The sequence below is a fragment of the Bos mutus genome, chromosome 17 (genome assembly GCF_027580195.1).
Source record: "Bos mutus isolate GX-2022 chromosome 17, NWIPB_WYAK_1.1, whole genome shotgun sequence".
Lineage (NCBI taxonomy): Eukaryota > Metazoa > Chordata > Mammalia > Artiodactyla > Bovidae > Bos > Bos mutus.
Window position 1 is genome coordinate 50,674,897 of NC_091633.1, and position 72,089 is coordinate 50,746,985.

Sequence of the window (72,089 nt, forward strand, 5' to 3'; positions counted from 1 at the left end):
AATAAAATATTGGGAATTCTGCAGTAGTTTTATAGAAAATAAATATCATATTTATATTTAGTCACATATTCTGTATTTACACTTTGGTACTTTTTAGTCATATTTTAAGAAAAAATAAGGGGCATGTGTGCATTTTAAATTTTATTTTTCCATTAAAATTTCCTTATAGAAATATGGTTACAAACCAAAAGGAAAGGATGAATAGAATAAATCAATATGATAGTATACTGGACTTTGAAAAAATGTATTAGCATGAAAATAGGAGGAATATGAGAGAGAGAAGTAGATTGTATATAATACAGCTGCTGCTGCTGCTGCTGCTGCTGCGTCGCTTCAGTCGTGTCCGACTCTGTGCGACCCCATAGACGGCAGCCAACCAGGCTTCCCGTCCCTGGGATTCTCCAGGCAAGAACACTGGAGTGGGTTGCCATTTCCTTCTCCAATGCATGAAAGTGAAAAGTGAAAGTGAAGTCGCTCAGTCGTGTCCGACTCTAGCGACCCCATGGACTGCGGCCTACCAGGCTCCTCCGTCCATGGGATTTTCCAGGCAAGAGTACTGGAGTGGGGTTGCCATTGCCTTCTAAGAATATTTAAATAGAGTCAAATTGCTGCTACTGCTAAGTCACTTCAGTCGTGTCCGACTCTGTGCGACCCCATAGATGGCAGCCCACCAGGCTCCCCAGTCCCTGGGATTCTCCAGGCAAGAACAGTGGAGTGGGTTGCCATTTCCTTCTTCAGTGCATGAAAGTGAAAAGTGAAAGTGAAGTCGCTCAGTCGTGTCCGATTCCTGGCGACCCCATGGACTGCGGCCTACCAGGCTCCTCCGTCCATGGGATTTGCCAGGCAAGAGTACTGGAGTGGGGGTGCTATTGCCTTCTCTGATATATGTATCATATACGTGTGTATATGTTTACATACATATATGTGTGTCTATGTGTTATATATGAAAGAGTAGATATAGAAACTACATATTCTTTGTGTAGAATGTGCATATCATATGAAGGAATATGTGAGCGAGTGAGAGTTAATAACTCTTATCTCAATATACTAGAGAGAAGAGAAAGCTAATGTTTAAAATCCACTTCATAAGAGTACTTTCCCTATTTACATGAGTTCTTCTGCAAATTTCACTAGCAAGTTCTTCCCTGAAACACTATACTAAAAAGGGCCACTATAGAATTCTGAGTAAAGTTCAGTTGTTGTTTTTTTTTTTCTTGATTCAGAATCCATTAATTTCCTTTTCACTCTGTGGGTTCTGCTGACCTTTATAATAATGTGAAAAGTATACCAATAACGAAGGGTAAAGATAAAATGAGGTTCTAACCTAGGAAAAAAATTTGATCATTAGTTTTCTCAAATGAAATCAAAGCACAGTGATTTAGATGCCAACTAAAGGCTTTTTAAGTGTAATTCACATGAATGAGAAATTTTTGCAACAAGCATTTTTATCATTTTGCCATTGCTTTCATTAACTTCAAATAAAATAGACATTTATATATTATTTATGTATTTATTTTCCTATTCTATTCACATTAATGTATATGAGCATGGTAATCATATGAAAATTATTAGGAACATTAGATAAGTGAGGAAATTAAAAATGAAAAATTTACATTATGTTCTAAGATTTCAACACAATATGACAACCAGTCCTTTAATCAATATCATTTGACCCCACCTAATCATTTTTCCCAAGGACACTGATTCTTAAGTTCTCCATATTATTACTATACTTTGTGTTTCATTGTGATTTATTGCAGTCTGAATATGTCTCATTGATCTGAAGATAACTTTCATGAAAATTGAGGGGAATGAATTGGATGAATTCAAAGATCCTAATCAAAGGGGAACTTACTATTGTAGGCTAACATTTGAGGATGTACTTCTATGCATTAGGCCTGAGTATATCCTAAGTCACCTCAGGCATGTCTGACTCTGTGACCCTGTGGATTGTAGCCCTCCAAGACTCCTCCATCCATGGGATTCTCCAGGCAAGATTAAGGGAGTGGGTTGCCATTCTCTCTTCCAGGGAATCTTCCCAACCCAGGGATCGAACCCATGTCTCCTGTGGCTCCTCCATTGCAGGTTGATTCTTTACCACTAGCCACAAGGGAAGCCCATGTATTAGGAGTATTTATACCTTATTTGTCTTTTAATAATATAAATTATAAAATTAAGTATTTTATTCTTTTCCAAAAGATGAGCTGGAGATTATGAAAGCAGAAATAATTTGCCTAAATTCACATGAAGAGTACGTTGTGGAAAGAGTTAGAGGAATATGTAATCGACCTCAAAATCCTTATCCTTTCAACTAAAGCACAATATTGACTTAAAAATCATAGCCCAGCATCCCCTCAGACTTCTAGGAAAACTTCTTTTTATTCAAAAGAAGTTAAATGGAAAATTTTAACATATAATGTTCACTTTCAATCAAATCTAAATAATGAAAGTCACTTTTCTTATTTGTGCTTAAGCCACTCGGAAACAATTGCCTGCAAATAAATGCTTCCTAGATGGAAATATCATTTAAAAAAAAAGTGTAAAGAACATCTGTGTGTGTGTATGTGTGTGTGTACTCAGTGTACTTGGTCTCTCAGTCTTATTCGACTTTTTGTTGCCATGTAGGCTGTAGCCCCGGAGAGGGCAATGGCACCCCACTCCAGTACTCTTGCCTGGAAAATCCCATGGACGGAGGAGCCTGGTGGGCTGCAGTCCATGGGGTCGCGAGGAATCAGACACGACTGAGTGACTTCACTTTCACTTTTCACTTTCATGCACTGGAGAAGGAAATGGCAACCCACTCCACTGTTCTTGCCTGGAGAATCCCAGGGATGGGGGAGCCTGGTGGGCTGCCGTCTGTGGGGTCGCACAGAGTCAGACACGACTGGAGCGACTTAGCAGCAGCAGCAGCAGGCTGTAGCCCATCAGACTTCTCTGTCGTTGGGGTTCTCCTTGGCAAGAATACTAGAATGAATTACCATTTCCTCCTCCAGGGGATCTTCCAAACCCTGGAATCAAACCCAGGTCTCCTGCATTACTGGCAGATTCTTTACCTTCTGAGCCTACATTTAACTAATAATACAAGTACAAATAACTATTTTCTCAAAAATAAGAATTTCCTTAAATTTTTCTAACCTTAAAAACAAGTATAATTTGTCATTCGTGGTCTGTGAAATTCAGTATTACAAATGAGTTAGTATTCCAACTTTATCCTTCAATATGCTATTCATTGGTTTTAATAAATAAATCTTACTATACAAGTAGAAGCTAATCACTGATGAAAAGTAGTGATAGTGAAAGTCACTTAGCTTTGTCTGACTCTTTGCAACCCTATGGACCATACAGTCTACGGAATTCTCCAGGCCAGAATACTGGAGTGGGTAGCTGTTCCCTTTTCCAGGGGAAATTCCCAACCTCTTCTACATTAACATTTAGAAATTAATTTCAAATTCTACTCTATGATTTAGCTGATTTTAGAATAATTTGAATTACTTTAGTAAGGAATGTGAGTTTGGCTATAACTAGATTTGACTTTTTACAAAAATGACTGAGTCTCTTCAAATGTGTTGCTTCATGGGAGTCTGCTTTGTTGTCCTTTTGGATGAACTTACAGGACTTACTGCTGAGAATCAAAGTAGACAACATGTGGACTTGTAAGTTGTACCTGCAACATTGTGCTACTTACCTTGAAGTTATTTTGAATCAGGGAAATTAATTTACATTGTATACTGAGCCTTTGAAATTGAAAGTGTTAGTTGCTCAGTTGTGTCCAACTCTTTGGGACCCCATGGACTGTAGTCCACCAGGTTCTTCTATTTATGGAATTCTCTAGGCAAGAACACTGAACTGGGTTGCCATTCCCTTCTCAGGGGATCTTTCTGAACCATGGATCAAAGCAGGGTCTCTTGCATTTTCCATCCTCATTCTTTTATCTAAGAGGTAATTGCATGTTTTACTATAGAAGTTCTTGAAGACACATTTGGCAAATATAATCTGGTTCATCTAAAAATTTATTAATATTTTGGTAAGCCAATGAAACAAACCTCCATAGATTGCTACAAACAATCTTAAGCTATATCTTGAGTTAAGAATTTCGGATCTACTAATTAATAAGAAACCCAGATGTCATACAGAGACTGAGGCTGGCAGAGGATGAGGAAATGTGAAGCTTTGGTTATTAATAATATTTAGTTCTTTTCTTATTTTACAAATAAATAGAATGTATCAGGGACATTAGGCAGTTTCACTAAAGTGATATATCTAGTTAATGGCTAAGACAGCATGATTCCAAACAAATGTTTTAATGCTAACGTTAATGATAAATGGCCTAATTTATCTGAATTTTCAACACAATAGAAATATAATACAGCTTCTGAATTGTAGAGGATGAACTTGAGGCTCAGAATTCTCCCAGGATCTTGGGGTGGGGAGTAAGAAAAATCTGAGTTTTATTCTCTATGGCATTCAATGAGATCAATTGAAAAAAACCTTTGTCAACTTGCATCCTGGAATTAAAACAAGTTTTCTTGGATTTCTAATGGGACTTGTCAAGGAGACTTACATAGGGTTCTTAAAGAGGGGCTGCCCTTTCTATAGGTGGGTGAACTTTGGAGAACTTCTTGATTCTGATAAACCCAGAAGACTGGAGAGGGACAAAACTTATGCACTGAATTGTTCCTAGTTTGTATGTTTGAAATAGTACTGTTTCTCTTTGGCTTGTGTCCAGTGAGGTCTATGGAAATATAGGTGGCTAAAAGGTCAGAGTTTGCAAAGTTAATCTATGCAGAATCACAAGAGTAAAAATGATATATTATCTAGAATCTGCTTGTTAACCACTGCCCCCAGAAAGTCCAATAGCCTGATTTGTTTAAATAAGTGGCATTTTTTTTTTAATAATTGTAGTTACAATGAAAATTAAATAGTGACACTGCAGAATTCAAAGCCAATACACTAACTCAGAAAAAGATATGAGGTTTCAAACTATTAACTGTGGGGAAACTTTAATGATCAATTGAGTAAAGTTGCCTTGGTTCTTTAGTAACTATTAGAAGGAAAATTAAATAAAGAAGTTATTTTCTTTTATAAGGAAACAATTATACAGACAGCATCAAACTTCTCCTTCTCTCAGGTCTACAGAATCATTCCCATCTTCATCCCATTCACTCTGAAACATCCAGCCTGAACAGAGGACCATCTTTTGATTCTGAGTGAAGTGTTTGTTGCTTTAGTTTACTAGTAGAAAAATATAGATTTTTTTTTCTTTTGATAAAATATCAGATTTTTCAAAGGACTGACAAAGAAAATCTGATGATAGGGCTTAAAATATGTTGCTGCATAGAAACTGGTGGAAAATCATGTTCTGAATTCCAAAGAGGAGAGAGTTTCCCTGTGGCATTTTGTTCTTCTAAAATTTCTTTTTCTTCTGTACATATTAAAGAATGAGAAAAATTATTTTTCATTTTATATCCATATATTCTTATATCCATATGTTTAATAGCTTTCATTTCAAAGTATAGAAAAGGAAGTTAAAATACATAATTTTTTAAAGTGAGAATATTAATAATGACCAATGAAAGGACCTCCAGCATCCATGTTTGAAAGATTGATCTTTGCAAACAGTTCCGAGGTGGGGAAGAAGAGCAGGTAAAATATTAAGAGAAGTGAACATGTGAATGTCTCAATGCCTTATGTGCCAATTTCACAGTGCTTTACCACTCTCAGGAGGGAACCCACATGTTCCCATGTGTATCTGGTGCTTAATGTTCCACATCCATGGCTGATCTTTACTTTTGTACAGTTGTGAAGGCAGATCATACAGCACATATCATACAGTATCTATCTAGGAAGGATGATTCCTTTGTGGAGGCAACCGACAATAGGTTTGGGGGTGAATTTAACCATATCACTGGACATAGATCAATGCATTAGCATTAAAGAGTCAGGAAGAAGATAAGAGGCCCATGATCTTCAGGTTTTTATTAGCATGGTAACCCATGTGCAATCTATTGGACATATGGAAGGTTTTACATATCTATGGATGAATATTGTTTTTCTTGTTATTCTCCCTTCATATAGGGCAGGCATGAGAGCAATCCCAGGAGGATAAAAAAATAAATTAGGCTTCTTGGGTACAAGGCATTTGGAGTTTAAGTACCAGTTGTATACAAAAGGTATCTGAAAACCAGGTTCCCATCTTCTGGATAAAAGGGCATAATGTCTTCAATCTTTTAAGTATATAGGTGCATTCTCTTCCTAAGGAGAAGGAATAGACCTCTGACTCCTTGGCAAACCAGAATATGCTCAAAATCATTTTTGGAAAATTCTGTCTTTGGCTGCTGTACTCTTTAAATTAGCATCAATGAACCTCATGGAATTTTTCTGGAAAATGTAATACTAAATTCAACATGTTTGAAAATTTGTTTTAGGGCAGGAAAATGGCAGGCATTTTAAGTTTACATGGCTAGCTCTTAGAAGCCCACACTTGTCTTCCCTCTACAATTTTTATTTTTTACAAATTTTATATTGGCTTATAGAAGCTGATGTCAACATGTAGCAACATGGAAAAGGGGAGGTGACCAAATTCTGAAATATCACCTGAACACCCTGAGGATTCTTGTCTGTGTTAATGTTGCACAATTGTATGGTGCTCTTGCCCTAGATGCATATCAATAATATTTATTACAAAACTAATTTCATAAAATCTCTATCTTACAATACTGAAGAATCTAACTTATGACAATTTAATGTATTCCTTTGATATGCACTACAATCAAATATAGAGAGGATATTCTACAGGTTTTAGCCTTGGCTTGGAGGCAAAAATCAGTCACCTAGATATTATTCCTTTTTTGATCATTAATTTTCTCATCTCTAAAACTACAGACAGAACTAGATCAATTGTTCCCCGTGTGACTGACCAAAAGTAATCAAGAGAGCTTTTCTAAAAATTACAGTTTTCTAGCTCCAAATTCAGACTTACTAAGCCATGATGTCTAGGAAGAGGACCTAGAATATCTGTCTGTTTATGAAGATTTTTCACTGAGTTCAATGACTGGTTATGAGTGGCAATGAGTGAATGAGATCAGTAAAAATTCTTCGATATCTAAACCTGTATGAAATAGTCTATTTTCTTTTTTTTCTGCAAACCATAGCACCACATAGCTGGATTTTTCCTGAAAACATTAAAGACCTTTCTTCAAAAGAAATAACACAGAATCTCATGTTATTAAAAATACATGAGAATATTTTTCTAGTTTAAAGGAGACAGCAGAGGCCTTGCTCCACTATAAATTTGTGTTTCTCATGCACGTAGAGAAAATGGCATACTGCTAGAATATCCAGGGCAAAGCCTAATTTTAAATTTGTTTTCTAAGATCTATCCTGATTTTATATATATGTAAACAAAGGTGGTTAGTGGTGGTATCAGAATTGTGTGATTTCTGTTTCTAAACTCTTTCTGCTGAACCAAATAAAAAGACTAGTATCCTAGCGTATTAAGGTTAATCATTAATATTAACCCTATTTGGGCATCCCTGGTGTCTCAGATGATAAGGCATCTGCCTGCAATGTGGGAGACTTGGGTTTGAGCCCTGGGTTGGGAAGATCCCCTGAAGAAGGAAATGGAAACTCACTTCAGTATTCTTGCCTGGAAAATTCCATGGATGGAGTTCAGAAAATGAAAAAACACACTGAATATATAATGTGTTTTTCTTCGAAACTAAGAGACATAGGCAGATAAGACTAATGAGAGAAAGTTTTTTTCCAAGGAAAAGTACAGAGTGTCCACTCACTCTTTATTCTTTCAATGTAATTGTATTATTTTTATGTCCATATATCCCTTTAATTGAGACTTTAAGTATCTAAGCTTTTTAATAAGTTACAGTGCATTGTATATTTATTTTTTTTAAATAAAGTAACTTGTACTTTGGTGTCTTGCATTACAATTCTACATTAATTACAAATAAAATTTACAGCACATGTTAGTCCACTCTTTTTTCTCATTTTCAATATTTATTTTCTTAATCTTACATAACCTCTCAACAAGATATGTGAAGTACTAAGAGTAGGCATAATATGATTATACATTTATATTACAATTACATGTAAAGATATAATTCTTTTAGATGTAGTAGCAATGTGTTAGTATAGAAATCCTCCATATTTCCTGGATATAGGATGGGAAATCGTTTTATTCTTACCAGAGTATATTCTAGTAGTAGTAGAAGCAGCAAAAACAGGATTCCTACACTTTAAAAAATTCTTCTTTATTTGGAGCAGAATGAAATACTCAAAGAATAGAAAGATAAGCCCCAAATTATCTGGGAACTATTAAATTACTAAGTGAAAAGCTATTAGTATTGAAAAGCTACATATTAAAAGAATGTTTCATTTAGTTAAAAGTCCCAAATTTGGTACTGGAAAGTTTCCAAAGACCAGAAAGTGACTGATGATCTTCAATCTGGTGATAAAGTTTATCCACATTCATGTAAAACTTGAAGTCTAATAACTTCTAATCTGAAAATGTAATGAAATGTTGCTTTACATTAAATTAGAAAATAAGCAGTGGAATATTTTTATTATAAGGAAGAAGTCTTTATTTTACTTTCAAATATTTTATGTTTGATACAGGTAGTATTCTGTTTTAACCATTTAATCAAAAGCTCTCCAAAAGTTCACATATTGTGTGAAAACAAAAGGTAAATGAGTATTTCCCCCATATCTGTGGCAGCGTCATATTGAAAGGAACCCGCATAACCTTGAATTACAGAAGATATATCTCGAAATTATTCTTATATCAACTTTAGTAAAATCATTTTGAATTCTGTGTTAAGATGTCTTTTCTTGGTTAATAATAAATACCTAGGTCAATGCTTATTATAATACTCTTCAAAAACATACCGTGTTTGTTCTGGTAATCATTTTTATGACAAAAATAGTGAAAGTTTGAAGACCATTATAATTGCACGTTTTTGTTTTTTGCCTATTTAGCCTAGAAAAACTTAAGATAGAATCCCATGGGCTTTCTACTACTTGACTAATGCTGCTCTTCTATTTGGGGTGATGACCAACCTCATCTAATAGATTCTTTCCTGTGCCATAACCACAAATTAGCAGAAAACACTCTAGTGTTACCTTCAGTTTGACTTGCTCAAGAAGTATATACGTAACTGTTCAGGTGTCTCTCTACTGAAATAACTGTCAATTCCAGTTAAGCTTATACTGGAACTTTTTAATCTTGTGAATCATTCAGTGTATTTGGCTCCTTTTGTCGCTCACAGTGCCTTGCCATTCATAGGAGGTCTGGTTCTAGTTCCCAGAGGCTGAGTTGTGAAGTTCTTATCGGCTACGGGTCTGTGCCTCATGCTGTCCCTTACAGAACACTCTGGCCAAATGCCTTCTTTCCTTTCCATTGTCTTCCTAGGTAACTCTGTGATAAGTTGCCCAACTCCTCCTTCAAGGACGTACATGCTTCAAGTGTGTGTGTGGTGTTATGTCCGACTCTTTGCAACCCCATGGACTGTAGCCCACCAAGCTCTTCTGTCCATGGGATTTCCCAGGCAAGAATAGTGAAGTGGGTTACCATATCCTTCTCCAGGGATCTTCTTGACCCAGGGTTCCAACTGGCTCTTCCTGCAATTAGCAAACATTGGCAGGCAGATTCTGTAGACGAACTACTTGTTTTCACGTCCTGGATTCTCACAGAGTAATTACATGTACATGAAAAAAAAGCCACTCAATTGTTCCAGACTTTGCTTTTCTAATTTACAAAATAATTATAATAGAACCTACCACATTAGTTATTGTGAGAATTAAATAAAAATGCATTGTCAAAATTCTTAGGTGAACTCTAACCTTGATCAAACTTTGTTGTATTACTATATTTAAAAAATATTTATTCCTATAGAAAATGATCCTTATCTTCCTACTGATTTCTCCAAAAGACTTGGTGAGGAATAACCAGGTAAATGGAGCAGTGTTCTTTTCAGAAACATTTATGCATCTAGTTGAAAACCCAGTACCTGTTCTCCTGCCTTCTCTACTTCTGACAAAGAGTTCCTATCGTGTTTGAAGTTTCTTTGACTAATTTCTAATTTAAATTAGTCAAGATCCCCTTGAGAATGATAGGGAGTGGTTCGGATATTTTAAATTCTTAATATATTTTCCCCATTAGGCAAGCTAAAAAAATGTTCCCTTAATAGGACTAGATCCCAAAAGACAATCTATAAAAAGACTGTAATATTCCCCACATCATCTTTCCTACAAGGGAGGTTTCAGATTCAATTGACACATGCCTGGGTTCAGTGAAATGAATAGTTTGAATCATAGGTAGGTTTCAAAGATTCTGTTATTTTAAACCTAGAGGCTGTGAATAAATAAATTCAAGCTAGGTAGATATTAGTTTTTATGGATGTAAATATTTTCTATTGTACATTCTCATGAGCAGTGTTTGCTACTATAGACTTTAGACTCAAATATCAAGTTTGTTTGCTTTTATCTATTGTGCATTAATATCTTTAGCCAGAAGAATCACCCCTAGTTGGTCCTAATATTTGTTTCTCCTACTATGTCCATATTTATCATATAGTTTATATGGAACTATGGGTTGGTGTTTCTAAAGCATTACTGTCTATTATACAAGCTGTTCATGGGGCAGTGTACCCAAATCAATACTCTAATAATAACTGGTGATTTGTGTCATTCTTGGAGGGGTAATGATAAAATTAGCTCACTTAATCAGTGCATGCGTGTGACTCACCTCAGTCATGTCTGACTCTTTGCAACCCCATGGACTGTAGCCTGCCAGTCTCCTCTATCCATGGGGATTTTCCAGGCAAGAATACTGGAGTGGGTTGCTCTGCCCTTCTCCAGGTGATCTTCCTGACCCAGGAATTGGACCCAGGTCTCTTTTGTCCCCTGAATTGGCAGGTGGATTCTTCACTAGCACCACCTAGGAAGTCCCACTTTAGCCATAAATATAGTCATAATGTTATCTCCCATTTCACATGCTTTTTCATTTTTAATGTGATCTTCCACCTTCTATATCAAATGTTGAAATACAGTCCCCTCCCCTTGGCAGGGCTTGTGACTTCTTTGATCAACAGAGTATGACCGAAGTGACGGTATGACACTATGAAGGGTCAGAGAAGGCCAATGCTTTTCCATCTGGTTCTCTAAGGATTTTGACTCTAGGGGAAGGTAGCTGCCCTGTTCAAAATCTGACTCTTCTGAGACTAACATGATGAATATACTGCACTTTGCAGAGAGTAGCCATGATCAATGTTCAGCCATGAGAGTGAGTCAAGTGGGATAATCATTTCATCTTGAGCCTGTGGATGACTAGAGGCCCTTCTGAGACCTTTCCAAACTCCTGTGCATGCGTGCTAAGTTGCTTCAGTCGTGCCTGGGTCTGTGTGACCTTATGAACTGCAGCCTGCCAGGCTCCTCTCTCCATAGGATTCTCCAGGCAAAAATACTAGAGTGGGTTGCCATGCCGTCCTCCAGTGGATCTTCCTGACTCTGGGATCAAACCCACGTGTATTACGTCTACCTGCACTTGCAGGTGGGTTCTTTACCACTAACACTACTTGGGAAGTGCATTCCAAATTTCTGGCCCCCCAAATCATCAGCGATACAAAATGATTGTTTGTTAGTTTGGGGGACAGTTACTTATTCAGCAATAGTAACCACAGCAGTCTCACAATCAGATAGATAGCCTTATAATAGTGAATTATATGGTTTATTTTCTTGGATGCTTCCTAAATATAACAATATCTAATATAATAATTTCCCTACCTTGCAAAGTCTGCTGTATGTGAATTTGAAAGATTAACATCGTCAGATCACCAATATTCTTAAAGTATACACACAGGCTTGACACCACCATTCCTGAGCAAATGAACAAGCCAGGATCCTTGAACCACAGCTGGCACTGTAAGCTGTGATGATGAGCTTGGTGGTGAGAGTTTTAGAGCTGCCCTTGAGTAGGAATGCAGAGAGGCTTGAAAACACTAGACTGGTCATTGACAAATTACCTGCAATATACTCTAAAGCACCAGATATATTTAGTTCCTTAAATTTTGTAGGATAAATGCAAGCGAAGGAAGGCAGGAATCCAGACTGGGCTCAATCTCTGCTATGAAATCACTGCCCTGTCTAATTTACTGAAGTGCCACAAAACTGACATCTCTCAAGTGACAATTTCAACCTCAGTACCTTAGGGCACTCTGGCAACCTAAGGAATAACCTGTCATACTTTCAATACCTACCCTCAACAGAGTTTGATTGCTTAAATAAACCAGAATTTCCAAATAGCTCAGTCTTAGTCACTGTCTTCTTTAGCTAAGAGATATACTCTATAATGTATAGCTATAGTATTTTTAAGAATATTTTTGTACTGTCATAACCATGGAATACAGTAATTCTAGGTCTTAAGGTGATTAATTAATCTTTAATAAATTTCGTTTAATATTGATTCCAAACATGACAATTTTGATAGAATTTCACTTGAATGTATGATTTAGAAATTTTTCTCAGCGAGTTTTCCTTTTAAAAACCCAACTGCAAAACAATAATTTGATACTAGTAGTGCATAGATTTCCTTTTAATAGTATTTTATTTGATTCATAATAGAAGAAAAATTCATAAAATAGCTTAATAAAGAGGGTGGCCCACAGATGTTTCTCAGACATTCATTTTTTAAAAGCCCCCTTTAAAAAAATGTATTTATCTATTTTAATTGGAGGTGGTTTTTGCCATACATTGACATGAATCAGCCATGGGTGTAAATGTGTTCACCCATCCCAAAACCCCCTTCCACCTCCCTCCCCATCCCATCCCTCTGGGTTGTCTCAGTGCACAAACAATGATTACAGCTCCATCTTTAGCTTGGGTCAAGAATTTTAAAAATTTAATGCCCAACAGTAAAAGAAAAGCTATATAATTTATTTATAATTGTGCTCCATGTAATATTTAAGCTACAGAAATAAATGAATTAAAATCATCAAGAATTAATTACAAGTATAACTTTGAGGATATCCATAATATATTTTGTATGTGGAAAGTATAATACAGAAGATCAATTCCATTACTGTAAATCAAAAACTAACAAAAACTTCATTTGTTTTCTAAGCTTGCACAACTGAATTTTTTGTTTTCTGTTTGTATTTGCATTATCTAGAATAACATTACTTATGCAATCATAATAAGGTTATTTTATTATCTAAACCATTGAGACTCTTGCTTATACTGGAAATAGAGTAACAGGTACCAGGTTTACTTTTCTGTCTGAAAAAAAATCCCTACAGCTCTTTAAAAAGGAAAATTCATTAAAGAATGATTTTCAACATATTGGTCATCGGGTAATGGAAGACAATGCTTTCTAAGAGATGAGAAAAATATGTGAGATATACAATTGTCCCAGCTTCCTGATTTGACAGTCCCTAGGATGAAGTGAGCTACTGCTAAAGAATCTGCCTGTCAAAACAGGAGATGCTGGAGACACAGGTTTGTTCTCTGGGTAAGGAGATCCCCTGGAGAAGGAAATGGCAACCCACTTCAGCATTCTTGTCTGACAAATTCCATAGACAGAAGATCCTGGCAGGCTACCATCCATGGGGTCGCAAACAGTCGGACACAACTGAGAGACAGAGTAGGCAGGATGCAACACAGAGAGTGTCCCCAGCAGAGTCCAGTGGATATAATGAAGCTTAAAGTCTAGGAAGACTAAGATAGTGAAGGTTCTCAGGAAGGAATTCTGGAGAGGAGAAAGCTGCAGACATAGAAGCTGAGATATCAAGATGGTCCTCCTTGAATTTTCAATGCAGTACTGGTCAGCCTATACCTCTGAAGAAACTACAAGAGACTGGGGAAATAATCATGCAAGAGGATTAGAAGTAGCAACAACCAGTGCTCACACATAATCGAGAGCATTGTCTATTTTTACAAGCAAGGCAGGAAAATGAACCTCTATGGGATGAATTTTCCACATTTTATTGTGATCCACACAGTCAAAGGCTTTGGCATAGTCAAAGCAGAAATAGATGTTTTTCTGGAACTCTCTTGCTTTTTCCATGATCCAGCGGGTGTTGGCAATTTGATCTCTGCTTCTTCTGCCTTTTCTAAAACCAGCTTGAACATCTGGAAGTTCACGGTTCACATATTGCTGAAGCCTGGCTTGGAGAATTTTGAGCATTACTTTACTAGTGTGGGAGATGAGTGCAATTGTGCGGTAGTTTGAGCATTCTTTGGCATTGCCTTTCTTTGGGATTGGAATGAAAACTGACCTTTTCCAGTCCTGTGGCCACTGCTGAGTTTTCCAAATTTGCTGGTATATTGAGTGCAGCACTTTCACACCATCATCTTTCAGGATTTGAAATAGCTCAACTGGAATTCCATCACCTCCACTAGCTTTGTTCATAGTGATGCTTTCTAAGGCCCACTTGACTTCACATTCCAGGATGTCTGGCTCTAGGTCAGTGATCACACCATCGTGATTATCTGGGTGGTGAAGATCTTTTTTGTACAGTTCTGTGTATTCTTGAAACCTCTTCTTAATATCTTCTGTTTCTGTTAAGTCCATACCATTTCTGTCCTTTATCGAGCCCATCTTTGCATGAAATGTTCCTTTGTATCTCTGATTTTCTTGAAGAGATCTCTAGTCTTTCCCATTCTGGTGTTTTCCTCTATTTCTTTGCATTGATTGCTGAGGAAGGCTTTCTTAACTCTCCTTGCTATTCTTTGGAACTCTGCATTCAGATGCTTATATCTTTCCTTTTCTCCTTTGCTTTTCGCTTCTCTTCTTTTCACAGTTATTGGTAAGGCCTCCTCAGAGAGCCATTTTGCTTTTTTGCATTTCTTTTCCATGGTGATGGTTTTGATCCCTGTCTCCTGTACAATGTCACTAACCTCAGTCCATAGTTCATCAGGCACTCTATCAGATCTAGGCCCTTAGTATAATCATAAGGGATTTTATTTAGGTCATACCTGAATGATATAGTGGTTTTCTGTACTTTCTTCAATTTAAGTCTGAATTTGGTAATAAGGAGTTCATGATCTGAGCCACAGTCAGCTCCTGGTCTTGATTTTGTTGACTGTATAGAGATTCTCCATCTTTGGCTGCAAAGAATATAATCACTCTGATTTCAGTGTTGACCATCTGGTGATGTCCATGTTTAGAGTCTTCTCTTGTGTACCTGACCTGCCTCTTGAGAAACCTATATGCAGGTCAGGAAGCAACAGATAGAACTGGACATGGAACAATGGACTGGTTCCAAATAGGAAAAGGAGTACGTCAAGGCTGTATATTGTCACCCTGCTTATTTAACTTATATGCAGAGTACATCATGAGAAATGCTGGGCTGGAAGAATCACAAGCTGGAATCAAGATTGCCTGGAGAAATATCAATAATCTCAGATATGCAGATGACACCACCCTTATGGCAGAAAATGAAGAGGAACCAAAAAGTCTCTTGATGAAAGTGAAAGTGGAGAGTGAAAAAGTTGGCTTAAAGCTCAACATACAGAAAACAAAGATCATGGCATCTGGTCCCATCACTTCATGGGAAATAGATGGGGAAACAGTGGAAACAGTGTCAGACTTTATTTTTTTGGGCTCCAAAATCACTGCAGATGGTGACTGCAGCCATGAAATTAAAAGACGCTTACTCCTTGGAAGAAAAGTTATGACCAACCTACATAGCATATTCAAAAGTAGAGACATTACTTTGCCAACAAAGGTCCGTCTAGCCAAGGCTATGGTTTTTCCAGTGGTCATGTATGGATGTGACAGTTGGACTGTGAAGAAGGCTGAGCGCCAAAGAATTGATGCTTTTGAACTGTCGTGTTGGAGAAGACTCTTGAAAGTCCCTTGGACTGCAAGGAGATCCAACCAGTCCATTCTGAAGGAGATCAGCCCTGGGATTTCTTTGGAAGGAATGATGCTAAAGCTGAAACTCCAGTACTTTGGCTATCTGATGCGAAGAGTTGACTCATTGGAAAAGACTCTGATGCTGGGAGGGATTTGGGGCAGGAGAAGAAGGGGATGACAGAGGATGAGATGGCTGGATGGCATCACTGACTCAATGGACGTGAGTCTGAGTGAACTCCAGGAGTTGGTGATGGACAGGGAGGCCTGGCGTGTTGCGATTCATGGGGTCGCAAAGAGTTGGACACGACTGAGCGACTGAACTGAACTCAACTGAACTGATGGGATGAATATTTGTGTTTCCCAAATATTCATATACTGATGCCATAACTCCCATTTTGATAGTACTTGGAAGTGAGGCCTTTGGGAATTAATTATAGTTAGATGAGTTCATGAGGGTAGGACTCTGGTCTGATTGAATTAATGCCTTCATAATAAGAGACACCAGAGAGCTTCCCCTCTTTCTTTCTCTGCCAGGTAAGGACACAAAAAGAAGGTGACAAACTGCAAGATAGAAAAAGGGCCCTCACCATCTCCTGATCAAACTAGCACCTAGATCACCATCCTTCAGCCTCCAAGATTATGAGAAAATAAATTTCTGTTTTTTTAATATCCAGTCAATGGTATTTGGTTATGGTAACATGAACAGACTAAGATATTTCCTAATGACTAAAGTATTAGCAAGGGTACTCAGAAAGACCTTTCCTCAGAAGTCAGAAATAATTAACACTGGAATGAGTAACGCTTTTGTTCCATGTAATAAAAAATCTTAAATACAAGGTACAGAAAGACCGAACAAAATTGAATAGTTTAATTGCACACCAGAAGAAAGTTAAGAATATCTGTAGGAATACAAAAAAATATCCAGTAGGCCACAGGGTAAAGTTTACAGTGCCTGGAACCACATCAACAATTATCAAGCTTGCAAAGAAGCAAGGATATATAATCCAAAATAAAGACAAAAATTCAGTCAACCAAAACCAACTCTAATATTTATCAAGATAAACCACACTCTGGCATAAAAAGATGTCTCAAAATTTGGGAGGAATTAAGTGATACAAAATACATTTTCTGACAACAGTGAATTTAAATTAGAAGTCTTTAATAGAAATATCAACTATTTGAAAACTAACACACTTAAAAAATAACCTGGGGAGCAAAGAAAAATTCAAATGAGAACTGAATGTTCAACACACATTTGTAGGATGCCTCTGAAGCAGTACTTAGTGGGAGGTATCCAGCTCTGTATGTGTATGTTTGAAAAGAGGAAAGGTCTCAAATCAAGAAATCAAGTAAAGAAGAGCACGTTAAATACAAAGCAGTCAGAAGAAAGGAACTGACAAAGTTCAGAAATCAATGCAAAACAAAACAGAATAGTGAATTTCATGAAATCAAGTTAGTTCTTTGAGAAAAAATAGTACTGATAAACCTTTAGCAATAAGTATAAGAAAAGAATAGAGGAAGACTCAAATGACCAATATTTAAGAATGAGAGATATGCGAACACCTCAAGTTATGTAGATAATAAAGCAATATAATAAGTAAATATTATGAAAAGCATTGTCAATAAATTCAAGAACATAGATTAAAAATCTATGAATTCCTTAAAAAGATGCAAATTGCCAAAATTCAGTCAAGAAAAAAAAGAGATAACCTGAATATTATAGTAAGTATGGAAAAAGAAAACATTAATTTATAGGTAAAACTATTTTTGTGAAGAAATCTCAAGGGATGGATGGATTCATTGGTGAAGTCTAACACAAATTTAAAGAAGTAGTACCAATTCTACAAAAAATAATCTGGAAAATCAAAGAGAATGAAATGTTTCCCAATTCACTTTAAGAAACCATCATTGCCACGAAGTCCAAAGCAAACAAAGACATCACTAGAAAAGAAAACAATAGGCACATCATCCTTATGATTGCAGATTTTAAAATAGTAATAATATATTATATATATAATCATTATACTGTATATATCATATAACATATACTAATTATTTAAATGTTAATAGTATGTTCTTATTTATTTTTAGCATTTTGCATCAATTGAAATGTGAACTATAATATGTAATATAGATTAAAGGCAAAGAAGTAGGGTGAGGAATAGGAAAGATACTGTATGTGATGGTTGTTTTAAGTATCAACCTGGCTAGGCTATGGTACCCATTGTTTGGTCAAACTCTAATCTGTATGTTGCTATTAAATTATTGTTGAGGTATGATTAACTTTTGCAATCAGTAGATTTTAAGTAAAGCAGATTACCTTTCATAATGTGGATGAACAGCTTCCAATGAGTTGAAGGTCCTAAGAGCAACAACTCTTACCTGGTTTTCTAGCTGGTAGACCTGCTCTACAGAATTTAGACTTGACAGCTTCCATAACAGTTAGGCATTACCCTTTAATAATCTCTCTATATCTATCTGTCTACATACTTATTTCTGTTTCTCTGGAGAATCCTAACACAGTTTCTTTCTTTATCTGCAACTAAAATGAATTAGATTCTATAAATTTTTTCATCTTTCATATTACTTCATTCAAACAATCCCTATAATCCATTGCATAGATTAGGAAAGGTGAAGACAAATTATTCTTACCTCTGTAGACAAGGGAAAGAGATGATGTTACTGACCATGGCAATAGATTACATGAACCAGCATCTCAACAGTTTGCAGTTTACCAAGTCCAGTTCCCATTTAGGAATGAAGGATTGGCCATTCTGTTACTACAGAAGACACGGCAACACTATTCCTTTGGTATCTATGTGAGGGAAGGTATGTGTGTGTGTATATATATATAATTATATTATATATAAATAATAAATACATATATAAATATATTTATATCAGTTAAGTTTAGTTCAGTTGTTCAGTCATGTCTGACTCTTTGCAACCGTATGGACTGAAGCATGCCAGGCCTCCCTGTCCATCACCAACTCCTGGAGTCCACCCAAACCCATGTCCATCGAGTTGATGATGTCATCCAACCATCCTCATCTTCTATTGTCCCCTTCTCCTCCCGCCTTCAGTCTTCCCTAGCATCAAGGTCTTTTCCAATGAGTAAGTTCTTCGCATCAGGTGGCCAAAGTATTGGAGTTTCAGCTTCAGTATCACTCCTTCCAATGAATATTCAGGATTGATTTCCTTTAGGATGGACTGGTTGGATCTCCTTGCAGTCCAAGGGACTCTCAAGAGTCTTCTCCAACACCACAGTTCAAACGCATCAATTCTTCAGAGCTCAGCTTTCTTTATAGTCCAACTCTCACATGCATACATGACCAATGGAAAAACCATATCTTTGACTAGTTGGACCTTTGTCAGCAAAGCAATGTCTCTGCTTTTTAATATGCTGTCTAGATTGGTCACAGCTTTTCTTCCAAGAAGCAAGCATCTTTTGATTTCAGGGCTGCAGTCACCATCTGCAGTGATTTTGGAGCCCAAAAAAATAAAGCCTGTCACTCTTTCCATTGTTTTCCGATCTATTTGCCATGAAGTGATGAGACCAGATGCCACGATCTTAGTTTTCTGAATGTTGAGTTTTAAGCCAGCTTTTTCACTCTCCTTTTTCACTTTCATCAAGAGACTCTTCATTTCTTCTTCACTTTCTGCCGTAAGAGTGGTGTCATCTGTATCTGACGTTATTGATATTTCTCCCAGCAATCTTGATTCCAGCTTGTGCTTCATCCAGCCAGGCATTTCACATGATTTACTCTTCATAGAAATTAAATAAGCAGGGTGACAATATACAGCCTTGACATACTCCTTTTCCTATTTGGAACCAGTCTGTTGTTCCATGTCCAGTTCTAACTGTTGCTTCTTGACCTGCATACAGTTTTCCCAGGAGGCAGGTAAGGTGGTCTGGTATTCCCATCTCTTTAAGAATTTTCCAGAATTTTCTGTGATCCACTCAAAGGCTTTAGCATAGTCAATAAAGCAGAAGTAGATGTTTTTCTCAAATTCTCTTGCTTTTTCTATGATCCAATGGATGTTGGCAATTTGATCTCTGGTTCCTCTGCCTTTTCTGAATCCAGCTTGAACATCTTGAAGTTCTCAGTTCACGTACTGTTGAAACCTGGCTTGGAGAATCTTAAGCATAATTACATCATTAGATGCTATAATAAGCAAGCATATTATATATCTTGATATCAACCTAAATAAATTATATTGGATTTGTGTATGTTATAACTGAATTAATTGCTTATATAATGTAATATCTCTTAAACTTGTTTTGGTTTAAATATAAAAGAATTATATACAATGTAACTAGCAATTGCATTGTCTACTAGTACAAATAATAAATGATACAAATTACCATTCTTTATCTCTAAAAAACCAAACCACTACATTAGATTCACTAATTTCTTACAGTTATACAATTCATCTTTTCATTAAACATAAAGTAGGAAATAACAACTTTGTTATCCTACACTACATTTATGTGGAAAAAATGTGTTATTATTTAGTATGCTATTTTTTCTGGATAAATTTCATGTCAAGGAATTTCCAGGGCATGGATAATGATTTTCTGACATCTTGCTCAATAGGAGTACAGCTTCTACTAATAAACAAATACCACCTACACACAAGAAAAACACCTTGTTAAATGGAAAATACAATAAGATCTGATAACATTTCTTTCAATGTACACATTTTGTACTTAAAAATGTATATTGCCTAATTATTCCTAAGTAATTGCTCCTAATTGAAAACTTTTAGTTTAAGTTTAATAGTGCATATATTACTTCTTTTGTCCTTGTGACAAACCAAAATTGATACTATCGAACTAAGTTTGGGTACCTGGTTCTTGTCCCATTACAAACCATGAGTGTGGCCTTGGAAGAAATGCTATAATATGTGCTCCTATGAAAAAAATCTCATAAAGAGTATATATAAATTTAAGATGGAAAAAGGCAACTGAGTATGAGCTTGCAAAGTATTATGATTGCTGTTAATTTAAATCCTGCCATTGAGTAAATTTGATCACCTCTTCAGTGAAGCATTTTCTAACTTCCTAAGGAAGAGGTAATTACTCTCCCTCTGTGCTTTATTAAAACATTTGCTCTAAATTGTAATTAAGCCACACACACACACACACACACACACACACACACATACTGTCTTCAAGGGTTGGGACTATATGCCTTACACATTGTCTGGAAAAGCATATGAGGAGGAGAGGAAAGGTGAGAAAAGAGGAAAGATATCCAGTCTTAGAAATCACTTTTTAGGCAGTTCTATTTCCAGTTTTTAAGGAATCTCCAAACTGTTCTCCACAGTGGTTGTACTAGTTTGCATTCCCACCAACAGTGTAAGAGGGTTCCCTCTTCTCCACACCCTCTCCAGCATTTATTGCTTGAAGACTTTTGAATTGCAGCCATTCTGACTGGTGTGAAATGGTACCTCATTGTGGTTTTGATTTGCATTTCTCTGATAATGAGTGATGTTCAGCATCTTTTCATGTGTTTGTTAGCCATCTGTATGTCTTCTTTGGAGAAATGTCTATTTAGTTCTTTGGCCCATTTTTTGATTGGGTCATTTATTTTTCTGGAATTGAGCTGTAGGAGTTGCCTGTATATTTTTGAGATTAGTTGTTTGTCAGTTGCTTCATTTGCTATTATTTTCTCCCATTCTGAAGGCTGTCTTTTCACCTTGCTTATAGTTTCCTTTGTTTTGCAGAAACTTTTAATTTTAATTAGGTCCCATTTGTTTATTTTTGCTTTTATTTCCAGTATTCTGGGAGGTGGGTCATAGAGGATCCTGCTGTGATTTATGTCAGAGACTGTTTTGCTTGTGTTCTCCTCTAGGAGTTTTATAGTTTCTGGTCTTACGTTTAGATCTTTAATCCATTTTGAGTTTATTTTTGTGTATGGTGTTAGAAAGTGTTCTAGAAATTGTTAGAAAGTGTTCTGGAATTGTTAGTGTTGGAAAGTGTTCTGGAAACAGAACTACCTTTTGACCCAGCAGTCCCACTGCTGGGCATACACACTGAGGAAACCAGAATTGAAAGAGACATGTGTACCCCAATGTGCATCACAGCACTGTTTATAATAGCCAGGACATGGAAGCAACCTAAATGTTGATCAGCAGATGAATGGATAAGAAAGCTGTGGTACATATACACAATGGAGTATTACTCAGCTATTAAAAAGAATATATTTGAATCAGTTCTAATCAGGTGGATGAAACTGGAGCCTATTAAAAAGAGTGAAGTAAGCCAGAAAGAAAAACACCAATACAGTATACTAACACATATATTTGGAATTTAGAAAGACAGTAACGATAACCCTGTATGTGAGACAGCAAAAGAGACACAGATGTATAGAACAGTCTTTTGGACTCTGTGGGGGGGGGATGATTTGGAAGAATGGCATTGAAACATGTATAATATCATATAAGAAAAAAATTGCCAGTCCAGGTTCGATGTAGGATACAGGATGCTCCAGGCTGGTGCACTGGGATGACCCAGAGGGATGGTACGGGGAGGGAAGTGGGAGGGGGTCCAGGATGGGGAATATGTGTACACCCGTGGTGGATTCATGTTAATGTATGGCAAAAACCAATACAATATTGTAAAGTAAAATAATAATAATAAAGTAATTAATTAATTAAAAATTAAAACACAGTGAGGATCATTTAAAAAAAAAAAAAAAAAAAGAAGTCACTTTTTATTTGCTGTCGGCAGGGTCCACAATTCCATAAAGGAGCTTCATAATGGGATCTGGGCTCCACAAAATCTGACACTGACTTTGTTAACATTCAGTCCATTAATTACATGTTAGCTGTGTTTCCTTTCCCAGACATGCATGTACATCTTTAATCCACACCCATGATTTACCTTATTCTATTTTCAAGCTTTTTCCCATTTTGATATCTTACAGTATTTTCTTATTTTTATATTTTATAAAATTATTTCTTTAGAAATACCACTTCTATTAAGAATGTTCAATAACACATCATCAAAGAAATATTAGCTCACAAAACAAGAAAAAATTAATCCTTCTATCCAAATGTAGTTCTAACTTCAAAAGGTTTTTATTTATATTTGACCAATATTTGTATTGCTGTTATCCCAAATAAATCACTTCAACATTTATTGATCAATAGATTAAAATGAAAGTTCTAAACATATTAATTTAAAAGCAACTAATAAAGTATTAATAATATAAATCATTTGGTTGGATTCCCATACAAATTCTTGCAAATTTCTTTCTAAAATCTCACTTTTCTCAAACTTGAAACTCACTGATTTCACCAAAAATGTATTTCATATTCAATCAGTTCTCCTGTGTGTGTTGGTTCTGGGGATGGTGTTAAGACACAATTTTTAATGTAGATCCAAAACTTAAGTTCACTTTTATTTCTTTTCTCCAGACTCCAGTGGATTTCAAAAGATGCATATGTGAAAGGGAATGGGATGGAGTGTAAAGAGCATTTGAGACTCATTTGAATAGACTTTTTCCACATGTTCCCTTTCTTAAAGTAATAAGCTTCATTTTCCATATGTGTATGTAAGTGATCCAGAATCTCAAATTAGAATGGCTCAGTTGTCTGCTGAGATTATTTTGATATATTCACTCCATCTTAATGCCCTTTGCCACCAAACATCAGTGGACCAGTCGGTAAATTTTATTTTCTCTAGGGCTTCATTCATCCCAAATGAATGGGAGATATGTAAGCTTATTTGTTTGCAAGTGAATGGGGGATATTTAAGTGCAATGGCATATGTTGCTTTCTAAATCAGTCATAAATTTACAGTATAAAATTATCTAGATGCAGAATGGATACAAAAGTAGGGATGTTGAACCTAAATTGGAAGGGATAAAGACATCATTCAGCATAATTTCCAACCCTCAAATATCTATTAATTCTTAAATTGGATCATTTCTGTAATTTTGAAAATTTGACATTTAATTTGGTCTTAGAACAATTATTAGTGCTAGTAGATATTTACAGGTTGTTTATTCTATACCTTTAATTTCTTTGAATAACACAATGTTTTCTGCCTTCTAATTCAAAAGCAGAGATTTTACCTTTCAAAACCTTCCATAAAATTGATATTGCTATTAATCTTTAAAATGGTTGGATCTTTTAATAGTTATCTAAAAGTAACAAGTTTTACTAAAAGGAATAAAGGGTTTAGAAATAGATGGATTATGTTTGAATTGTGGATTCTGGCTCTGTCACTTACTAATTCTGGGACACAAGCAAAGCGATTTAAAACTCTCGGTATCACTTTCCTTCTTGTATTATGGCAGTAATGCCTAATTACATAATTCAAAAGGGACAGATAAAAATATTAGAACTAACATTTTGGGGCTTCCCTGGTGGCTCAGACAGTAAAGAATCTACCTGCAATGCAGGAGACCAGGGTTTGATCCCTGGGACAGGAAGATCCCCTGGAGAAAATAATGGCAACCCATTCTAGTATTCTTGCCTGGGAAATTCCATGGACAGAGAAGCCTGCTGGAGTACAGTCCATGGAGTCACAGAGAGTCATACATGACTGAGTGACTAACACATACACTAACATTTTTAAAGTAAGTAAACACTGCACATATGTTAGTGAAAATCATCTGGCGTATTTTGAACTGAATGTTGTTGAAGAATTATATTCTCAGTGTTTTTTAATCTCACTAGTCTGTTTGGGCTTAACACATCCAAGCCAGTTGAAAGAAAGTGAAAGTGTTAATCATTCAGTAACATCCAACTCTTGTGACACCATGGACTGTAACCCACCAGGTTCCTCTGTCCATGGAATTCTCTAAGCCAGTTATTATATTGCTATATATCAACTATATACTCAATGTTAAATTTCTAAATTTCTTGCCTATAAAATGGTGGTTTCATGCCAAAAGTCAAAACACGAGAAGGTCTAAGACAAGTTCCCTCCTATTTAGCACCCTACTCCTTAAAGGGGAGTTCCACTCAGATTAAATCATGTCATTGTACCCCTGCCTCTAGCTCCAGAGCTGTGGCTCAGTTTGCCGGGGAAAGCAGCAGGCCTTCAAACAAAAAGCATTTAAACTTTTCCTAAAAGAAATGACTTCATTTACCTTAGAATGTGTTGTAGTTCAAAATGAAGGCTTGTGGAGATTGTGGTTAAAGGCAATTGAGGTGAAATTGATAGATGTATTGATGATATACGCTAAACCATCAGATCAGATCAGATCAGATCAGTCGCTCAGTTGTGTCCGACTCTTTGTGACCCAATGAATCCCAGCACGCCAGGCCTCCCTGTCCATCACCAACTCCCAGAGTTCACTCAGACTCACGTCCATCGAGTCAGTCATGCCATCCACCCATCTCATCCTCGGTCATCCCCTTCTCCTCTTGCCCCCAATCCCTCCCAGCATCAGAGTCTTTTCCAATGAGTCAACTCTTCACATGAGGTGGCCAAAGTACTGGAGTTTCAGCTTTAGCATCATTCCTTCCAAAGAAATCCCAGGGCTGATCTCCTTCAGAATGGACTGGTTGGATCTCCTTGCAGTCCAAGGGACTCTCAAGAGTCTTCTCCAACACCACAGTTCAAAAGCATCAATTCTTCGGCACTCAGCTTTCTTCACAGTCCAACTCTCACATCCATACGTGACCACAGGAAAAACCGTAGCCTTGACTAGACAACCTTTGTTGGCAAAGTAATGTCTCTGCTTTTGAATATGCTATCTAGGTTGGTCATAACTTTCCTTCCAAGGAGTAAGCGTCTTTTAATTTCATAGCTTCAGTCACCATCTGCAGTGATTTTTGGAGCCCAAAAAATAAAGTCTGACACTGTTTCCACTGTTTCCCCGTCTATTTCCCATGAAGTGATGGGACCGGATGCCATGATCTTCGTTTTCTGAATGTTGAGCTTTGAGCCAACTTTTTCACTCTCCACTTTCTATTTCATCAAGGGGCTTTTTAGTTCCTCTTCACTTTCTGACATAAGGGTGGTGTCATCTGCATATCTGAGGTTATTGATATTCTCCCAGCAATCTTGATTCCAGCTTGTGTTTCTTCCAGTCCAGCGTTTCTCATGATGTACTCTGCATATAAGTTAAATAAGCAGGGTGACAATATACAGCTCTGATGTACTCCTTTTCCTATTTGGAACCAGTCTGTTGTTCCATGTCCAGTTCTAATTGTTGCTTCCTGACCTGCATACAAATTTCTCAAGAGGCAGATCAGGTGATCTGGTATTCCCATCTCTTTCAGTTTTTCCATCTCTTTCAGTATTTCCCATTTATTTCCACAGTTTATTGTGATCCACACAGTCAAAGGCTTTGGCATAGTCAATAAAGCAGAAATGGATGCTTTTCTGGAACTCTCTTGCTTTTTCCATGATCCAGCGGATGTTGGCAATCTGATCTCTGCTTCCTCCGCCTTTTCTAAAACCAGCTTGAACATCAGGAAGTTCATAGTTCACATATTGTTGAAGCCTGGCTTGGGGAATTTTGAGCATTACTTTACTAGTGTGGGAGATGAGTGCAATTGTGCAGTAGTTTGAGCATTCTTTAGCATTGCCTTTTGTTGGGATTGGAATGAAAACTGACCTTTTCCACTCCTGTGGCCACTGCTGAGTTTTCCAAATTTGCTAGCATATTGAGTGCAGCACTTTCACACCATCATCTTTCAGGATTTGGAATAGTTCAACTGGAATTCCATCACCTCCACTAGCTCTGTTTGTAGTGATGCTTTCTAAGGCCCACTTGACTTCACATTCCAGGATGTCTGGCTCTAGGTGAGTGATCACACCATCGTGATTATCTGGGTCGTGAAGATCTTTTTTGTACAGTTCTTCTGTGTATTCTTGCCATCTCTTCTTAATATCTTCTGCTTCTGTTAGGTCCATACCATTTCTGTCCTTTATTGAGCCCATCTTTGCATGAAATGTTCCTTTGGGTCTCTGATTTTCTTGAAGACATCCCTAGTCTTTCCCATTCTGTTGTTTTCCTCTATTTCTTTGCATTGATCGCTGAGGAAGCCTCTCTTATCTCTTCTTGCTATTCTTTGGAACTCTGCATTCAGATGCTTATATCTTTCCTTTTCTCCCTTGCTTTTCACTTCTCTTCTTTTCACAGCTATTTGTAAGGCCTCCCCAGACAGCCATTTTGCTTTTTTGCATTTCTTTTCTGTTGGAATGGTCTTGATCCCTGTCTCCTGTACAGTGTCACGAACCTCATTCTGTAGTTCATCAGGCACTCTATCTATCAGATCTAGGCCCTTAAATCTATTTCTCACTTCCACTTTATAATCATTAGGGATTTGATTTAGGTCATACCTGAATGGTCTAGTGGTTTTCCCTACTTTCTTCAATTTAAGTCTGAATTTGGTAATAAGGAGTTCATGGTCTGAGCCACAGTCAGCTCCTGGTCTTGTTTTTGCTGACTGTATAGAGCTTCTCCATCTTTGGCTGCAAAGAATATAATCAATCTGATTTTGGTGTTGACCATCTGGTGATGTCTTGTGTTTTTGGAAGAGGGTGTTTGTTATGACCAGTGCATTTTCTTGGCAAAACTCTACTAGTCTTTGCTCTGCTTCATTCCGTATTCCATGGCCAGATTTACCTGTTACTTCAGGTGTTTCTTGACTTCCTACTTTTGCATTCTAGTCCCCTATAATGAAAAGGACATCATTTTTGGGTGTTAGTTCTAAAAGGTCTTGTAGGTCTTCATAGAACTGTTCAACTTCAGCTTCTTCAGTGTTACTGGTTGGGGCATAGACTTGGATTACTGTCATATTGAATGGTTTGCCTTGGAAACGAACAGAGAACATTCTATCATTTTTGAGATTGCATCCAAATACTGCATTTTGGACTCTTTTGTTGACCATGATGGCTACTCCATTTCTTCTGAGGGATTCCTGCCTGCAGTAGTAGATATAATGGTCATCTGAGTTAAATTCACCCATTCCAGTCCATTTTAGTTCGCTGATTCCTAGAATGTCAACATTCACTCTTGCCATCTCTTGTTTGACCACTTCCAATTTGCCTTGATTCATGGACCTGACATTCCAGGTTCCTATGCAATATTGCTCTTTAGAGCATCGGACCTTGCTTCTATCACCAGTCACATCCACAGCTGGGTATTCTTTTTGCTTTGGCTCCATCCCTTCATTCTTTCTGGAGTTATTTCTCCACTGATCTCCAGTAGCATATTGGGCACCTACTGACCTGGGGAGTTTCTCTTTCAGTATCCTATCATTTTGCCTTTTCATACTGTTCATGGGGTTCTCAATGCAAGAATACTGAAGTGGTTTGTCATTCCCTTCTCCAGTGGACCACATTCTGTCAGATCTCTCCACCATGACCAGCCCATCTTGTGTTGTCCCACGGGCACGGCTTAGTTTCACTGAGTTAGACAAGGCTGTGGTCCTAACATGATTAGATTGACTAGTTTTCTGTGAGTATGGTTTCAGTGTATTTGCCCTCTGATGCCCTCTTGCAACACCTACTGTCTTGCTTGGGTTTCTCTTACCTTGGGTGTGGGGTATCTCTTCACGGCTGCTCCAGCAAAGCACAGCCATTGCTCCTTACCTTGGATGAGGGGTATCTCCTCACCACCGCCCTTCCTCACCTTCAACGTGGGATAGCTCCTCTAGGCCTTCCTGCTCCTGCGAAGCCACAGCTCCTTGGATGTGGGGTTGCTCCTCCCAGCCACCACCCCTGGCCTCTGGCTTAGGTCAGCTAATTTGCAGTAGAGACCCTGCCAAGAGTGAGCTGAGAGGAGATTCGCTAGGATTGAGAACAAATCTCAAGCACTGACTTTAGGAACTAGTTTTTCACAAAAGTCTGAGTTTGATTGGATTTGTTTGTAGAGCAATCTGTGCCCCCTCAGTTTTTGTTGAAAGCAGTAAAACAATAAGCCACAAGTCTAAGTTAAATTGTGGAATGTAAGTGTTATTGGTGGTCAGGAAAGAAATGCTAAGGCCTGCAAAAGCCAATGTCCTTCCAGAATGACTGTGGACATGCCCAAGGCTGCAGATTTTGAGAAGCAAGATCAGAGGTTTCATGCTCCAGGGGATGGTGGAATAGATAGATTCCACTAATAATTCAAGCAGTTACTAAAAAAACAAATGAACAAATAACAATAACAAGTCTAAGAGGATGGCATTGCCAAGAATTGTTAACAATGTATTATCTAAAATATCCATCAAAAATTCTGAAACATTTAACAAGCAGGAGAGAATGACCCATACGCAAGGGGAAAAGCAGGCAATAGACACTGCTTGTGACAGTGACCAGATATCAGAGTTAACACATAAAGGCTTCAAAGAAGCCATTATAAATACGTTCAAATAGCTAAAGTGAAGTGAAGTTGCTCAGTCATGTCCAACTCTTTGCAATCCCATTGACAGTAGTCCACCAGGTTCCTCAATTCATGGAATTTCCCAGGCAAGAGTATTGGAGTGGGTTGCCATTCCTTCTCCAGGGGATCTTCCCAACCCAGGAATCAAACCTGGATCTCCCACATTTCAGGGGCAGACACTTTACCATCTGAGCCACCAGGGAAGCCTGGATAATAAGCATATTATTTTCAGTTTTTCTCTGATGCTAATAAGATTTTATAAATAATAAATATTAACACAGTATTATGTAAGATGATGAGCTTTCTTCTATCTCCTTCTGTAAATACAAGCATCCGACACTGCTGTATTCAACTACTCCATACTACTCTTGCACTTTTCCTTTGCTTCCCCAATATTTCATTTTTCTCTAGTGTATTTTCCAGGCAGTCACAATTTTTAGTATTAATTTATTTGTGACTATGAATTTAGCTGAAATGTCATACTTCCCAAATGAGAGTTGTGTTCTGCTAGGAATGGTAATTAGGAGAAGGCAATGGTACCCCACTCCAGTACTCTTGCCTGGAAAATCCCATGGATGGAGGAGCCTGGAAGGCTGCAGTCCATGGGATCACTGAGGGTTGGACACGACTGAGCGACTTCATTTTCACTTTTTACTTTCATGTGTTGGAGAAGGAGACGGCAACCCACTCCAGTGTTTTTTCCTGGAGAATCCCAAGGATGGGGGAGCCCGGTGGGCTGCTGTCTATGGGGTCGCACAGAGTTGGACATGACTGAAGTGACTTAGCAGCAGCAGAAGGAATGATAATCATTTGTTAAAAACTTGAAAGTTTGAAGTAAAAAGTTTAAACAATCAAAAATGTAGCTAATAATAGGTAAAACTCAAAATAATTTGAAATCAGTCCAAGTTTTGAAATTTCCTCACTATAAAACTGACAACAAATAATGATAACAATAGCAAAACAACAATAATAATAGGATAAACCCAAACACAACTTAAAACAAACTGATCATAATCTATCTACACGGAGAAGACAATGGCACCCCACTCCAGTGCTCTTGCCTGGAAAATCCCATGGATGGAGGAGCCTGGTAGGCTGCAGTCCACGGAGTCCCTGAGGGTCGGACATGACTGAGCAACTTCACTTTCACTTTTCACTTTCATGCATTGGAGAAGGAAATGGCAACCCACTCCAGTGTTCTTGCCTGGAGAATCCCTGCTGTCTATGGGGTCGCACAGAGTCAGACACGACTGAAGTGACTTAGCAGCAGCATGCATATGTCAAATAGAGAGTTTACCATTGTGGACATACAAATGAGCCTAAACCTGACTTTTTTTTTTTTTTTCAATTTTGCTGGGGGAAAAAAAATCAGGATTAGTTGCATGAAAAAAAGTTTCCTGCAATGATACTTATTAATAAATTAGGCAAATTTTTGAAGAGAAAACATGAGGACCTTTTCTTCCTTTTTCTTTTTTTTTGGAGAAGGAGATGACAACCTTCCCCAGAATTCTTGCCTGGAGGATCCCCATGGACAGAAGCGCCTGGCGGGCTACAGTCCATGGAGTTGTGAAGAGACACGACCGAGTGGCTTCAAGTTTCGTTTTTACATTTTTTTCAATTTAAGAGAAAAGTTGGGAATACGGGAGACACAAGTTCGATCCCTGTGTTGGGAAGATCTGGAGAAGGAAATGGCAGCCCACTCCAGTATTCCTGCCTGGGAAATTCCATGGATAGATGAGCCTGGCAGGCTACCATCCCTGCGGTCACAAAGAGTCGGACATGACTGAGCAACTTCACTTTCTTTCACTTTCAGTTGTTTTCAAGTGAAATTGAAATCATTTTACCATTTTTCCATTTTCAGAAGGAAATCATTTTACCATGTAAGCCACCATGGAAACCTCAAATACCTAAAGGAAACCATGACTAAAGAGATAAAGGAGGGTATGAAGGCAGTGACTCATTGACAAAAAATGTGAATAAATAAGTAGGAGTTACAAAAACACAAGTGAAAATTCTGAAATTTAAAAGTACAATAACTGAAAAGGAAAATTCATTAGAAGTAGTACAGTAGATTTGGACTGGTAAAAGAAAGACCTAGTAAGCTTGAAATTTGATTAATAGAGATTGTATGATATGAAGACCAGTGAGACAAAAGTATTTTTTAAAAAATGAACAGAGTCTCAGAGAAACAGGGATAGCATTAAATGCACAAACAGTCATAAAAGTACCATAGGAGGAGAGGAAAAGTTTAAGAAAACTTTTAAAATTTCATGATGACCATTAATTTGCAATGGTCTCCAAGTAGGATAAAGACAAAGACATGCATGAAGAGACACATCATAGTAAAATTGCTGAAAGCTAAAGATAAGGAAAAATCTTCATAGCAAAAAAAAAAAAAAATCAAAAGAAGAAACTACTATCATTGAAAGAAATCTCAAAAAATATTATAATAGTTATAGCAATATATATTACTATATTATATATATATTATATTATATATTATATTACTATAAATGTTATACTAAGATCATGGCATCTGGTCCCATCACTTCATGGCAAATAGATGGGGAAACAGTGATGGCCTTTATTTGGGGCTCCAAAATCACTGCAGATGGTGGCTACAGCCATGAAATTAAAAGACTCTTGCTCCTTGGAAGAAAAGTTATGACCAACCTAATCAACATATTAAAAGGCAGAGATATTAATTTGGTGATAAATGTCCATCTAGTCAAAGCTATATTTTTTTCCAGTAGTCATGCATGGATGTGAGAGCTGGACTATAAAGAAAGCTGAGTGCCAAAGAACTGATGCTTTTCAACTGTGGCATTGGATAAGGCTCTTGAGAGTCCCTTGGACTGCAAGGAGATCCAACCAGTCCATCCTAAAGGAAATCAGTCCTGAATATTCACTCAAAAGAGTGATGCTGAAGCTGAAACTCCAATACTTTGGCCACCTGATGTGAAGAACTGACTTGTTTGAAAAGACCCTGATGCTGGGAAAGACTGAAGGCAGGAGGACAAGGGGACAACAGAGGATGAAGTGGTTGGATTGTATCACTGACTCAATGGACATGAATTTGAGTAAACTCCAGGAGTTGGTGATAGACAGGGAGGCCTAGTGTGCTGTGGTCCATGGGGTCAGGAAGAGTCAGACACGACTGAGTGACTGAACTGAACTGATAACTGTTATAGTTAACTTCTCATCAGAAACAATGGAGGAGAGAGCAGTGGGTAAATACATATGAAGTAAAAAACAAAACAAAGCAAAACTATCAACCTAGAATCCAAATCCAGCTTGACTATCTTTCAAAAAATTAAGACAAAATAATCTCCTAGAAGGGGACTACAGAGGATGAGATGGCTGGATGGCATCACCGACTCGATGGACATGAGTTTGAGTGAACTCCAGCAGTTGGTGATGGACAGGGAGGCCTGGCATGCTGCGATTCATGGGGTCGCAAAGAGTCAGACACAACTGAGCAACTGAACTGAACTGAATATCCCAGATAAACAAAAATTAAGTGAATTTTTTGCTAGCACACTAACTACCAGAAATATGAAATTTAGTCACATTAGTAGTAGCTCCAAACAGCACATACAAATCCACATACAAAGCAAAGAGCATCAGAATGGTGATTAGGTAATTTGTTATTGTTTTTGTTTTTAGTTGCTAAGTTGTGTCCTACGCTTTGTGACCCCATGGACTGCAGCAGGCCAGGCTTCCCTGTCCTTCACGATCTCCCAGAGTTTGTTGAAATTCATGTTCTTTGAGTTGGTGATGCTATCTAACCATCTCATTCCACCCCCCATCTCCTTTTGCCTTCAGCCTTTTCTAGCATCAGGGTCTTTTCCCTTGAGTTGGCTCTTCATATCAGGTGGTCAAAGGATTGGAGCTTCAGCTTCAGCATTAGTCCTTCCAGTGAATATTCAGGGTTGATTTCTTTTATGATTAATTTGTTTGATCCCCTTACAGTGCAAGGGACTTTCAAGAGTCTTCTCTAGCTCCACAATTCAAAAGCATCAGTTCTTGGGGGTTCAGCCATCTTTATGTCCAACTCTCACATCCATACATGACTACTGGAAAAGCCGTAGCTTTGACTCTATGGACCTTTGTCAGCAAAGTGATGTCTTTGCTTTTTAATATGCTCTCTAGGTTTGTTATAGTTTTCCTTTAAGGAGCAAGCATCTTTTAATTTCATGACTGCTGTCACCGTCCACAGTGATTTTGGAGCCCAAGAAAATAAAAGCTGTCACTGCTTCCACTTTTTCCCCTTCTATTTGCTATGAAGTGATGGGACTGGATGTCATGATCTTAGTTTTTATAATGTTGATCTTTAAATCAGCTTTTTCACTCTCCTCTTTCACCCTTATCAGGAGGCTCTTTGGTTTCTCTTCACTTGCATATCTGAGATTGTTGATATTTCTCCAAGCAGTCTTCATTCCACCTTGTCATTCATCCAGCGTGACATTTCAAATGTTGTACTCTACATATAAGTTCAATAAGCAAGACAATATACGATATACAGCCTTGTCTTGTATACAAGACAATATACAGCTTTGATATATTATTTTCCCAATTTGGAACTAGCTTGTTGCTCCTTGGCTGGTTCTAACTGTTGCTTCTTGACCTGCATACAGGTTTCTCAGGAGGCATGTAAGATGATATTCTGATATTCTCATCTCTAAGAATCTTCCGATTTGTTGTGACCCACACGGTCAAAGGCTTTAGTGTAGTCAATGAAGCAGAATTAGATGCTTTCCTGTAATTCCCTTGCTTTCTCTATGATCCAGCGAATGTTGGCAATTTGATCTCTGGTTCCTCAGCCTCTTCAAAACCCAGCTTGTACATCTGGAAGTTCTCAGTTCACATACCACTGAAGCCCAGCTTTAAGTACTTTGACAATAACCCTTCTAACATGTGAAATGGGCACTATGTAAGGTAGTTTGAATCTTCTTTGTTTGGCATTGCTCTTCTTTGGAATTGGAATGAAAACTCACCTTTTCCAATCTGTGGTCACTGCTGAATGTTCCAAATTTGCTAGCATACTGAGTGCAGCACTTTAACAGCATCATCTTCTAGAATTTGAAATAGCTCAGCTGGAATTCCATCACTTCCACTAGTTTTGTTCATAATTATGTAATTAACACTGGCAAGTAAAAATATGTTTCCTCTCTCAACTAATTTAGAAAGCAACCACATAAAACAATATGTATATAATATATTTTGGGATCTATAACATATAGAATATTTGCCAATAACAACACAAAGGAGATGAGGGGGAGTAAGGCTATATTGGCCTAAAGAAATTAGTGGAGATGGTGACTTGAATTCTCAGAAACAAATTAAAGAAAACCAGAAATGATAAATAGAATGGTTAATACAACAAAAGTTATCAATATTATTTGCTCTCCTTTGTTTCCTCATCTTCTTTAAACATCATTAAATTATGTAAGTAAATAATAATTGTAACAATGTATCATTGGTTTGTAACATTATAGGATATACTATATATGGAAATAATGTAAAAAGAAAGAGGAAGAAGAAATGGGAATAGAGGTATAAAGGAGGTGTGCTTTTATATATCTTATTTGAATTAAGTTATTGTAAACCTGAAGCTGATTCTGATATAAGTTAAGATATATACAATAATCTCTACAGCAATCACTAAAATAAAAATTAAAAATACAGTATAAGTCAAAATTCTGCATTAGAAAATACACATTCAAAGCAAAAATAGCAGTAAAGAATGAATTAAAAATATATGACTATACAGAAAACAAAAATAAAACAGCAAATATTTTATCTTCAACTATATAAATAATAACATTATTGTTGTTGCTAAGTCACTTCAGTCGTGTCCAACTCTGTGTGACCCCATAGACGGCAGCCCACCAGACTCCCCCGTCCCTGGGATTCTCCAGACAAGAACACTGGAGTGGGTTGCCATTTCCTTCTCCAATGAGTGAAAATGAAAAGTGAAAGTGAAGTCTCTCAGTCGTGTCCGACTCTTCGAGACCCCCATGGACTGCAGCCTACCAGGCTCCTCCGTCCGTGGGATTTTCCAGGCAAGTGTACTGGATTGGGGTGCCATCGCCTTATTATACTTGAATGTATTTAACAACAAAATCAAAAGGCAGATATTATCAGACTGAATACAATACATGACTCAACTGTGTATTGTGTATAGGATTGAAAGTGTGAGTATAGAAAATGATATATAGTGCAAACAGAAAGCACAAGAAAGCTGGAGTGGCTATGATAATATTTAACAAGATAGTCTTACATAAATATATATAGAAATAAAGAATGGCATTTTAATGTTTTCTTTTTTAATTTTTATTATTTTAATTATTTTTTGAATTGAAGTGTAGTTGAATTACAATGTCATGTTAGTTTCTACTGCACAGCAAAATGAGTCAGTTATACATGTTTTAAAATAGTTTTTGTCCGTCCCTCTGAGAGATAAAACAATTAGAAAAGTATATACATTTGACAAGACTATCAAAATCCAGAGAGCAAAACTAACAAATTAAGGGAGAAATAGAAAACTCAACAATAATATTTGGAGAATTCAATACCCTATTTTCAATACTGGATAGAACAACTAGGCAGAAGTTCAACAGGGAGTTTAAAGATTTGAACATTATAACCCAATTGGACCTAATAGATATCTATAAAACACCCTGCCCAATGACAGTGTATATACAGTCTTCTCAAATCCACGTGGAGCATTGCCTAGGGTAGGCAATATGCTATGACATATATAGACATTAATAAATTTAAAAGGACAGAAATAATAAAAAGAATGTTCTCTGACCATGCAGAATGAAACCAGAAATTAATAATAGAAATACATATGGGGAACTCAAAAATAAGTATAAATTATGTAACAACATATTTCTAAATAAATGTTATGTCAAAGAAGAAATAAAAAGAGCAATTATAAAAATGCTTTGAGAGTAGGGAAAATGATGAGACAATATACCCAGTTGTATGAGATGAAGCTAAATGATCCATAAATTGTTTCAAAAATAAGAGAGAAGGACTTACAAACTCATTCTATAAGACCAGGGTTATCCCTGATGCAAAACAAAGCCAAGGCATCAAATCAAAAAAACTCCAGAATCTAGCAATATATAATGAATTATGCACTGATTAACTGAGATTTATTCCAAGAATGCAAAGTTGCTTTTACATCTGAAAACCAATTAATGCAGTACACTATACACTGTGTTTATACATAGAAAACAATCAATATAATATTTTCAGTAGATTCAGAAAAATCAATTGACAAAACCCAATATTTTATATTTTTCATTATAAAAATACACATAAAATGAAGAATAGAAGAGCATTTCCTCAACCTGTTATGACACATTTAATAAAAAACTACATTTGGTATCTTACTTAGTGGTGAAAGACTGGCAGCTTTGCCCACAACCTCAGAAACAAAACAAGTATGCCCACTCCTGCCACTTTTATTCAACATTGCACTGAAAATTAGAAAAGTACCAAAAAAATTCAAATAGGAGAAGCAAAACAATCTGTATTCACAGATGACATGTTTTATACATAGAAAATTCTAAAGAATCCACTAAAAAATTTAGAATTAATAAATTGGGCACATCAGCATGATACAAAGTTATTTCAGATTTTCTACATAGATGATGAATTCGTCTGTGAATAAGCAGAGTTGAATATCTTTCTTCCCAATAGATATACATATTATCTCGTGTCCATGTCTTATTCAATTAACAAGAACTTCTGGTACATGTACAGTGTTGAAAATGAGTGGTCAAATGGGTAACTTTGCCTTTTACCTGATCTTAGTGAGAAAGCTTCGAGTTTCCCATCATTAAGTATGATGTTACCTTTAGATATTTTGTAAATAATCTTTATCAAATTGAGAAGGTTCCCTTATCTCCCTAATATACTTAGAACTTTTATTGTGTTGGATTTTGTCAAATGCTTTTTCTGAAACTCTTGATATGATCATGTGACTTTTCTTTTTTATTCTGATGTTGTGATGCATTATATTAATAGATTTTTTAATGTTCTACTAGCTTTGCACATGTGTAAAACCCACTTGCCTGTGGTGTATAATTCTTTGCATACATTGTTAAATTCAATTTTCTAGTATTTCATTGAAGATTATTGTGTTTATGTTCATGTGCATGCATGCTAAGTCACTTCAATTGTGTGTGACTCTTTTGTGACCCTATGGACTGTAGTCTGCCAGGCTCCTCTGTCTGTGGGATTCTCCAGGCAAGAATCCTGGAGTCAGTTGTCAGTACCTCTTCCAAGGGATCTTCCTGACCCAGGGATCAAACCTACATCTTTACATCTCCTTCATTCACAGGTGGGTTCTTTACCACTAGCACCACCTGAGAAGCCCATTTATGTTCATGGGATATATTAATCTGTAGTTTTCTTGGAATATCTCTGTCTGGCTTTGGTTTTAGGGTAATTCTGCCCTCCTAGAATGAGTCAGTAAGTATTTCCCCTGCTTCTATCATTTGAAAGAGATTATAGAGCATTGGTACAATTTTTTTTTTTTCCTTAAATGTTTGGTAGAATTCACCGGTGAGTCCATCTGAGCCTGGTGCTTCCTGTTTTGGAAGATTACGAATTGTTAATTCAATTTTTAAACAGACATAGGCCTATCTGGGGAGAAGGCAATGGCACCCCACTCCAGTACTCTTGCCTGGAAAATCCCATGGACAGAGGAGCCTGGTGGGCTGCAGTCCATGGGGTCACTAGAGTCGGACACGACTGAGCGACTTCACTTTCACTTTTCCCTTTCATGCATTGGAGAAAGAAATGGCAACCCACTCCAGTGTTCTTGCCTGGAGAATCCCAGGGATGGGAAGCCTGGTGGGCTGCCATCTATGGGGTCGCACAGAGTCGGACACGACTGAAGCGACGCAGCAGCAGCAGCAGCTGGCCTATTTGGATCATCGATTTCTTTATGAATTATGGCTAATTATATCTTTTGAGCAACTGGTTCATTTCATCTAGATTATCAAATTAGTGGATGTAGTGTAGTTTATAGGGCTTCCCTGGTGGCTCAGCAGTAAAGAATCTGCCTGCAATGCAGGAGACCCAGGTTTGTTCCCTGGGTTGGAAAGATCCTCTGGAGAAGGGAATTGCTGCTCACTCCAATATTCTTGCCTGTAGAATTCCATGGACAGAAGAGCCTAGCGGGCTATAGTCCATGGAGTCTCAAAGACTCAAACACGAGCAACGCTAACACTAAGGTAGTTTATAGTATTTATTACCTAACTTCCACAAGATCTATAGTAATGTTCCCCCCTTTCATTTATGATATTTGTAATTTGTGTCCTCTCTTTTTACCTTAGCTTGGCTAGACACTTATCTTACTGAGTTTTTTCAAAGAATCAGCTTTTGGTTTTGTTGAGTTTCTCTATTGAGCTCTTACTTTCAATTTCATTGATTTTTGAAATTATTTCCTTTATTCAGTTCACTTCAGATTTGACTTGTGCCTGCATTTTTAAAATGATAGAGGTCAGAAATAACAAGAGTCAAGAACTAGAAGAGACAAAACTAGTTTTAGATTGCTTATTCAAGATGTCAACCATGCTTTGAAAAATTATAAGCATGAGAATAATATTAAACTAGAATAGTAAAATTGACTTGGCATTGAAAACTAGTTTGAGAACAAAGTAAGAAAATAATTGCTAGGATAAATGTTTTGAATTCCCTTTAATACTTTGGGTCCCTTGTCATTCAAGTAACATATGAATTGGGTTTTATTACAAACGTTTTTAGTATTGTTTCTGTCTTGAAAACCTTTGCACCAGGATCCTTCATCATCGACATTTTTTTGTTGCCCCAAAAGACACCTATGATCTTTCTCTAAAAAATCACTGATCTCAGGGATTTGTATTTGGCTGTATTATACTTCTAAGCTCATCTAGGTATAAGAGATCAGATTTAAGAAATACATATATGCATAAAATATGATATAAAATATGATACAAATGAATGGGATCATCATTTTTAAATCAGTTTATCTTATGAATTTTAGTAGTATATTATTATGCATTATCATATACATCATCCTATTTTTCATGTGTTTATTGCCATGGATTATAATTTCTCCCTTCTTGCCCTATTATAAACCATTATTTTATCTCATATAGTATATGTGGTCTTTGAATCCTAGCTACTATGTAAGATTTACTTCATTTTCATTAAAAAATGAAAAATTTTAGTTCTTAATATCTAACCAATGTTTTTGTCCTATAAATAGGCAGTTATTTATTGCTTTTCTAATATCATCTGCATTATACTGACAAGTAAATTTTTAATGTTCTTATCTTTCCTACAAGAGTTTAAGTATACAAACAGAAAAATACCTCCATATTCTAGAGGACATTTCTTTATTTATAGTAGGTCCTGAATGTACATTTGAAGTTATTTTTAAAACACTCAAGAATATGTATCTTATTACTTTTTTCCTATAATGAAATTCTCAAAGGTAAAATTTGCTACTATTTAGAATTTTTACTCTTTAAATAAATTTATTAGTAAAATCCCGATATATGTGAACATCACTCTAACTTATAAATAAATTGATGTGGTTGGATTCCTAGCCCAGTATAAGCTGAAAATAAGAATTCTGGTTTTTATTTAGCTTAGTTTATCAGTCTCAGAAATTGGTGAACCTTTTTATTTTTACTCATTTTGTACTTTTTAAATTATTTTAATTATCTCTAAGCATCCAGGTGCAATATGGTAGTCATTTATAAATAAATAAATAAAATTAAATCAAACACAAGATCATTATCATTATGTTTAATGCACTAATTACACAAAGCTCTATTCAGGCCAAATTTGATTACTGTGATTCTTCATTGCTATTTTCCTAGATTTAAAAGCCAAGCATTATTACAACCAATTTCTTTTAATTTTATGACTGGCTCTTTTTATTTATCTCTTTCTCACTGCTGCATGGGAAAAAGCAAAATTGTACTATGAATAAAACTACATTTTTCTTCTATTTTGAGATAATTACGAGGTGTCCTTGTTTTCCTTTAAATTCAGAATGTGTATACCAAGGTGCTTATATGAAAACGAATGGCTGGTATTACGGTATTGAATATCACATACTAAAAAGCAGGTTGTTTGGGAAAAGTATTGCTTTACATATGTAGCCCTTTTAACTGTAAAATATAGAATGATGAGAACATTAAAATTTTAAAAGGAGAAAAAAATGCTAGAGATTTAAAGATGGAGGTAACTAATTAGATGGAGTATCAGAGCCCAGAGTGAACAATCCACAGAGATTTAAAATGGCTTTGCATGGGTCTGTTTTGAAAGATCCAACATGGATTAATAGTGGAAACTTAGTTAAGTCCTCAGGGAGGATTTAATACTGACCTTATATAACCTATATGATAGTCTGAAAATGTTGTTACTTGAAAATAAGATACAAATAACTGATCCATTTACTCTTACTGTATGATACTTTTACATTCAGTTCAGTTCAGTTCAGTTGCTCAGTCGTGTCCAGCTCTTTGTGACCCCATGAATCGCAGCACTCCCGGCCTCCCTGTCCAACACCATCTCCCGGAGTTCACTCAGACTCAGGTACATCAAGTCGGTGATGCCATCCAGCCATCTCATCCTCTGTCGTCCCCTTCTCCTCCTGCCCCCAATCCCTCCCAGCATCAGGGTCTTTTCCAATGAGTCAACTCTTCGCATGAGGTAGCCCAAGTATTGGAGTTTCAGCCTCAGCATCATTCCTTCCAAAGAACACCCGGGGCTGATCTCCTTTAGAATAGACTGGTTGGATCTCCTTGCAGTCCAAGGGACTCAGGAGAGTCTTCTCCTGCACCACAGTTCAAAAGCATCAATTCTTCGGCACTCAGCTTTCTTCACAGTGCAACTCTCACACCCATACATGACCACTGGAAAAACCATAGTTTTACATTAGTTATGTATACATACAATCATCGAGATCTCACAACAGCATGCTGGACAGACATTAGTATCCCTGCTAGAGAAGAGGAAGCAGAAATACACATAGTTTAAAGCAGTTTTCCAAGGTAACACTGAACATGCCAAAGCTTGGGCTTGAGCTACAACCACCTGACTATAAAGCCTATTTTCTCTCTATGAATTTCCATAGATAGAGGGAAAGAGATTGTGGACTAAAAGGTAGGATACAAGATGAGTTCTGTTTTACAGATGTCTGGCAGGAATCAGTGAGAAAAGAACAGGGACAGAGGATAGAATTTTAGAGTATAAGATTAATGAGTTATAACCACTTTAAGAAACACATAGCTAAGTCCTGTAATATAGACTACATGATACCAGAGACAAAATAGATCTCACTTTCTAATAATAAACAAAGAGTAACATCATTTTCCAATATGTTTAGAACCTTTTTGAGGACACAAAATAATACTCCAAACAGCTATCAAATTGATTTTTCCTGAAGCTAAATAGAGGGATAGTTTTTATCCATAGAAAATAATTTAATACTGTCATTGAGAAGCACTGATAATTTAAAAAGGCAACTGTTCCAATACTTTTTTCTTGTTTTTAGAGATTTCATTCAGGTATTTTGTCAGCAGTCCAATTCTACCTACTCTTTATATTACTACTTTAACTAGCTTTAAAAATATGTCCTTTTAAAAAGATTTTTATTTTTAATCTTATAGAAAAGGATGATTTGCATTTAAAGTTAAAATCTTTCCTTTTAAATAAATGGTTAGGTGATCTTACTTGATGAATGAAATGTGAGAAGTAAATTAATCACTCTTATTGTTTAAGTATAATTGATTTACACTGTGTTAATGTCTGGTGCTCAGCAAAATGATACAGTTATATTTATTCTTTTTCATGTCTTTTCCATTATGGTCAGTGTGACTTATTAAAATATATTTACTATAGTTCCCTATCTTATACAGTAGGAGCTTGCTGTTTATCTATTTTATATATGGTATTTTGTATCTGCTAACCCCCTGCTTTCTTTCCCCTTTGTTTGTTTTGTAAGTTTGTTTTCTATGTCTGTGAATTAACCACTGCTGCTGCTGCTGCTAAGTCGCTTCAGTCATGTCCGACCCTGTGCGACCCCACAGACAGCAGCCCACCAGGCTCCACTGTCCCTGGGATTCTCCAGGCAAGAACACTGGAATGGGTTGCCATTTCCTTCTCCAATGCATGAAAGTGAAAAGTGAAAGTGAAGTCGCTCAGTCATGTCTGACTCTTAGCGACCTCATGGACTGCAGCCCACTAGGCTCCTCTGTCCATGGGATTTTCCAGGCAAGAGTACTGGAGTGGGATGCCATTGCCTTTTCTGGAATTAATCACTATTATTTATTTATTTTTAATTAGAGGATAATTGCTTTACAATGTTGTGTTGGTTTCTGCCATACATCAACACGAATCAGCCATAGATATACACATGTCCCCTCCCTCTTGAACTTCCCTTCCATCTCCTACCCCTTCCCACCACTCCAGACTGTCAAAGGCACCGGGCTGTGTTCCCTGCACTATATAGCAAATTCCCTTAGCTATCTATTTTACACATGGTAATGTATATATTTTAATACCACTCTCACAATTTGTCCCACCCTCTCCTTCCCCTGCTGTGACCATAAGTCTCTTCTCTAAGTCTGGGTCTTTATGAAAATAAGTTCATCAGTACCATTTTTCTAGATTCCATATATATCTCTGTTAATATATATATATATATATATTATATATAAATTCCATATATATCTGTGTTAATATACAATATTTGTTTTTCTCTTTCTGACTTAATTCATTCTGTATAACAGGCTCTAGATTTATTCATGTCACTAGAACTGACACATTCGTTCCTTTCTATGGTAAGTAATATTCCGTTGAATATATGTACCACACTTCTTTATCCATTCATCTTTTGATGGACATCTAGATAGTTTCCTAGCTAGTGTAAATAGTGCAGCAATGAACATTGGGGTACATGATTCTTTTCAATTATGGTTTTCGCAGGGCTTATGCCCAGTAGTGGGGTTGTGATGTTGAGCATGTTTTCATGTGTTTATTAGCCATCTGGATGTCTTCCTAGAGAAATGTCTGTTTAGGTCTTCTACCATTTTTTGATTGGATTGTTTCTTTTTCTGATGTTGAGCCACATGAGTCACTTCTATATTCTGGAGATTAATCCTTTGTCAGTTGCTTCATTTGTAATTGTTTTCTTCCTTTTGGAGGGTTGTTTTTTCATCCTGTTTATGGTTTCTTTTGCTGTGTAAAAGTTTTAAAGTTTAATTAGGTCCCATTTGTTTATTTTTGGTTTTATTTCTGTTAATCTAGGAGGTGGATCATAGAAGATCTTGCTGTGATTTGTGTCAAGAAGTGTTCTCTCTGTTTTCCTCTATGAGTTTTATGGTTTCTGGTCTTGTGTTTAGGTCTTTAATCCATTTTGAGTTTATTTTTATGTACAGTATTAGGAGGTATTTCAGTTTCATTTTTTTATACATAGCTGTCCAGTTTTCACTTATTGAAGAGACAATCTTTTCTCCACTGTATACTCTTAACTCCTTGTCAAATATAAGGTGTCCATAGGTGTGTTAATCACTGTTCTTCAGTACAGATGTTGTCCTCTGTCAAAGGCGAGAAAAATTAGAGTTCGTTAGAAACTGTTAATTGCAAATACATATGTGTGTGTGTGTGTGTGTGTGTGTGTGTGTGTGTATTAGTTGCTTGGCAATGTCCAACTCTTTGTGACCCCATGAACTGTAGCCTGCCAGGTTCCTCTGTCCACGGAATTCTCCAGGCAAGAATACTGGAGTGGGTTGCCATTCCCTTCTCCAGGGCATGTGCCCAACCCAGGAAATATGTATATTTATCCCTATGTTGCTACAGATCATTTTGGTGAAGGTGTCAAAACTAGATATGACAATGAGAAATAGCTTTCAACAGACATAAAATTCTTGATATGAACTGGTTCTGAACAAGCTTGGGTCAAAACTTTAACTGGATTGGCTTTGAACCAGGAACCCAGGGTGGTCAGTTCACAGTGAGGGCTGCCAGAGTCACACGTTTTAATTGCTTAGAATTATGATTGAAAATAATTTCTTTGGAACTGGCTTCAGTGGCAGTGAGGGTGGAATGGGAAATTTTAGCATCAATTTGAACTTCCTCAAACTATTGACAAATGTTTCTTAAAAATAGATTTATATTCTTTAACCAAATTTGTAGAGAACTTTCATTTTGCTAGAGCTTTGCTGGCAATAGAGATTAAGAACTGTTTATTCACTAAGGCCATTCAACAGTGTTTACTGAGCACCTGCTATGTGTTGATTTCTGGGTATATAGATGTCAAAAAGATAGATAGACAAGTGCATTCCCTTGGTACCATTTACGGTATAGTTGTGGAGACATGCAAAGAAGTTACATGGGAGGATTGCACATTCTGAAATGGATATGCAGGAAATATGTGAAGAAAATGGACAATATGAGATAGAACAGCAAGAAATGTTTGTTTTTCATTTGTCATATAATTTTTAAAGGTTAAACACCATTTATATGTTATGGACCTAACAGAAGCAGAAGATATTAAGAAGAGGTGGCAAGAATACACAGAAGAACTATACAAAAAAAAGATCTTCATGACTCAGATAACCAAGAGGGTGTGATCACTTACCTAGAGCCAGACATCTTGGACTGTGAAGTCAAGTGGAGCTTAGGAAGCATCACTATGAACAAAGCTAGTGGAGGTGATGGAATTCCAGTTCAGCTTTTTCACATCCTAAAAGATGATGCTGCTCTCCATATGCCAGCAAACCTGGGAAACTCAGCAGTGCCACAGGACTGGAAAAGATAAGTTTTCATTCCAATCACTAAGAAAGACAATAATGTCAAAGAATGTTCAAACTACTTCACAATTGCACTCATCTCACACACTAGTAAAGTAATGCTCAAAATTCTCCAAGCCAGGCTTCAACAGTAAGTGAACTGTGAACTTCCAGATGTTCAAATTGGATTTAGAACAGACAGAGAAACCAGAGATTAAACTGTCAACATCCGTTGGATCATCAAAAAAGCAAGAGAATTCCAGAAAAACATATATTCTGCTTTTTTGACTATGCCAAAGCCTTTGACTGTGTGAATCACAACAAATTGTGGAAAATTCTGAGAGAGATGGGAATACAAGACCACCTGATCTGCCTCTTGAGAAACCTGTATGCAGGTCAAGAAGCAACAGTTACAACTGGACATGGAACAACCGACTGGTTCCAAATTTGGAAAGAAGGATGTCAAGGCTGTATATTGTCACACTGCTTATTTAACTTATATGCAGAGTACATGTTTAGAAATGCTGGGCTGGATGAAGCACAAGCTGGGATCAAGGTTGCCAAGAGCAATATAAATAACCTCAGATATGCAGGTGATACCACCCTTATGGCAAAGAAGAACTAAAGACCCTCTTGAAAGTGAAAGAGGAGAGTGAAAAAGTTGGCTTAAAACTCAACATTCAGAAAACTAAGATCATGGCATCTTGTCCCATCCCATCACTTCATGGCAAATAGATGGGGAAACAATGAAAACAGTGGCAGACTTTATTTCTTGGTTTTCCAAAATCACTTCAGATAGTGACTGTCACCATGAAATTAAAGATGCTTGTTCCTTGGAAGAAAAGCTATGATCAAACTAGACAGCATATTAAAAATCAGAGACATTATTTTGCCAACAAAGGTCCATCTAGTCAAAGATATGATTTTTTTCCAGTAGTCATGTATGGATGGGAGAGTTGGACTATAAAGAAAGCTGAGCACCAAAGAATTCATGCTTTTAAATTGTGGTGTTGGAGAAGACTGTTGAGAGTCCCTTGGACAGCAAAGAGATCCAACCAGTCCATCCTAAAGGAAATCAGTCCTGAATATTCATTGGAAGGACTGATGCTGAAGCTGAAACTCAAATACTCTGGCCACCTGATGTGAAGAATTGACTCTTTGGAAAAGACCCTGTTGCTGGGAAAGACTGAAGGCAGGAGGTGAAGGAGACAACAGAGGATGAGATTGTTGGACAACATCACTGACTCTATGGACATGAGTTTGAGTAAGCTCCTGAAGTTGGTGATGGACAGGGAAGCCTGGCGTGCTGCAATCCATTGGGTCACAAAGAGTCGGACATGACTGAGTGATTGAACTGATCTGAAACACCATTTATAGTTATTACAAAATATTAGTTATATTCCTCATTTTGTATACTACATCCTCATGACCTATCTTACTTCAATTCTTTGTACTTCCCTCTTCCCTACCCTTAAGTTTGGAGAAAGAAATGGCAACCCACTCCAATATTCTTGCCTAGAGAATTCCATGGTCAGAGAAGCCTGGCAGGCTACAGTCCATAGGGTCACATGATTTGGACACAACTTAGCAACTACATCACCACCACCACCCTTAAGTTGCCCCTCCCCTCTCCCTACCAGTTAACCACTAGTTTTTCCTCGATATCTGTAAGTCTGCTCCTCTTTTGCTCACTATTTCATTGTGTTTTTTGCATTACAAGTGTAAGTGATACCATACAGTATGTGGCTTTCTTTGCCTGACTTATTCCACCAAGCATAATGCCCTGCAAGTCTATCCACATTGCTGCAAATGGCAACATTTCATTTGTTTTTATGGCTAAGTAACATTCCATTGTATGTTTATACCACATCTTCTTTATCAACTTATCTTTATCCTAAGTGCTAATAGAAATTTTGGTTGCTTCAGTACCTTGGCAATTGTAATTAATGCTGCTATAGCACTGAGATGCATGAAACTTTTCCAAGTAATGTTTTGGTTTTTTTTGGATATATGCCCAGGAGTTGAATTGCTAGGTCATATGGTTGTTCTATTTTTAGCTTTTTGAGAACCCTTCATACTGTTTTCCACAGTGGCTTCACCAACTTACATTCCCATCAACAGTGTACAAGGATTTCCTTTTCTCCATATTCTCTCTAACGTTTGTTATTCATGTTCTTTTCATTGACAGTCATTCTAATAGGTGTGAGGTGATACCTCATTGTGGTTTTGATTTGGATTTCCTTAATGATCAGTACGTTGAGTATCTTTGCCTGTGCCTGTTGGCCATCTACATTTTCTCATGTCTATTCAGTTCTTCTGCCCATGTTTTAAATTGGGTTGCTTGTTTTCCCCATATTTATGTAGGTTGTATATTAACCCTTATTGGTCATATCATTTGCAAATATTTCCTCCTGCGCTGTAGGTTGTCTTTCCACTTTGTTGGTGGTTTCCTTTGCTATGCAAAATCTTTTAAGGTCAACTAGGTCCAATTTATTTATTTTTGCTTTTATTTATTTTAGGAGACATCAGGAATGATTTTTAAGCAGGGATGTGTGATAAGACCAGATTTACATTTCTGCAAGACTATTATGGTTGATGACTATATGGGATTGCAGAGGGGCAGGAGTAACAATGAGGGACCAACAGTAAAGCTAATGTGGGAATGTAGGTAACAAGTGCATATCACTGGAATTAGCGTGATGACAGGAAAGGGAAATAGAAGTGGATGAATAAGCTAACACCAATGTTGTAAAAAGGAGGCCAACATATGAATTTAGCCACAGGGAATGAATATTAATATATGGGAAAAAGTGAAATATAACACTGTAAAGAGTCCAGATTGAACAATAGTAAGTGATCACTAAGGACCTTGTGCACCTAGAGTCACTTAGAATTCTGTGAGTGCTCTGTGTCATTACAGAGACCTAGTAGTATTCTATCTTGAACCCTTATTAAAATATTTTGTTTAAATTAAAGATGTATCCTCAGAGTTAGTTATAAATTCTTACTAATATATTTCTTATGTATCACTCATGACTCTCCACAATGAGTATATTTTAAAATCTTCTCTTTCCATTTAATAGTATTCAACAAATATTTACTAAGCACACACAATTTTTCAGGTACTATGCTTAATGATGAAAAAATTAAAATACACATTACTCTCATATTTCTCTCTGTTTAATGGTGAAACCAGATAAACCAGCAATAACAAAAAAATGTAGTGTGTATTTTTATTACTTATTCAATAATGATACTTGGTAGAGTAAAATCTATTAAGATGATATAGAGAGAATTGAGATAATAAGCATGGCAGACATGGAAAGTATGTAAACTTGAAAGGAAGCATGAAAACAAAAAGATGTGATAATTTTCCATGGAGAGATAACACAATTTACAAAGATTCTAAGTTGACAGATAAATAAGAAATGTTAGAAGCACTGAAATAGATTCAGTAATGTCTGCAGCATCTTATGGCTATGGGGTGGTAAGTAGCTGGGAGTGGGAAGATTTTAAGTAGTGAAAGGTGTTATTTCGGTAGATTTCAGTTTATTAAAAGTCACAGAAGCCACAATAAAGACTTTGAACTTGACTCAAAATGAAAAAGAATACTACTGAAATATTTCAGGGAGAAATATCAGTCCTTGCATTTTATGATAATAACTGAGGCTCTAATGATGGTAATGAGTATTAGAGAATCAAAGAAGGAAACAGTGAAACTAGTTAAGAAGCTGTTTAAAAGTCATTTTGCAACCCCATGGACTGTAACCCACCAGGCTCCTCTGTCCACGAAATTCTCCAGGCAAGAATACTGGAGTGGGTAGCCATTCTCTTCTCCATAGGATTTTCCTGACTCAGGGATTGAATGTGGGTCTCCTGCTTTGCAGTCAGATTCTTTACCTTCTGAACCACCAGGGAAACCCAGAAAAGAAAGTAACCTCCAGTCAAATGTCCTCCACGATTCTGCTGTTCACCTTGTGATGAACACATGGGTATGGTAAGTGGACTTGATTTGCTGGGGAGAAATAACATGAAGAAAATCAACACATATTAAACACTTGAAGTGTACCCCCAGCAGATGAAGAATGCAATTTATGCAGAATCAGACCTAATGAACTAAAAAACATTACTCTTTTCAGCATACCAACCATTGGCCAACACTCACAAATATCATCTGGCTCTTTCTTAATGTTCCTGTCAGAAAATGGTTTTCCATCATGTTGAAGAAGTTGATTAGCAAAACATACGTTATTTATAGGAAGTTCTCAAAAGGAAGGAAAACTATCAAGGAATTGAGAGTCAAATTGACTACTGATAAAAACTGAAAATGAATGCTGAAAACATAGTTCTTAGTACTCTGGCAATTATGCAAATCATAAGCACTTTTCAAAAGCTGATTACATTTAACTGCAAAATAAATTAAAGAGTGCTAAATAGGTCAGCATTATTAATCTATCATCTTTTCCAGTTCATGAAGTAAAGAAGGTGAAAAGTCAAGGCTAAATTATTAAATTCTAAATCTTAAAAGAGGAATTAATTAACAATGTTAAGATTATTGTTTCTGAGTACAATGAAAGCATTAAAAGGCCATTTTTTTTCTTTTACCCATTAATTCTCTAAAACATACTACAAGATAAGCATACAAAATCTGTAAAATATAGAATGAGAAACAAGTAAAACTAAATTTAGTTTCTAATTTCTTCTCTTGGATGTTTGTGTGATTAGTTCTCTGTGGTAAGAAGCCAAGAGAATATAAAAACCAGAACTTGCCAAGTGGTGGCACAAAAATCAAAGGAAAGAAATTATGTAGGAAATAGAGAAAAGTTTTTAGAAAGAAAAAAAATAATCTTGAGGGCAAGCAGAAGAATTTGCCTAAAATTTATGCTTTTAAGTGGAGCCAACAAAATCAAGCCTTACTCCAGAGAGGTGACATGTTTTAACTTCAAGATGCGGCAAACAGGCTACCAAAACAACTTTTTAAAAGCTTTTTTCAGTTCAAGTAGGTGCTTGAATAACAAAAAAAGATGGTACAATATATTCATTGTCCTTAGAAAGCTTTGGGACAAGATACATGTTTAGAGGAAGGTATTTAGATGTGTTTTTCGTAAAAGAGTGAGTAGCATTGATGGACGGGGATGTGGAAAGGTTTAGTCTCATCTTTAGTCCTCCTAAGAGCTCACGGCTATTCTGGAGGGGTTACTTATCACCCTTTGTCTAAACTTTACTCTTCTCTCCACACATGTCACTTAGGCTATCTGAAAAATCTGAAAAAGAATATGTATATACTCACACACACATATATACACCTTGCTACACCTGAAACTAAGACAGCATTGCAAATCAATTCTATGTCAATAAAAATTTTAAAAGTATGGCCAAAAATTTTTAAAGTTATGTGTGTGAACTTGAAGCCACTGATAGCCTAGTTGATATGTGTGGTATCAGCAACAATGTAGGAGGAAGGAAAAGGAAAACAACTGTTCATAATGCCTATACTTACAGCAGAACACAAAATTTGGACTTGCATTGGGTCAATCTTAATATGGAATCTACTCTATTAGAACCAAATATGGCATCTTTTGTACTAGAACATTTCATGGGAGGATGGGCAAGATAAAGGACAGAAATGGTAAGGACCTAACAGAAGCAGAACAGATTAAAAATAGGTGTCAAGAATACACAGAAGAACTGTACAAGAAATGTCTTAATGACTCAGATAACCATGATGGTGTGGTCCCTCACCTAGAGCCAGATATCCTGGAGAATGAAATCAAGTGGGCCTTATGAGGCATTAACAAACAAAGCTTTTTGAGGTGATGGAATTCCCATTGAGCTACTTAAAATCCTAAGAGATGATGTCATGAAAGTGCTACACTCAATATGTCAGCAAATTTGGAAAACTCAGCAGTGGCCACAGGACTGTAAAAGGTCAGTTCTCATTCTAATCCCAAAGAAGGGCAGTGCCAAAGAATGTTCAGACTATCATACAATTGTACTCATTTCACATAAGAGTAACATTATGCTCAAAACCCTTCAAGTTATGTTTCAGTTAGAAGTTCCATACATAGAAGTTGGGTTTCGAAAAGGCAGAGGAACCAAAGATCAACTTACCAACATTCATTGGATCACAGAAAAAGTAAGGGAATTCCAGAAAAACATCTGCTTCTCTGTCATTGACTATGCTAAAGCCTTTGACTTGTGGATCACAATAAACTGGAACATTCTTAAAGAGATGGGAATACCAGACCACCATACCTGTCTCCTGAGAAACCATATGGGACTCAAGAAGCAACAGTTAGAACTTTGTATGGAACAATTGACTGGTTCAAAATTGGGAAAGGAGTATGTCAAGGCTATATATTGTCACCTTGCTTATTTAACTTATATGCAGAGTACATCAAGAGAAATGTCTTACTGGATAAACTAGAAGGGGAAATCAAGACTGCCAGGAGAAATGTCATCAACCTCAGATATGCAGATGATACCACTCTAATGACAGAAAGCAGAGAGAAACTAAAGAGCCTCTTTATGAGGGTGAAAGAAGAGGGTGAAAAAGCTGTCTTAAAACTCAACATTGAAAAAACTAAGATCATGGCATCTGGTCCCATCACTTTAAGGCAAATAGAAGGGGGAAAAGTGGAAGAAGTGATAGATTTTATTTTCTTGGGCTCCAAAAACACTGCTGATAGTAACTGCAGCCATAAAATTCAAAGATGCTTGCTCCTTAGAATGAAAGACATCACAAACCTAGACATTGTATTAACAAGCAGACATTACTTTGCTAAAAGTTTCATATAGTTAAAGCTATGGTTTTTCCAGTAGTCATGTACAGTTGGGAGAGTAGGACCCTAAAGAAGACTGAGCACTGAAGAATTGTTGCTTTCAAATTGTGGTTCTGGAGAAGACTCTTGAGAGTCTCTTGGACAGCAAGGAGATCAAACCAATCTAAAGGAAATAAACCTGGAATAGTCATTGGAAAGACTGATGCTGAAGCTGAAGCTCCAACACTTTGGTCACCTGATGTGAAGAACCAACTCATTGGAAAAGACTGTTATGCTGAGAAAGTTTGAAGGCAAACAGAGAAGGGAGTGGCAGAGGATGAAATGGTTAGATAGCATTATCAACTCAATGGACATGAATTTGAGCAAACTCCAGGAGATAGTGAAGGACAGAGAAGACTGGCATAATGCAGTCCGTGGGATCACAAAGAGCTGAACATGACTTAGCAACTGAAAATCAACTATTAGGACTTAACTTTCAAGTCAGTGCAAGAGGACAATGATGTAATATCATCTACATGGAGTTTTGGAGCACTCCATACACACAAACATTAACAAAATTAGACTCCCTTTCATATAGTACTCTTAACACTCACAAGGAAATGTTGGGAGAAAAATTCAAATTATTTAAGAGAGTTATAATAAAAGGAAGGGAAGAGAATGTTCAGATAAAAGCAAGAGAAAGAAATATAGAAGGGAGTTAGAATGTATGATTTTTTTTTTTTTCCAGTTACCTTCTAAACCCATAAGTTAGAGAAAGCTCTCGAAGCCTGATTTCTATAAACACCTGTTTTGGCCCAGACTCTCTTCTAAAATTATAGGGTAACTCACACTTATGAAAAATTTAGCAACTTAAAAAGATTACAGTCAAATCCGCTACAAACTCTTTAGAGGATTAAAGATAATACCAAAAATTTAACTCTACTAACAATGAGAGTATTCAAGAAGACAAGCCTAAAGAATAGACAAAAAGTAAAATCTCATATTTTTAAAATAAAGATACTAAGAAATTTAGTACAGTTTTGAAAGAACAAAGTAAATTAAATTTTTTAAACATAAAAATTAGGAGACTGGAGAAAAGGAAGATTGAAAATAAATGTTGAAAATTTAAGAAATGAGTAGAAATGAAACAAAATTACTTAAGAAATTAAGACTAAATCTGTATAGGATCCAAGAACAAATAAAAACAGTGGACATTTGAATCAGTTCTAATGAGGTGGATGAAACTGATTATTTCAGGATGATTATTACTCCAGGATGAAACTGGAGCCTATTATACAGAGTGAAGTAAGCCAGAAAGAAAAACACCAATACAGTATACTAATGCATATATATGGAATTTAGAAAGATGGTAATGACAACCCTGTATGTGAGACAGCAAAAGAGACACAGATGTATAGAACAGTCTTTTGGACTCTGTGGGAGAGGGAAGTGGGGGATGATTTGGGAGAATGGCATTAAAACATGTATAATATCATATAAGAAACGAATCACCAGTCCAGGTTCGATGCAGGATACAGGATGCTCGGGGCTGGTGCACTGGGATGACCCAGAGGGATGGTATGGGGAGGGAGATGGGAGGGGGGTTCAGGATGGGGAATACGTGTACACCCGTGGCGGATTCATGTTGATGTATGGCAAAACCAATACAATATTGTAAAGTAATTAGCCTCTAATTAAAATAAATAAATTTAAGTTTAAAAAAAATAAATAAAAGTTACACTAGCATTGCAAAAAAATAAAAAAAAAAAAACAGTGGAAAAGGTCATAAAACACATAACAAAAATCATGGATACAATGTGACTAAAGGCAAAAAAGTGTAGCAACAGGTGAATTCAATAAGGTTACAGTCACCCAGGTCATTTTAAACTCATGACAATTATTTATTGTCATGAGTTTCCTGTGTATCAAACCATTATGCGTTTCATTTTTTTTTTTTTTGCTAAGTCGCTTCAGTCGTGTTCGATTCTGTGCGACCCCATAGACGGCAGCCCACCAGGCTCCGCCGTCCCTGGGATTCTCCAGGCAAGAACACTGGAGTGGATTGCCATTTCCTTCTCCAATGCATGAAAGTGAAAAGTGAAAGTGAAGTCGCTCAGTCGTGACGGACACTTCGCGACCCCGTGGACTGCAGCCTACCAGGCTCCTCTGTCCATGGGATTTTCCAGGCAAGGGTACTGGAATGGGGCAACCCCAAATGGAATGTCTGAAAATTACAATATAAAAGCATACATAGTAATAAAATGACTTAAAGGATAAGAAAAATAGTTATGATTCTCTGTGATCACTGCTCTCAAGTTAGCATATATTCAATATTCAAGTTAGCATATATTCAATACTCAAGTTAAGATTTTGAATATGCTGCTATATATTTCATATTTCAGGAGAATGCTTCATGTTGGAAACATAATCTGGGGACCCACCAACATAGATGCTTTTCTAAACTGTGAGCCAGATAAAGATTATGTAAAGAGAACAAATATATAGAAAATAGGAGAGATTAAAGAGGGCTTTCCCAGTGACTCAGCAGTAAAGAATTCTCTTGCAATACAGTAGACGCAGGAGGTTCGATCCCTGGATGAGAAAGAACCCCTGGAGGAGGAAATGGCAACCCACTCCAGTATTCTTGCCAGGAAAATCTCATGGACAGAAGAGCCTGGTGAACTATATAGTCCATGGGGTCAAAAAGAGACAGACATGACTGAAGAGACTGAGCACAAAGAGGGCTGTTCCCTGCCACTGCCATCCCTAGCCATATTGGAGTTTAAGACAAAAATAAGTGTTAGTCATGTTGATTCTGTTTTTATTTATAATTACATGTTTTGTTTGCCATTGGACAATTGCATTCATCTCCCATGCTAGTAAGGTCAAGCTTAAAATCTCAACATGCTAGGTTTCAGCATAATGTGAACCAAGAACTTCCATATGTCCAAGCTGTATTTAGAAGAGGAAGAGGAACCAGAGATCAAATTGCCAATATTTGCTGGATCACAGAGAAAGCTAGGGAATTCAAAAAAAAAAAAAAAAAAATCCACCTCTGCTTCATTGATTATGCCAAAGCCTTTTACTGTGTGGATCACAATAAACTGTGGAAAATTCTGAAAGAGATGGGAATTCTAGACTATCTTATCTGTCTCATGAGAAACCTATATGTGGGTCAAGAAGCAACAGTTAGAGCTCTGTATGGAACAACTGATTGGTTCAAGATTGAGAAAGGAGTTTGACAGGGCTGTCTGTTGTCACCCTGTTTGTTTAATTTATATGCTGAGCACATCATGAGAAATGCTAAGCTGGATGAGTTGCAAATTGGAATCAAGGTAGGTGGGAGAAACATCAACAACCTCAGATATGCAGATGATACCAAATGGCAGAAAGCAAAGAGAAACTAAAGAGCCTCTTGATGAGGGTGAAGGAGGAGTGTGACAACTAAATGTTAAAAAAAACTAAGATCATGGCATCTGGCCCCATTACTTCATGGCAAATAGAGGGGGGAAAGGTGGAAGTAGTGACATATTTCCTCTTCTTGGGTTCTAAAATCACAGCAAATGGTGACTGCAGCCATGAAATCAGAAGATGTTTGCTTCTTGGAAGGAAAGTTATGACAAACCTAGACAGTGTGTTGAAAAGCCAAGACATTACTCTGCCAACAAAGGTTCATATAGTCAAAGCTTTGAAACTCCAGTACCTTGGCCACCTCATGCGAAGAGTTGACTCATTGGAAAAGACTCTGATGCTGGAAGGGATTGGGGGCAAGAGGAGAAGGGGATGACAGAGGATGAGATGGCTGGATGGCATCACTGACTCAATGGACGTGAGTCTCAGTGAAGTCCGGGGGTTGGTGATGGACAGGGAGGCCTGGCATGCTGCGATTCATGGGATGGCAAAGAGTCGGACACAACTGAGCGACTGATCTGATCTGATCTGATGGCTTTCCCAGTGGTCATGTAGAGTTTTGAGAGCTGGACTGTAAAAAAGACAGAGTGCCAAAGAACTGATGCCTTCAAATTGTGGCCCTGGAGGAGACTCCTGAGAGTCCCTTGACAACAAGGAGATCAAACAAGTCAATCTTAAGGGAAATCAACCCTGAATACTCATTGGAAGGACTAATGCTGAAGTTGGGATTCCAGTATTTTGCTCATCTTATGCAAACAGCTGACTCATTGGAGAAGTCCCTGATGCTGGGAAAGATTGAGGGCAGAAGAAGAGGGCATGAGAGGATGAGATGGATGGATGGCATCACCAATGCAATGGACATGAACTTGGGGAAAATTCAGGGGATGGTGAGGGACAGGGAAGCCTGGCATGCCACAGATCTTGGGGCCACAAAGAGTCAGACATGACTGGGTGACTGAACAACAATAACATACTTTGTTTGCTATGGATTTTTGCATGAATTTTTTTAACACTAATAATTTTAACTTTGTTACTAAGCTTTTTGGCACTCCTTTTAATTTTTGCCTGTAAATAAATGTGATCATAAGATGTGTTCACTTTTAATAAGGTAAGAGAAAAATAAGACATTTATTCATAATATAGTCAAATGATACATGTGCCTATTAAGGTGCTTCAGTCATGTCTGACTTTGCAACTCCATGGACTGCAGCCCGCCAGGCTCCTCTATCCATGGGATTCTCCAGGCAAGAATACTGGAATGGGTTTTTCATGCCCTCCTCCAGGGTATCTTCCCAACCCAGGAATCTAACCCACATCTCTTATGTCTATGCATTGGCTGGTGGGTTCTTTACCACTAGCGCCACCTGGAAAGCCAGGTCAAATGATACCTGTATTTTAAAAGAAATGATACAGTAAAGAAAGAAATTACGATGTAAGACAAGGAGACAGGGAAAGCATCTTGAGAAATATCCTTGAGCAATTAGTAGGAAAGTAACCTTGTGAATAGCTGTTAGGATTGGCTATAGCTGAAAACATGCATGGCAATATATTTGGAACAGGGAAAAAGGGTGGAGTGTATGTGAACAAAAGTGGGAGTGATTTGATGTAGCTGTATAAATTAATCTGTTATCCTCTGTTTGCTCCTATTTTATGAAATAGAAAGTGAACTTGGTAATGTGAATTGTGGAAGAAGTGTCAAATAAAAGGAGAAATGGTAGAGAACAAAAAATATGAAATAATTATCTTGGTTATGATGGAAATGAAAGAAATAATGGATCAGAGAAGTCTATGATGTTATGTTTAGGAGCATAGGGGTAGCCATAGAGCTAGGGTCCAAGGAATGTCCCATTAAAAATCAAACCTCTGTATTTCAGAGAGTAGGATGGATTCCTCCATGACATTACTGTTAAATGGAAATGAAACAAGATTATACATATATTGCTACTTTTGGAAAATCTCCCTTTTCCCAGTAAGTGATAACCTCTGCCAAGATTCAGCTAACATATTTATGAAACTTTCTCCAATTCCCAGGTAGAATTAAGTTTCCTTAAGTTTCTTTCCAAAGGAGTTTCACATTGTAGTATTTCAAAATTGGCATTTATCATATTCGATAAAAATATTTTTAAATTACTTATCAACTCTATCATTTTCTCTGACTCAAAGGACGAAAGAAACATGCAATAGGGATGCATTTTATTTGTTAATGATATTGAATAAACTAATGAAGAATGCAACATGTTCATTTTTGTTTAGAATATGTGAAAGCTGGAGTGTTAGATGACCTTCGGAAGTTCCTGGCAGCCATATGATTTTGCATTTATATTTTGTAGAAAAGTATTCAGAGTGGATTTCAAACTGTTTTTGAAATAGGTTGATAGCTCATTTTGTGGACAGTGTTGAATGTTGCTCCAGCAGGCAGAATACATTAGCATTCAGCTTAGAAAGGAAGTGGCAGCATATCTATTTCTGTAATTCCAAGCAAGTTATCAGTTCATTGGGGGGAATAACAGGCTAAGACTTCAAACAAAGTTAACTTGAACTCTCTAGCCTCACTCTTAGTTGAAAAATTCCCTAACAATGGTGTGTTGCTTCCTGCTGAGAGATTTTGCTCTGAAAAATAAATGTTTTCCTAATTCTTGCATTGAGCGCTGTTGCATAACCCCTCTCAAGGCCAAATTTAGAGGCAAGTCTGCTTTATAGAAAGAAAAAGGAGGAACATTTTATTTCCCTTGTACAACTACAGTCTTCTCCATTTGTGAAAGAAAGCTACCTGACTGCCAGTCATCTGTTGTTTATACATTGTGGATGATCCCCAGTGGGATCCAAAATTTTTCACCCACATACATTTTATTCATTTTTTTCCAGGAATCACTATAACTTTTTTTATCCAGACACCGAGACCACAATCAGTTTCCTTAAAAGCCTATTTATATTGCTCTCTTGCTCAGATACAGGTATAAAACACTGTAATATATCTTTTTTTGCCCTAAGAGCAAAGATTTCTCAGCATGTGTAGTTTAATACCACATTCTGACTGAGGAATCTATTGAATAGAATATCACATAATCAGATCTCTCTTACTTAAATTTTCAGTAAACATTTCCATATTATTTTCAGTATGATTCTGAAAATTTTGATGTTTTTCATGCTCAAAGGACCATGTTCCTAATTAGGAAATGTGTAAATCCCTTTCTGATTATTGCTTAGTTCACTGCAGATAGTATAAACAGGAGGCTTACCAAAAAAATCTGATATAATTATTATATGAAAGATAATATATTAAATTATTTTAGTATTTATTCATGGGCATAAATTCAATTTAAATGTATTATTGCCAAAACTTAATTACTTTTTTGTAATAAAAGTACAGCACAAGGAAAAAAAATGTATGCTTATTCATAGATATGTTTATTTATTTTCTTAGTCACTATCATAATTATAGGAAGTGAATATCCACTCAAACTTTTTATCTCCCAAATATTAATAGAGTTAAGGTTTGCTATAGCTAATTATTTATGAGGTTATCATTAGTTCCTTCTAATTTTCAAATGAAATATAAATATATAGAATTTTAAAATTTGTTGAAAATAATAAAAAAAATTACTGCTGCTGCTAAGTCACTTCAGTCGTGTCCAACTCTGTGCGACCCCAGAGATGGCAGCCCACCAGGGTCCCCCATCCCTGGGATTCTCCAGGCAAGAACACTGGAGAGGGTTGCCATTTCCTTCTCCAATGCATGAAAGTGAAAAGTGAAAGTGAAGTCACTTAGTCGTGTCCGACCCTCAGCCACCCCATGTACTGCAGCCTTCCAGGCTCCTCCATCCATGGGATTTTCCAGGCAAGAGTACTGGAGTGGGGTGCCATTGCATTATCCAAAAAAATTACTAGAATAACAATAAAAGCATTTTAGTCTTTGGGAAGAGCAAATAATTGATGGAAAGTGTGTCGGGGGAGCATGGGCTACAGAACTCTTAATTTGAAAATTTTGAATCTCTCATTTTAGCAATAATGTTTATAATACTGATTATACTGGGCATAATACATCTGATTTTTGAGAAATATGAAAAAGATATCAGTAATAATTCATCCTCCACATCCTCCAAAGACATTCAGTATACACCAATAATTGTTCCACTCTATTTACTGAAATTCTGAACTACAGGCATATGCTATTTGTTTATCCTACACTGAGATGAAACTAAAAAAATCAATAAAATGATAAACAGACAAATGAAAAAAACAGACAGAAGAAGGAGCAAAGGAACTGTAAAATCTACAGCATGGAGAATCAACTCCCGAGTAATCAAGATTTGTTTGTACCATACTATTAGGAATGCATCTTAGTGCTTATCAAAGTCAAATAAGAACATTTACTTTTTGTCTGATTATTTTGAAGATTCAAGCATCAATTTCTTGATATTACTACTGATATGTATAACATCTAACTTTTTAACTCACAAAACTAATATATAATATAATAGAGAGGGGGAAGTCAGTACAATGATACTAAATAAATGAAAAAAAGTTTACAAAGAAATGCATTCCAAGTGTCTTTTGAATGCTCAGGTATCTGTGCTTAATCAAAATATATTGCTCCAGAATGTTATAAGTAATTTACTTTAAACCTGAGATAGTAAGTTGAGTAAAAATTGTGTGTGTGAACTTTCCAATAATAGATCTCATCATTAGACATTCATATGCCTTTTGCTCAAACTGTTAATTTATATTAACAATGCTAAAGATATATAGCTAAACAATGCTATATTAAAATGCTAAAAAAAATTAACAATATTTCATGAATGAAATGCACTTATACTACTCAAAGTTTGGCTTGTTTGTAAATACAGTTCACTCTTGACCCTCCCCACACTCAAAAATCCTAATATAGTTTATATTCAGTCTTGCATATCCGCGGTTCCTCTGCATCTGCAATTCATCAACTGAGGATACAACCAACTCTGGATCATGTAGTATTACAGCATTTACTGCTGAAAATATAAGTGGACCTGGGCAGTTCAAACCAATGTTGTTCATGCAATGAATTTCCCAGTGAACCCTCAAACTCCCTGATAAAAGAAAAAGCCTCAATATATTTGTATTAGCATGTATGTACATACATTCACACACGTAATTGTTTATATCCACCTAATCTAAAATAGACCTAACTTACTGACTTCTCTATCAAATTGCTTAATGTTTTATTGCTAGCATATAAGCTTTCTTTTATTTTTATTTCATATTATTTTATTTTATAATCTATTAGTAATTTTTCATTGTAGTTATGTCCTATGCTGTATTTAGATCAAAGCCTAAACCACCAACTAATTATTTTAGTCTGTGATTTCCTGTTGCTGAAAAAAATTGCAGAAAAAGTACACCTCTAAATAATGTAAGATGAATTTTATCAGTGGACTCCATATTGAATATTTTTCTGACTTGGACAGCAAACTTATTCTAAAGTCTTTTGAATATTATGTAATTAAATTTCAACTAAAGTAGTTGATAGAATATTAGATAGTACTAAGAGTAATTATGTACTTAAATTTCTAAAGCATTTTATTTATTGAAAACCATTTGCTTGGAGAATGTTGAGTTTATAAATATTGTGAATTTTTTTATGATGGGAGTATAATATTCCAGTTTAAGCATATCCCAGGCTTTGTCAGGTAGACAAAAATACACATATGATTGTTAAGTCATATAACTTTCCAATTTTGGCAAACAACTAAATGGAAAGTGATGTAAAAGTCATCTAACCCATGGATTGTAGCCCACCAGGTTCCTATGTCCATGTAATTCTCCAGGCAAGAATACTGGAGTGGGTAGCCATTTCCTTCTCCAGGGCATTTTCCTAACCCAGGGATCAAACCCAGGGTTCTTGCATTTCAAGGAGATTCTTTACCATCTGACCCATCAGGGAAGCCCCAAAACCATCTAAAGTAAATATTTATCTGACTAGATAAACTATAGAAAAAAAGAAAGAGGACTTCATTTTATAGAAGCTTTCACAAATCTGAGACAGACTTCTCAAAGGCTTACCCCTCCATTGTCCATAATTTAAATTTTAGAAACATGTATAATTTGAAATAAAATGTTCAGATAAGAATACATACCCCTTTGGATAATCTCTTCACCAACTAAATCACAAGCATCTCTAGCATCTCAAAATTTATGCCTAAATCCCAAAATGTAAATATGTACATGTGAGTGTATATGTATATGTACTTATGTATATCTATACAAGTATGCAATATATATATATATATTTTTAAGTGTTTCACGAAAGCTTTATTGTTGGTCAGGTCTACAGCAGTCATCTCATTGTACAAACAACTCACAGGTGAGTGCAGTGCTTCTAGTACAAGTCATATAAAACTGTGGGACACATTGCAGGAATAGTGCACTTGATAAAAAAAATAAATTACACTTTCAAAGCTACTTCAAAGCTTTATATAGCTTAACATAGAAACTTCATATGTTCATATGATAAAAAAAATAAATTACACTTTAAAAGCTACTTCAAAGCTTTATATATATAAAAAGTAAACACAAAATAGTTAGTCATGTATGTATTAAATGCTCTTGGCTAGAAACTTCATATGTCACTCAGCAATTGTCTCTTTATACACAATCAGAATATCAAGTAATTTAACCAATTAATATACATCTTATAGTTTTATAGCTCAGATGGTAAAGAATCTGCCTTGAATGCAGGAGACCCGGGTTCAGTCTCTGGGTTGGGAAGATCCTCTGGAGAAGGGAATGGCAATCTACTCCAGTATTCTTGCCTGGAGAATCCCATGGACAGAGGAGCCTGGTGGGCTACCGTCTGTGGGGTTGCAAAGAGTCAGACATGACTGAGTGACTAATACTACACTATTACAGTTTTAAGAACTGGAACTCTGTAAGACAATACTTCACTAATCATGGAAATACATCCACTTTTCATATTAACATCAACTGGTAAGGTACTAACAGATTTACAATATTTATTCCCATTAAGAATAGAACATAAAACTTTCAAAGCTATACAAAATTAATTAACAAAGAAAGGATTTGTTCTGTCACTTGGTTGTGTCCAAACCTTTGCGACCCAATGGACTGCAGCTTGCCAGGCTTCCCTGTCCTTCATCATCTCCCAGAGCTTGCTCAAACTCATGTCCGTTGAGTCGGTGCTGCCATCCAAATATCTCATCCTCTATTGTCCCCTTCTCCTCCTGCCTTCAATCTTTCCCAGCATCAGCGTCTTTTCCATTGAGTCAGTTCTTTGCATCAGGTGGTCAAAGCATTGAAGCTTCAGCTTTAGTATCAGTCCTTTCAATGAATATTCAGGATTGATTTCCATTAGAATTGACCGGTTTGGTCTCCTTGCAGTCCAAGGGACTCTCAAATCTTCTCCAACACCTCAGTTCAAAAGTATCAATTCTTTGGTGCTCAGCCTTCTTTATGGTTCAGCTCTCACATTCATACATGACTTCTGGAAAAACCATAGCTTTGACTAGACAGACCTTGGTTGGTAGTGATGTCTCTGCTTTTTAAATATAGCTTTGTCATAACTTTTCTTCCAAGGAGCAAGCGTCTTTTAATTTCATTTTAATCTCAATTAATTTCAAAGAAGGCTTTAAGAGGAAGTAATGAAATTAGAAATTTTCATCTCTCTTCTTTCCATTTATAGTTACTTTAGTAGTAGCAGTTAGTCATTCAGTCATGTCTGACTCTTTGTGACCCCATGGCCTATAGCCCACCAGGCTCCTCTGTCCATGGGATTCTCCAGGCAAGATACTGGAGGGGATTGCCCTTCCCTTCTCAAAGGATCGTCCCAACCCAGGGATCAAATCCAGGTCTCCTGAACTGCAGGCAGATTCTTTACCATCTGAGCTATAAGGAAGTCCCATAGTTACCTTAACTAATACCAACTCTAACTTTCCTGCTCCCAAGACATAAGCACATGGATATCTATTTGTCTATCTGTTTATCTACCTGTCTATTTATCTAACACAATTACTCTATCTTCAGTAGAATACTATGAAATGTACCAAAATTGGGACAAGTAGTCGAATACTATAATTGCTACGTTCCTCACGCTGTTCAGAAAGAGGTGTATACTGGTAATACGAAACTATCACCTTCTCTGTAAAGGTAAATTATTAAAATACCCCCAGGCAGTGAGAGTTAGCATGAGTTAAGAGCAAAGAAAAATCTGTTTGAAGAGACACATTTTAACATCTGGAATAAAGGACTAAATATATATGATAATATTCATAATTCAGTTTATATTTTGCTTCTATCCATATTGGGTTTTATATTTGAATATAATTTATCTCAAACAATGATTTGAAAATAGAATGTTCGAAATATTAGTCAGTTGTCCATTACATAATTTATCTAAATACCTGCTCTTTGTTGCCAAATTAAAGAAAAATAAAAAGCTCCTATGTCAATAAGTTATCTTCCACTTTCTTGCTTGATTTAAGACATACACAAAGCTAGCCTGAGTATCTCCTGATTTTTAGTGACACCAAAAGTTCTTGAAGGAACAAAGAAGTGTACTCTATTCTTAGGGTACTCAGGGTTATTATTCACAGTTCTGTTTATACAATATATTCTTGCTTTTATGGTTTTCTTTATATTAGCTCCTTCCGTGCTTTGGAGCTCTTTTCACATGTATTTCACTATTTGTTTTCTGTCCCAGAACAGCCTGTAGTTGTTCTATATGAACTAAGAAAGGAATATTTTTAAACCTCCTTTGACTACTAGGGAAAGCAGAAAGAAAGCAATTTTAAAGGAAAAATATCTGTATGTACTTGTTGCTTTAAACACATATGAAAGACAGTTTAAGAGACTGTACCCTCAAGGAAGAGTAGATGATTATTTAGTATCACTCATCAGGAATACTAAGTGTTCAATTATTTGTCCAGTCTTTCTGAGAATCAAGTGGGTATTTACAAAAGCAAACAATGAGGGATTATTTTAAGCTAAGAATTTAGAAATATTTCAAGTTACCTGAGGTGAATAAATAGGCATAAATAATAAAAAAATAATATGTACCTATTATTAAGCATAATGTACCTTGAACTAGACTTTGTGGGTCTTGTGTAAACTATGATTTTTTAAAGTTTCAGCTAATACTGAAATATTCAAAAGCTTGGTTCTGCATAACTTAATGTGCTTAACTACACTCTAGATGTTGCTTCTTATACTATCTTGGAAGCCAGAATTGAATTTTGACTGTCTATAACAAGGTAGCACTATGTCTAATCTTCATTAAGTCATACTATACTTCCACCACATTCCAGCCTAAAAGCTAATCTAAATTCTAAATTTTTGGTTGAGAATTATGTTTCCTTTTTGGGACTGGATAAGGAATGGTGAATAATATTACCAAAAAATGTATATGGTGTGGAATACCAAAAGATTCATAAACTCAGAAAATCTCTCTGAGGTATTTTTCTCTGTCCTTCTGTCAACCAATTGCCATTATGAACTACTGCAAACTGGGTGTTGGGCATGGATTTGGACTGTAGTCCATTCTCTGTTCTCCAAAATTCACATTTATTCTACATGCAAAACACATTCATTTTGTCCCAGCATTCTGAAGTCTCAATTCATTTCAGCAAAAACTCTCTAAAAGCAAAATCTCATCTAAATATTCTTAACTAAAAATGTTCCAAATCACATCATCTAAATCAAGTATAAGTGACTCTGAGTATTATCTGTTTACAATGTTTCTGCTGACTGGACATTCTGAAGAACCTTGTCCATTGCCCATGTATGTCAAGGGGAATCCATGGCTTTAGACAAAAGGGTTCTCCACACATCCTTCCTGGGCAACTTCACCTCTATTTCTGGCTTCTGCTACTGATTTATTGGATCCATAAGTCACATACCTAATATTGCCAGCAATAAGATCATCCTCCTCATTCTTGGCATTCTCTCCAGAGCATGATTATTTTTGACAAAAGGATAGGCTGATAATTTTCCAAAATATCAAATTCTGGTTCTGTTTTGCTTAAGAGTTTCTTATTTGAGCCATCTTTTTTTTTCTCATGTTTTATGATAAACGCAAAGAGAAGCCAGACTACACCTTCAACACTTTGCTTGCAAATGTTCTCAAATAAATATGCAAGTTTATTGCTAACAATAAACAATTTCTACTTTCTGCCCAACAATAATACACAATTCAGCCAATATATATTTTTTGCTCCTTTATAACACAAATTTCTATCACAAGCTTCAGTATTTGTAGTCTCCACCCATTATACAATTTCTTTTTTTTTTTAATTTTATTTTATTTTTAAACTTTACATAATTGTATTAGTTTTGCCAAATATCAAAATGAATCCGCCACAGGTATACATGTGTTCCCCATCCTGAACCCTCCTCCCTCCTCCCTCCTCCCTCCCTATACCATCCGTCTGGGTAGTGCCAGTGCACTAGCCCCAAGCATCCAGTATCGTGCATCGAACCTGGACTGGCATCTCGTTTCATACATGATATTTTACATGTTTCAATGCCATTCTCCCAAATCTTCCCACCCTCTCCCTCTCCCATGAGTCCATAAGACTGTCTTATGGACCCATTACACAATTTCAAAGAAACTTCTACATGTCAAAACATTTGATAAAGAAGTACTCCACTTCCTGGTGGTTCAGATGGTAAAGAATCTCCCTTCAAAGTGGGAGACCTGAGTTCAATCCAGGGATCAGGAAGATCCCCTGGAGAAGAGAATGGCAACCTACACCAGTATCGTTGCCTGGAGAATTCATTGGACAGAGGAGCCTGGCGGGATACAGTCATGGGATCATAAAGAGTAGGATACAACTGAACAACTAACACTTTGTCTTCTAAGTGCCAAAATCTGTACTAGGCTTCTTAAGCTTCCATACTGCATATCACAAGTTGGGTGGTCTAAAACAGCAAAACTTTATTCTCTCATAGCCCTGTAAGATAAAGTCTGAAATCCAGGAGTCAGAAACACAGTGGTCCTTTAGAAGATTCTAGGGAACAATCTTTCCTTGCCTCTTCACATTCTGGTGGCCCCAAGTGTTATTTGGCTTCCCCGTACTCTTGCCTGGAAAATTTCATGGATGGAGGAGCCTGAGGTCACTAAGAGTCGGACGCGACTGAGCGACTTCACTTTCATTTTCACTTTCCACTTTCATGCACTGGAGAAGGAAATGGCAATCCACTCCAGTGTTCTTGCCTGGGGAATCCCAGGGACAGAGGAGCCTGGTAGGAGGCCATCTATGGGGTCGCACAGAGTCGGACACGACTGAAGCAACGCAGCAGCAGCAGCATAATTCCAGTCTCTGTTTACCTTCACCTTAAAATATTCTTCTTCTCAGGGTGTTTGTGTCCTCTTCTATTTTATAAGGACACCACTCATTCTGATTTAGGGTTCACCCTAAATTTAGTATGATATCATCTCAAGAACCTTAACTAATTATATCTGCAAAATTCTTCTTCCAAATAAAGTTACATTTCAAAGTCACAGCTGAGGTTCCAGTTGGATGAGGAGGATGGGAGAGAGAAAATAGTTAAAACATTATGCTTTCTTTCCATAAGGTAAGCAATAGCAACTAGAGTCAAAAGCTGTTGAATCTGCCATAAAAATGCAATCTTCTTATGCTTTTTTTTTTTTTCTACTTTGATTCCATGCAGAGTACTGTTTTCAACACACCTGTATGGGCAGACAACCACCAAGTATATCTAGTGGGGAAGACTAGAAAATCTCTAGGAATCCTGGCTTCTTTGGATTGGTCTTTTCCCAGAAGAGTTATTTTGAAGTTTTACGAGGTTCATAAATATAAGACACACTCAAGTTTAAGTATATATCTCCACCTCAATTCAACCTCCTTTTTCTTATTCAATTCAGTTCAGTTTAGTTCAGTTCAGTCGCTCAGTTGTGTCTGACTCTTTGCGACCCCATGGACTGCAGCATGCCAGTCTCCTCTGTCCATCACCAACTCACGGAGCCTACTCAAACTCATGTCCATCACATTGGTGATGCCATCCAACCATCTCATCCTCTGCCATCCCCTTCTCCTCCTGCTTTCAGTCTTTCCCAGCATCAGGGGCTTTTCCATTAAGTCGTTTCTTTGCATCAGGTGGCCAAATTATTTGAGTTTCAGCTTCAGCATCATTAAATCTAATGAATATTCAGGACTGATTTCCTTTAGGATGGACTGGTTTGATCTCCTTGCAGTCCAAGGGACTCTCAAGAGTCTTCTCCAACAACACAGTTCAAAAGCATCAATTCTTCAGTGCTCAGCTTTCTTTATAGTCCAACTCTCACTTCCATACATGACTACTGGAAAAACCATAGTTCTGACTAGATGGACCTTTGTTGGTAAAGTAAGTCTCTGCTTTATAATATGCTGTCTAGGTTGGTCATAGCTTTTCTTCCAAAAAGCAAGTGTCTTTTAATTTCATTAATTAGTTAATATTTTTCTTGTTAGATATATACTTTTGTCTCTTGCTCTAAAGATTTTACTTAAAATTATTGTTAAAAAATTTGAGAATATTTTCATTCAGTCCAGGAAAGCTGAGGTTTATTTCAAACCAGAAAATAGACTTAAAATTTTCAACTTATAACATAAGCTTTCATCAGTTATTTCATAACACTGGAAATGATGCTAGATAAGTTTGATTCCAGTCATGTAGTTTACAGCTGAAGACAATGAGGGCAAAGATATTTAATTTCCCAAAATCATATAGCTAATTAGTGACAAGGCAGGAATTGTAAGTTCTTGGTTTTACAGACTAAGTCTGCTGATTTCTCTCACTTGCAGACCAAGCCCTTTGCTTTTTGTCGATCAGTTCAGTTCAGTCGCTCAGTCATGTCTGACTCTATGTGACCCCATGAACCGAAGCATGCCAGGCCTCCCTGTCCATCACCAACTCCCGGAGTTCACTCAGACTCACACCCATAGAGTCGGTGATACATCCAACCATCTCATCCACTGCTGTCCCCTTCTCCTCCTGCCTTCAATCTTTCCCAGCATCAGAGTCTTTGCAAATGAGTCAGTTCTTTGCATCAGGCGGCCCAAGTATTGGAGTTTCAGCTTCAGCATCAGTCCTTCCAATGAATATTCAGGACTGATTTCTTTAGGACGGACTGGTTGGATCTCCTTGCAGTCCAAGGGACTCTCAATAGTCTTCTCCAACACCTCAGTTCAAAAGCATCAATTCTTTGGGGCTCAGCTTTCTTTATAGTCCAACTCTCACATCCATACATGACTACTGGAAAAACCATAGCCTTGAGTAAACAGACCTTTGTTGGCAAAGTAATGTCTCTGCTTTTTAATATGCTGTCTAGGTTGGTCATAACTCTTTTTCCAAGGAGTAAGCATCTTTTGATTTTATGGCTGCAGTCATCATCTGCATGGATTTTGGAGTCCCCAAAAATAAAGTCTGACACTGTTTCCACTGTTTCCCCATCTGTTTCCCATGAAGTGATGGGACTGGATGCCATGATCTTCGTTTTCTGAATGTTGAGCTTTAAGCCAACATTTTCACTCTCCTCTTTCACTTTCATCAAGAGGCTCTTTAGTTCTTCTTCACTTTGTTCCATAAGGGTGGTGTCATCTGCATATCTGAAGTTATTGATATTTCTCCCAGCAATCTTGATTCCAGCGTGTGCTTCATCCAGCTCAGCATTTCTCATAGTGTGCTCTGTATATAAGTTAAATAAGCAGGGTGACAATATACAGCCTTGACATACTCCTTTTCCTATTTGGAACCAGTCTGTTGTTCCATGTCCAGTTCTAACTGTTGCTTCCTGACCTGCATACAGATTTCTCAACAGGCGGGGCAGGTGGTATGGTCTCCCACCCTTAAGAATTTTCCACAGTTTGTGGTGATCCACACAAAGTCTTTGGCATAGTCAATAAAGTAGAAATAAGTGTTTTTCTGGAACTCTCTTGCTTTTTGATGATCCAATGGATGTTGGCAATTTGATCTCTTATTCCTCTGCCTTTTCTAAATCCAGCTTGAATATCTGGAAGTTCACGGTTCACATTATTTTTACTGATGGTGTATCATAAAAATGACAAGGACTTTAGTTTTCTCTGCTTCTCTGAAATGTTCCTGCTGAGTCCTGTGATTCATATGCTGATCTACCTTTCTCCCTGAAAATTTCAGCTGCAAGTAGGGGCCCTGCATAGTGTGAGTTGATGCTCAAACTGTTTAACTGGACTCATCTATTAAAAGATATATAGATAAAAATAATCAACTCATTTCTTTATGAAGGAAAATCAAACCATTATACCTAAGTCCGATATTATGGGACTATCTAATTATATACACGATGGGTAGTGGTGTTAATAATGCCTATTTTTTTTAAACTTTTCATTTTTTATTGAGGTGTAATTGATTAACAATGCTGTATTAGTTTTGGGCATACAACAAAATGATTCAATTATACATATACATGTGGCTATTCTTCTTTACATTCTTTTCCCAATTCGGTTGTTATATTGAGCAGATTTCCCTGTCCTATACAGTAGGTTCCTGTTGGTTGTGTTCAGATAGTCATGTCTGACTCTTCATGACCCCATGGAATATAGTCCCCCAGATTCCTCTGCCCACAGGATTCTCCCTGAAATAATACAGGAGTGGAGTGCCATTTCCTCTTTCAGGAGATCTTCCTGATGCAGGGATCAAATCCATCTTTTATGTCTCCTGCATTGGCAGATGGATTCTTTGACACTAGTACCACCAGGAAGCCCTATTTTAAATATAGTAGTGCATACATTTGGAGAAGGAAATGGCAACCCACTCCAATGTACTTTCCTGGAGAATCCCAGGGATGGAGGAGCCTGGTGAGCTGCCGTCTATGGGGTCGTACAGAGTTGGACACGACTGAAGTGACTTAGCAGCAGCAGCAGCAGTGTGTACATGCCAATCCCAAACTCCCTAACTACCCCTTCATTCCCTACTCTTACCCTTCTGGTAATCATAAGTTTGTTCTTTATGTCTGTGTGTCTATTTCTGTTTTATAAATAAGTTCATTTGTATTTTTTTTCATGGAGGCAGCCTAAATAATGTCTGTTTTAATACACTGTTTTAAGGATCAGATGAGTCAGCATAGTGAAAATACCTGACACATAGGAGGACATAAGTGAATCTTCATGTCCTTTTTACTACTTAGCAGATGATATAGCCCCCCCAAATTGAAATAACACAAACACTGAGTCAAAGAGATATCACGGTAGACATAAACTAAGAGGTCAGAACTTTTGACAGTATTTAGACAAAAGAGAAATTCAAGATTTTTAACACTGACACTTTCTCAAATGTGTCCTGTTTGCTGCATCAGGTGCTTTAGTAGTTTGAGAGTCATTGAATTTTAGAGCTGGAATGAACCTTACATACATGCATGCTAAATCACTTTATTCGTGTCTGACTCTTTGCAACACTATGGACTGTAGCGTGCTAGATTCCTCTGTTCATGGGATTCTCCAGGCTAGATTACTGGAGTGGGTTGCTGTACCCTCCTCCAGGGGATCTTCCCAACCCAGGGATCAAACCAGCATCTCTTCTGTCTCCTGCATTGGCAGGGTCTTCTTTACCACTGAGCCACCTGGGAAGCCTGGAATGAACCTTCAGTTCAGTTCAGTCACTCAGTTGTGTCTGACTCTTTGAGACCCCATGAATCACAGCACGTCAGGCCTCCCTGTCCATCACCAGCTCCCAGAGTTCACCCAAACTCATGTCCATTGAGTTGGTGATATCATCCAACCATCTCATCCTGTGTCATCCCCTTCTCCTCCTGCCCCCAATCCCTCCCAGCATCAGGGTCTTTTCCAAAGAGACAACTCTTCACGTGAGGTGGCCAAAGTATTGGAGTTTCAGCTTTAGCATCAGTCCTTCTCATGAACACCCAGGACTGATCTACTTTAGGATGGACTGGTTGGATCTCCTTGCAGTCCAAGGGACTCTCAAGAGTTTTCTCCAACACCACAGTTCAAAACCATCAATTCTTCGGTGCTCAGCTTTCTTCAAAGTCCAACTCTCACATCCACACGTGACCACTGGAAAAACTGTAGCCTTGACTAGACGGACATTTGTTGGCAAAGTAATGTCTCTGCTTTTCAATATGCTATCTAGGTTGGTCATAACTTTCCTCCCCAGGAGTAAGTGTCTTTTAATTTCATGGCTGCAATCACCATCTGCAGTGATTTTGGAGCCCACAAAAATAAAGTCTGACGCTGTTTCCACTGTTTCCCCATCTATTTCCCATGAAGTGATGGGACCGGATGCCATGATCTTTGTTTCCTGAATGTTGAGCTTTAAGCCAACTTTTTCACTCTTTTCTTTCACTTTCATCAAGAGGCTTTTTAGTTCCTCTTCACTTTCTCCCATAAAGGTGGTGTCATCTGCATATCTGAGGTTATTGATATTTCTCCCGGCAATCTTGATTCCAGCTTGTGCTTCTTCCAGCCCAGTGTTCTCATGATGTACTCTTCATATAGAGTGTACTTAGTTTGAACTAGCTCTTCTCAAACTTGTCGCCACTAACATTTTGGTTCAGATCTTTTTCATTCCTGGGAGTGGCTATGGGGGAGGGGGGGTGTAACCCACACACTGTAGGTTTTTAGTAACATTCCTGATCTATACTCATTGATTTCAGTAGCACTCCCAAGGCCAAAGTTGTGATAACCGAAGCACAAGGTCAAATGTGTGCCCTTGGGGACAAAACTACCCCTAATTGAGAACCACATGTCTAAACTATCATTTTATTTATGGGGATCAGGACTATCAACATTTGACTAGTGTCCTGGAAATAGGCTATGAACTTCAGTGAAGTGCAGAAGAAACTACAATAACTCTAGGAATCATGTAGATTAACTTAGGTTTCTCCTCTGCCTCTTACTTACTTCTCTTCTACTTGGAATATGTC